The sequence below is a fragment of the Heptranchias perlo genome, chromosome 5, assembly GCF_035084215.1.
Source record: "Heptranchias perlo isolate sHepPer1 chromosome 5, sHepPer1.hap1, whole genome shotgun sequence".
In the NCBI taxonomy this organism is placed as follows: Eukaryota; Metazoa; Chordata; class Chondrichthyes; order Hexanchiformes; family Hexanchidae; genus Heptranchias; species Heptranchias perlo.
Window position 1 is genome coordinate 45,541,469 of NC_090329.1, and position 72,089 is coordinate 45,613,557.

The following is a 72,089-nucleotide window of genomic DNA, read 5'->3' on the forward strand; positions in this document are numbered from 1 at the left end:
CCTCCCTGCTCTTATATTCTATGCCTCGGCTAATAAAGGAAAGTATCCCGTATGCCTTCTTAACCACCTGTCCTGCTACCTTCAGGGATCTGTGGACATGCACTCCAAGGTCCCTCACTTCCTCTACACCTCTCAGTATCCTCCCATTTATTGTGTATTCCCTTGCCTTGTTTGCCCTCCCCAAATGCATTACCTCACACTTCTCTGGATTGAATTCCATTTGCCACTTTTCTGCCCACCTGACCAGTCCATTGATATCTTCCTGCAGTCTACAGCTTTCCTCCTCACTATCAACCACACGGCTAATTTTTGTATCTTCTGCAAACTTCTTAATCATGCCCCCTACATTTAAGTCTAAATCATTAATATATACCACAGAAATCAAGGAGCCTAGTACTGAGCCCTGCGGAACCCCACCAGACACAGCCTTCCAGTCACAAAAACACCCTTTGCTTCCTCCCACTGAGCCAAATTTGGATCTAACTTGCCACTTTCCGTTGGATCCCGTGGGCTTTTACTTTTCTGACCAGGCTGCCATGTGGGACCTTGTCAACAGCCTTGCTAAAATCCATGTAGACTACATCAAATACGCTACCCTCATCGACCCTCCTTGTTACCTCCTCAAAAAATTCAATCAAGTTAGTCAGTCACCACCTTCCCTTAACAAATCCATGCTGACTGTTCTTGATTAATCTGTGCTTTTCTAAATGTCAATTAATACTGTCCCTCAGAATTGTTTCCAATAATTTGCCCATCATCGAGGTTAGACTGACTGGCCTATAATTACTTGGTCTATCTCTTTCTCCCTTTTTAAACAATGGTACAATGTTAGCAGTCCTTCAATCCTTCAGCACCATGCCTCTAGCCAGAGAGAATTGGAAAATGATGGTCAGAGCCTCCACTATTTCCTCCCTTGCTTCTCTTAACAGCCTGGGATACATTTCATCCGAGCCTGGTGATTTATCTACTTTCAAAGATGCTAATCCCCTTAATACTTCCTCCCTCACCATGTTTGTCCCATCCAATATTTCGCACTCCTCCTCCTTAACTACAATGTCTGCATCGCTCCCCTCTTTTGTGAAGATGTGGAGATGCCGGTGATGGACTGGGGTTGACAATTGTAAACAATTTTACAACACCAAGTTATAGTCCAACAAATTTATTTTAAATTCCACAAGCTTTCGGAGGCTTCCTCCTTCCTCAGGTGAACGTTGTGAAGACAGACGCAAAGTATTCATTAAGAACCATACCCACATCTTCTGCCTCCACACATAGGTTACCTTTTTGGTCTCTAATAGACCCTACTCTTTCCTTAGTTATCCTCTTGCTCTTTGTGTATTTATAAAACATCTTTGGGTTTTCCTTGATTTTATTTGCCAGTATTTTTTCATGTTCTGTCTTTGCTTTCCTAATTTCCTTTTTAATTTCACCCCTTCACTTTCTATACTCCTCTAGGCTTTCTGCATCATTGAGCTCCCGTTATCTGACATAAGCTTCCCTTTTTCACCTTATCTTACCCTGTATGCTCCTTGACATCCAGAGGACTCTAGATTTGGCAGTCTCACCCTTTAGAGAATTTGAACTGATTCTCTGAAGTTTGCTTTTCTAAGTGATCACACTTTGGAAATTTATCGGAGTAGATTTTCAACTTGTTGCACAGGCATTAACATGGATTAAAGATCAATGAAAATTAAATTTGTACGGTTTCTATAACAGTGATCCATCCGCATCACTAGTTTTATACCCAGGCAGTAAGTTGAAAACCGACCCCATTGTTTCCTAAAATCTGACACCTCTAAACATTCCAAATCCATCTTCCAGCCAAGACACTGGGATAGAGAAGAATAAACTTTATTCTGCACATGGTCGTATTAAACCTGAGTTAATGGTGCATTGTCAGTTCCAATTGTTGCACTGGAGCAAACAGCATTATTTTGCACTGAGCTCCCCACCCCCTTTATTGAAAGTATGAGTGGAGATTTTGATTTTTTTAGTGCAGTGATGGTGGATTTGTGCTGACATCTGTATAAATTCATCACTAACTTGATTTATTTAACAATAGTGTATACAGTGCCTTTAGTTTAGAATAGTCTATAAATTTTGTCAAATTTTGTCTGATATCGCTCCTGTGAAGTGCCTTGGTACGTTTTACTACGTTAATGGCGCTATATAAGTGTAAGTTGTTGTTGTTGTTGATGTGAAAGTCTTGATTCAGACACTCAGATTTAAAAGTGTTCCATTTCCCTTCACTTAAAAATACGTTGAAAAGCTGGGGTTTGTTCTATCAACATGCACTCTGCATCCAGATGGCAGATTTTGTCCATTGTACGCTGTACGTCATACTGGGAGGTTACTCGCACGATGCACACCTCTCCATATTCCATATCTAAGTAGAAATGTTGAAACCAGGGATGCACTCCACAAGGTTTGATGCTAGAATGTGTGCTTCACGGTTGCATGTGAGTGCAAGAGACTAGGCTGAAGCATTAGTAGGCATTTTAAGTCAAAATACAGTTGTATAAAGATCTGGTTAGACCGCCTCTGGAGTACTGCGTTCAGTTCTGGGCACCGAACCTCAGGAAGGATATATTGGCCTTGGAGGGGGTGCAGCACAGATTCACTAGAATGGTACCAGGGCTAAAAGGGTTAAATTATGAGAGCAGGTTGCATAGACCTGCTCTCATAATTTAGCCCTTTTAGCCCTGGTATGGTAGCATAGTGGTTATGTTACTGGGCTAGTAATCCAGAGGCCTGGACTAAAATCCAGAGTCATGAGTTCAAATCCTGCCATGGCAGCTGGCGAATTTAAATTCAATCAATTAATTAATTAAAATTCAACCAATTAAATAAAAATCTGGAATTAAAATACTAGTATCAGTAATGATGGCCATGAAACTACCGGATTGTCGTAAAAACCCATCTGGTTCACTAATGTCCTTCAGGGAAGGAAACCTGCCGTCCTTACCCGGTCTGGCCTAAATGTGACTCCAGACCCACAGCAATGTGGTTGATTCTTAATTGCCCTCTGAAATGGCCTAGCAAGCCACTCAGTTATAAAATCTCGCTAGGAAAAGTCATAAGAATAAAACCGGACGGACCACTAGGCACCGGACACGACAACGGCAAAACACCAAGCCCAGTCAACCCTGCAAGGTCCTCCTTACCAACATCTGGGGACTTGTGCCAAAATTGGGAGAGCTGTCCCACAGACTAGTCAAGCAACTGCCTGACATAGCCATACTCACAGAATCATAACTTTCAGCCAACGTCCCAGCCTCTTCCATCACCATCTCTGGGTATGTCCTGTCCCACCGGCAGGACAGACCCACCAGAGGTGGCGGCACAGTGATATACAGTCAGGAGGGAGTGGCCCTGGGAGTCCTCAACATTGACTCTGGACCCCATGAAATCTCATGGCATCAGGTCAAACATGGGCAAGGAAACCTCCTGCTGATTACCACCTTCAGTCCTCCTCCATGTTGAGCACCACTTGGAGGAAGCACTGAGGGTAGCAAGGGCACAAAATGTACTCTGGGTGGGGGACTTCAATGTCCATCACCAAGAGTGGCTCCGTAGCACCACTGCTGGCCGAGTCCTGAAGGACATAGCTGCTAGACTGGGCCTGCGGCAGGTGGTGAGCGAACCAACACGAGGGAAAAACTTACTTGACCTCGTCCTCACCAATCTACCTGTCGCAAATGCATCTGTCCATGACAGTATTGGTAGGAGTGACCACCGCACAGTACTCGTGGAGATGAAGTCCTGTCTTTGCACTGAGGACACCATCCAACATGTTGTGTGGCGCTACCACCGTGCTAAATGGGATAGATTCAGAATGGATCCAGCAGCTCAAAACTGGGCATCCATGAGGCGCTGTGGGCCATCAGCAGCAGAATTGTATTCCAGCACAATCTGTAACCTCGTGGCCTGGCATATTCCTCACTCTACCATTACCAACAAGCCAGGGGATCAACCCTGGTTCAATGAGGAGTGTAGAAGAGCATGCCAGGAGCAGCACCAGGCGTACCTAAAAATGAGGTGCCAACGTGGTGAAGCTACAACTCAGGACTACATGCATGCTAAACAGCGGAAGCAACATGCTATAGGCAGAGCTAAGCGATTCCACAACCAACAAATCAGATCAAAGCTCAGCAGTCGTGAATGGTGGTGGACAATTAAACAACTAACGGGAGGAGGAGGCTCTGCAAACATCCCCATTCTCAATGATGGCGGAGTCCAGCACGTGAGTGCAAAAGACAAGGCTGAAGCGTTTGCAACCATCTTCAGCCAGAAGTGCCGAGTGGATGATCCATCTCGGCCTCCTCCCGATATCCCCACCATCACGGAAGCCAGTCTTCGGCCAATTCGATTCACTCCACGTGATATCAAGAAACGGCTGAGTGCACTGGATACAGCAAAGGCTATGGGCCCCGACAACATCCCAGCTGTAGTGCTGAAGACTTGTGGTCCAGAACTAGCTGCGCCTCTAGCCAAGCTGTTCCAGTACAGCTACAACACTGGCATCTACCCGACAATGTGGAAATTTGCCCAGATATGTCCTGTCCACAAAAAGCAGGACAAATCCAATCCAGCCAATTACCACCCCATCAGTCTACTCTCAATCATCAGCAAAGTGATGGAAGGTGTCGTCGACAGTGCTATCAAGTGGCACTTACTCACCAATAACCTGCTCACCGATGCTCAGTTTGGGTTCCGCCAGGACCACTCGGCTCCAGACCTCATTACAGCCTTGGTCCAAACATGGACAAAAGAGCTGAATTCCAGAGGTGAGGTGAGAGTGACTGCCCTTGACATTAAGGCAGCATTTGACCGAGTGTGGCACCAAGGAGCCCTAGTAAAATTGAAGTCAATGAGAATCAGGGGGAAAACTCTCCAGTGGCTGGAGTCATACCGAGCACAAAGGAAGATGGTAGTGGTTGTTGGAGGCCAATTCATCTCAGCTCCAGGGCATTGCTGCAGGAGTTCCTCAGGGCAGTGTCCTAGGCCCAACCATCTTCAGCTGCTTCATCAATGACCTTCCCTCCATCATAAAGTCAGAAATGGGGATGTTCGCTGATGACTGCACAGTGTTCAGTTCCATTCGCAACCCCTCAGATAATGAAGCAGTCCGAGCCTGCATGCAGCAAGACCTGGACAACATCCAGGCTTGGGCTCATAAGTGGCAAGTAACATTCGCGCCAGATAAGTGCCAGGCAATGACCATCTCCAACAAGAGAGAGTCTAACCACCTCCCCTTGACATTCAACGGCATTACCATCGCCTAATCCCCCACCATCAACATCCTGGGGGTCACCATTGACCAGAAACTTAACTGGACCAGCCATATAAATACTGTGGCTACGAGAGCAGGTCAGAGGCTGGGTATTCTGCGGCAAGTGACTCACCTCCTGACTCCCCAAAGCCTTTCCACCTTCTACAAGGCACAAGTCAGGAGTGTGATGGAATACTCTCCACTTGCCTGGATGAGTGCAGCTCCAACAACACTCAAGAAGCTCGACACCATCCAGGATAAAGCAGCCCACTTGATTGGCACCCCATCCACCACCCTAAACATTCACTCCCTTCACCATCGGCGCACTGTGGCTGCAGTGTGCACCATCCACAGGATGCACTGCAGCAACTCGCCAAGGCTTCTTCGACAGCACCTCCCAAACCCGCGACCTCTACCACCTAGAAGGACAAGAGCAGCAGGCGCATGGGAACAACACCACCTGCACGTTCCCCTCCAAGTCACACACCATCCCGACTTGGAAATATATCGCCGTTCCTTCATTGTCGCTGGGTCAAAATCCTGGAACTCCCTTCCTAACAGCACTGTGGGAGAATCTTCACCACACGGACTGCAGCGGTTCAAGAAGGCGGCTCACCACCACCTTCTCGAGGGCAATTAGGGATGGGCAATAAATGCTGGCCTCGCCAGCGACGCCCACATCCCATGAACGAATAAAAAAAAAGACTAAGCTTGTATTCTCTTGAGTATAGAAGATTAAGGGGGGATCTAATTGAGGTGTTTAAGATGATTAAATAATATGATAGGGTAGATAGAGAGAAACTATTTCCTCTGGTGGGGACCAGAACAAGGGGGCATAACCTTAAAATTTGAGCTGGGATGTTCAAGGGTGATGTCAGAAAGCACTTCTTCACACAAAGGGTATGGAAATCTGGAACTCTGTCCCCAAAAGGGTGTTGAGGCTAAGTCAATTGAAAATTTCAAAATTGAGACTTAGAAATTATTGTTAGGTAAGGGTATTAAGGGATATGGAAACAAGGTGGGTAAATGGAGTTGATTTACTGATCAGCCATGATCTATTTGAATGGTGGAACAGACTCGAGGGGCTGAATGGCCTTCTCCTGTTCCTACGTTCCTAAAAGTGGGTAGTGCAATCAAATCCTGGAAATACACTGCAAGCAACCGTAGTGCCCATTACAACTGTTACTTCCCAATCAAATCTCCAAAGGGCTGTTAGACTGGTAATAATCAGCCAATCATAAGATGCAGAGGCTGTCACCTGACTGAATGCACTAGAAAGCAGCAACAGATTGAAACCACTGGAATAAGATGATGATTGTCTGAAAATGATCTAATAAACTCTTTGATGTTTCTATCATTGGGATATTTTGGGTCTGGGATATAATAATCTTTTATTTTTTACATCTCCCAGTGTATCCAGAGTCATATATATATATATATACACACTACATGGCTTATCCTGCCATTAAAATGTACTCATCAAAAAGGCCCATAAAGTAAATTCACAAAATATCATTAAAAGATTCACAAAACCCCAAAAGGACCGTACACAAAATATGTGTCAGAACTGTGGCATTTACTTAGCTAAAATAGCTGCCGTGAGCTCATAAGTGATTCAGCTTGTCGCCTCGAATTCTATTCAGCATATGGGAAACTTGGCGATTCTGCGCATGTTGCTTAAACCATTTTACTGCTCAAGTGATTAAGAGCTTAGTTATACTGTGGGCACTCGTCTCAGATCAGTGCCTGTGCAGAGTGATACGTGGCCAGCAGAGCTGAGTTACACTATTGTGTCCCTTGTCACTCTCAGACATTTGTGACTTGTCACTACCTAGGGCCACAGTGGAAATATTACACCATTGCAAAAGGCTACAGCATTAATAATATAGAACATTTTGGAAGTATCTTATTGGTGAATCCCTGAATGTTGGGGCTGATTCCTTCAATGGTGGCTGGATCACAAGACATCCTGTGGGAGTGCCCAGCAGCAGGGGAATGGCAAGAGTGGGAATGTGATGATAGGGTTGTCTCTCAAGGCAATGGCAAGAGTGGGAATGTGATGATAGAGTTGTCTCTCAAGGCAATGCCATAGCCATGCCAAGCAGCCACCCACTCAAATATGTGCAGGACCAGGCAGCCAATACAGCATTAACAGTGGCACTGCCAATTGCAGAGCCATCTACTGTCCCAGTTCAAGGAGGTACCTGATCACCTGCACCCTGAAATATACACACTTACATACAGCAGACAGCCTACACACTTCCTCTTCCCCTAGGGAATCACTCAGAAGGAGCACATGGTTAGGTAATATTAAACACATTTCATAAATGGGAAGCACCAGCATAAAAATACACTGATCAGGTATGTATTACGCATTGGCACTGAATTTCTATGGGGATTGTCACCAAGAGATTGGCAGAACCCTCTGGAGAAATGGCATAAATAGCTGAAAATGGCCACAAACACCGTTTCTTCGGAGGTTCCACTGATCTCCTGCCAAGAAAGCCCTCAAACATTCAGGGAAAATAAAAGTGTCAGCTGTAATTCAAATGTCTCCTTACAGTTCACTTGGGATGAGGCAGCATAACAAACTAGTCAAGGAATGCAATGTATCTATTCGGGCCTATTCGGGCAGGAAAGCGGCGTTGGGGTCGAAGATCAGCCATGATCTGATTGAATGGTGGAGCAGGCTCGAGGGGCCGTATGGCCTACTCCTGCTCCTACTTCTTATGTTCTTATGTTCTAAGGTACTTGCTGTAAAACAGACAGCAATGGTCTGGATACGGTATTGTTCCACTTTATTGGGCACGTGTGGCGATGACTGTGCATTCTTTTGCACTGATACTTCAGTGAAGATGCTGTCAATGAAAATCTGCCATAAGATTTCCTGAAGGCGATTCTTCGCTTTGGGCAGAGTTTTAGTGGGGCAGAATTTCTGTGCTACTTTCAGTATCCATTTTCTTGTTTCGGGGCTCATTCCATTTACACGGCAGAACCCCGGCAGGTCTCCTGCTGCAGCACCAGAAGAGGCGGCAAGGGACCTTAAAGAGATAGAAGTGCCCTGAAGATCAGAAGGAAGAGCCCCATTGGAGGCTTCGGCCGTGACCGAGGCCTTCAGGAGGTAAGTCTCCAGGACAGACTGGTGGGAGACGAGGCTGTTACATACCTTGGGCGGACCGGATTATCTGGGCATACCACATAAAAGAAAACTGGGCAAGGATCGCCGCAACCTATAATGGGTTTCAGGAGGTTTGCCAAACTCCTTGGGAAGCTGAATGTGTACCGTAACCAACTTCAGTTATCCTGCTCGATCCTGTGTATAATAACAAGGATGTGGAGATGCCGGTGATGGACTGGGGTGGACAAATAAAGCTGTTGGACTATAACCTGGTGTTGTGCGACTCCTTACATTTATAATAACAAGGACAGCCCCTTACTGGCTCCAATTTTTTTTATTAAAAAGGAATTTGCTGAAACAAGGGAATATCCACTTACAATATGATTAGGTGAAATTCCATCAGGACATGAAGATTGTGACTGAGGGCTGATTGTAATTGTACATTAGAAGATAAATTTAGCAAATTTGCTCTCCCACCACAGAATTTCAGTAATTCGGATGGAAAATCCTGCAGGGCCCACTGACCTTCACGCCTGAGTTCCCAATATGCACTCTTGACAGGACAAATCTTCAAAGTAACAGACTCCTATTAAAGATAAATTATTAAGACTTCTGGGAATAGTGCAGGAGAGGTGGCTATTGGATGGCGAAGGTATCCTTAGGACTGAACATTCTGTTCCTTTACTGATCATATGCCTGAATGTATATGATCCTATTACCGAAATCATGCCTCAACCCTTCCAGTAATTGCACTGTCAGAAAAATAGTTTTATCTGAATATTCTTCACTTTCTGTGATAATAAAGAAAGTGGATTTCCTTCTCCCAATTATAAAATTGCTAATGAAATGCCTCTTTACTGGGCCAACCAATAGTTATTACTTTTATCTCTGAAAAATGTAACCTTTTTATGACATAATAATTTTCTGACTCTTCCCTGTTATGGGAGACTGATTTTTTTTTGTCTGAACATATCATCGCCTACTCAGCAGCTAAGAAGCAGTCAACACTAGCCAAGCAGAAAAAGCTCGAGGCTAGAACTTAGTAGCTGGAGAAAATTAATTAAAATACTGGCTTGGAAGATTGTTTACATGAGCTTGTCTTTAGACCAGTTAGGCCGAATGTAAATTCTATATAATTCTATATAATTTTGTTCTGAACCAAAACCAAGTCTTGCTAAGAGCCACTAAAAAGTGATGCTGTAAGGATGTGGATAAACCAGAGGGTGTTTGGCTTATCAGTGGCAGCAACAACAGAATAACAGTCTCCTTTGGAAGGTTAAAATGACAGCTAGATTTCTGGAGTGCAGATGCATAAAAATAGCTTTTGCATAATATTATGCAATATTATATACCACAGAGCTTCCCTGAGAAGACTGAATGGATGCATTTAAGAGTAATCCAAATGTAACCGGAGTGGACATCGGTGGATAAGAACTAAAGATATCCCTGTACACCAATGAGTTTCTCTTTCCTGTTCCCAAGCTGGTTATTTCCCCAAACAATGGATGGTATTTGTGATGCCCAGTTCCGTTTTCAAACAGTTTAATAGTCATTGTTTTTAATATTTACCCTGTCACTATATGCTGAGCCTATGGAAGCCATTACAAACAATAATACAAATAATGAATAAAAAACAGGAGTCTTAACCTCAATTAATTTTTTTTTAAAAACCTGTGGAGACTTTGGTTCATAATCGAGCCCCCTGATCTTTCTACCATGGTTTTACATAAAAGGGATGAAATTATTCAGACGTCCAATGTTCTCCTGCTGTAACTCTGGCGGTAGACTGGCAGAACCTCCCGGTAAACATTGGAGACCCCATTACACCAGTTCTGGGAGATTCCAAATTTCTTGTACGGGGCGGAACCTCCCCTCAGCCATTACAAGTCAAATGTCATCAGGGAGGGCGAAGCCAAGGGGTAGGGAATCCTGATGTCGGGAGCTCCCACTCCATTGGCTCAGTTGGGACACAACCTATCAGTGAAGGCTAGTATGCTGAGTAAGTTGAAGCATACCAGCCCCCAGTAAGGCGAATGTGGGTGCCACCAGTTAGGTCCAGGCCAGGGAGTAGTGCCTAGAACCATGAAAAAGGACATTTTAAACAAGTTGAAACTAGATTAGACATAGCTAAGGCCGGGGGTGGTGGCCTGGGTACCAGGATTTCTGGCCACATTGGGCAGGCCGACGACACCAGTGATGCTAATGAGGTGCACTCCCACTGACACTGCAAACTCTGGCGGGGTCAGTGCCCAAGGCAACCAGCAGACATGCACTGCCGGGATCGTGCCCTGAGGATTTTCAACCCCAAAATGCCTCAGATCCTATAGTTGATTCCCCTTTTTTATTTTTAAAGCCTGGATAATAATCCACCTTACTTTTTCCAATAAATGTAACTTTCTTTCCCTGTCTTTATAATTCAGTAGTTCTAAATCTCAATCATTTTTATGATCCTCTGAACTTTTCCACGGTCTCGTCTTTTTAAAAGTGTAATAATAATGTAATACTCTTTGTCGGAATGTCAGCATGACTTCCCACGACTAATCTTCTGCAGATCTACTTAAACATCTCGGCATTTTATTTCTCCTGATGAAACGGACTCATCAAAAACATGAATCTATTTTTCTCTTTCAAATGATAAAGAAAAAAGTAAAAAAAGACTTGCATTTACATAGCACCTTTCACATCCTCAGGACGTTCCAAAGCGCTTTACAGCCAATGAAGTACTTATCCAGCCAATTTGTGCACAGCAAGATCCCACAAACAGCAATGTGAAAGTGACCAGATAAACTGTTTCTCAGTGGTGTTGGTTGAGGGATAAATGTTGAGCAGGACACCGGGGAGAATTCCCGGCTCTTCTTCGAAATAGCACCATGGGGTCTTCTGCCTCGTCCTGGGACAGAAATGCTGACTGACCCGCTGCACATTTTCTGTGAATTGTGTTACATTTTATTTACTTTTGCAATGGCTGCCATATATCAGGACAACACTTTCAACGTGTGGTCATCTATTACACACAAAACTTTTTCATGACTTACCTAATTTGGTGTCATACATTCAAGCTTTTCCGTTTTCACATCGAACCTATAATATCCAATATTCACCAGCCTCACCCATTGATGAAATGTTGAAATCAGTGGTGGGGGGTGGATTTTAACCTTTCCTCCCCGGCAGTTAAAATTCCCCAGGTTACATACCTGCCGGTAAGCCACTCGGATCCTGATGTTTCTGATTTTAACAAATGCTTCTGGACGGACAGCTTGGCTGCCCACCCAAAGCTGACGGGGTTCTAATTCACAAATGCCGATTGGGGTTCCAATGACGTCACGGACCCCACTGCGATTGTACCTTCAGCCTGAGCGGGGAAGCCTCCACGCGATGAGGATCGGGAAACTGAAGCGGCCCCTCCAGGTCAGTTTTTTTACTTTCCTTTGTGGGGCTGGGAGGAACAGGAGTGCTCATCTGGGACCTACAATGAAAGTTTAGGTTTCCCATCCCCGGACTCCACACATTTCCCTACCGCGAGACCCCCGGAACCCCCTTTTCCATACTTACCTCACGGCTGGCGAGCAACTGCGGGCTGCCGGCTTTTCCAAAGGCCGGCAGCTGCTTCCCTCCCAGTGGACCGGCATGTTAATAAGGCCCGGTGGTTAAAATCACTGTGGCCACATACTGCTGTGGGCAGGCTGGGATTTTATGTTGAGTGATGTTGGAATGACTTTCTGAGCTTAAAGTATATAAAGCAAAACATGTTGTAAGACTATTATTTGCAGCAGAATAAATGATCATGTTATGAATTCAGGTCTGCCATAGATACCTTCTCAGGTTTGGAGGTGCCAGTTGCCCCCATAAGTGCCTTATCTCTGTGGGAGTTGACTCATATCGCTCTATATCCACTTGCATGATAGTGGGACCCATGGATGTAATAATGAAACCCCCTTCTGACCTGAACCAAATATCTGTGTCTTCTGCATGTGTCTTCAACTTTTCTGAAGGCAGACTGAGTTAACATTACATATGTGGAGGCTTAGTTCAAATTGTTAAGCTGCTTCAATCCATTGTAAGGTGAATGTACAGAACAATAGTTATGATTAGATTTAATTGGTAACACTTATCTCCACGTGATAACATGAAAATAACGAATATGCGACACTATCCCACTTCAGTGGGTCATCTTTCTTGATTTAAACAGATTCGCCTGGAATTTCCATGGGTAGTCTCTGGTGGAAGATTTGCAGAAGCCCCCGGAGAAATGGCATTTATTCCATTTCTCCAGGGCTTCTGCTGAAGTTACAACTGGAAATGGGGTGAACCCTAAGGAGATTCTCACCCACTCTGCTGTATTCTGCCATATTGAGCTTGCCTTTTCAGGGACCTTTTTTTCTCAGCTGAAACTTATTTTGGAAAAGTTAGACTACCTTTTAGGTGCTTGGCATTCTACTTCATTGCAGGCTGATTACAGTCAGAAAGAGGTCAAAAACCTTCCAACACAATGAATGTGAGGTATTATCAATTACAGACATAAGCCACCAATTTGCTTATTTACAATCTATGAGGAAACAACAACAAGGCTAGCTCATCTTACCTACCTACCATCTTAGACCCCCTTATTGTTTACTTGCAGTAACACAACATTAAAAGTAACTGTTTTTCCAATCCCTTCTGTGAAAAAGTGCCGATCCATGTTTGCTTGGGCTGGACACAGCTAGTCTAGTGAAATGATTAGAGTTGAAATCTTTACTCCAAATTTAACTTTTTTATGGAAAGCACTGACGGAGATGAAAATAATGCAAGTAAAAAAAGGCCAAAATTATGAAAAATTTGCAAGAATAAACACCACAAATGGAAAGCCCATGTGTATCTAATTTTGTAATTATATGTCTATTTTTAGTTCCAGTTATTATGCCGGAAGATGAGTTGGTTAACAACATCTTAATAGCAGTTTCAGCAAAGAAAATTGTGGGCTGGACAGATTTAATGAAATTGTAATAACTTCAGTTTATTAGCTTGACCTGTAATCTATCACATCTCCAACCAATGTCAGGGTAAGTCAGGGGAAATATCAAGTTGCTTGAGCAGCATTTGTGCATGACAATAATTGTTTCTGAGGCAAGGATATAATCTCTGATTTTTGTACATTCTGCATTTGTCATTGTTACCTGGTTGGGAAAACAACTTCTTTGCAAGATTACATGTTCAAATTAGTTAACAAAAACTGATATTAATTTTTTTTAAACTTATGCCTCACCCATTTTAAAGTTGTTCATATTTTTCCTAACATATGACAGCATGTCAAGAAATGACTTGCCTACTTTATCCCTTACAATCCGCAATGTAAAATAGAGAATACCACATGGTCCTGTAGTAATACCTGATTTAAATAATGAATGGGCCCAGCTGCATAATACACCATTGAAAAAGGGAGGAAATGGTAATTCTGTTTGTCCTTTGGTCAAATGCATATTATAATGTGGCTTACCTTATGCTTCATGGACTTCGAATTATTTTTAATGTGCATTTTTTTGTCATTATTCATGATTTACTCCCCTTCTCTCCTGAAGCTGGTGATTCATATTAAGGTAAAGTTCAGTGGGTGCCTTACTCAAAGCGTTGCGCTTAAAGTGTAAGCCTCATTAGGTTTTAATTTATTCTTAGTACTCCAGTTATGCATATATAAGATTTTTTTCCCTCTTATGTGCACTTATAGAAATGCATACAATTCCTCATGGAACATCCTTGACGCTCGGATGCCTTACAGTTAATACACTACTGAACAGTCAATTAGAAAAACCTGCAATTATGGGGCTGAATAATAAGCTAACCCCTTAATAGGCATATAAGCACAAGAAATAATGATCGGTGGGATTTTCCAAATTGGAGCACCGATGGAGGGAGTAAGATGTAGGAAGGCCCATGTAAAACTGAGGGCCTTCAGGTTATTTTGGGCAGTGTAAGGGCCTGGAGAAATATCTGCTAATAAACAGAGGGCCCAGCGGGCATGAGGAGCAATCGCACAGGACGTCAACGGGACAACAGCAACTCACTGCGCTTGAAAAAACAGGGAAGGAAGGTATCTGATTTGAAGAAAAGTTCAAAGGTAACCAATGAAAATCAATGTCAATTATCTCATACTGTGCTATATGTGGGTATCACTGACAGTTATATTACATTGCTATGAACTGGAATGGAAGCTAATCCCTTTACTTTGCTGCATGAGTAAGAGTGTCAATTATCGCACATTGGTGACAATACATACCTAAGGAGGTAGTAGGTATCAGGATTGCCTAAATAGTTTTACACAAGAGTATTGTTAAATTAGCCGCTGGCCTGATGTACACAGAGATGCAATGAGCATATTTCAGAAGTATTATAACAGGTTGGAAAAGGCAGACATGATTGCTAGCTGTTGACAGTGACCATTCGCTAATCATCAAATAGAACTGATTACACAAAAGTACTCATTCTATTTTTCCATCTTTAGCTAGCAAGACTCTACACACATTATTCTGCTGGATCACGCAGTAGCAATATTATTATGCAGCCTCAGCGTTTTACTCCAAAATTACATCTCAAGCAATGCATTACAGTCCTTTTATTTGCAGAAGAAGATGACTTCAACAGACACCATTGTGACAGTGGGCCACAGGTGATAGACTCCTTTACCAGCCACAATCTGGTTATTATATACAAGTTATAGGCTGGGAGGCCATGCATTACCTGGAGAACACTGAACTTTGTGGGGATGACAACACTGCTGGTTTGTGCAAGGCAATCGGATAGGTTCACTGTGGCAATTATTTCCATTTCATCAGATCCCAATCAATGCTTGTGTTCCGCAGCAAAACATAGCTAGTCATTTTATAAATCCACGCTGCCAGGGTCGGAACCTCACCTGTCGGCATCACACGGTGAGCACTGTCCATGATTTTCGGACCATTAATGAATGTTTGGAAAATTGTGGGATAGTGCACCCAATTTCAGGTATGCATTGATGGTAGACGAGGCTTCCCGCCGGCAGTGTGCACAAGTCAGGCAAACTGCAATTGAAATGAACTCCGTCTCACCTGAGCTTTACCCACATTTGGACCTGATATTTTCTGATGCATGAAGAGAGCGTAAGATCCCAGGTCATCGACAACAGGTCACCAAACTGAAACGTTAACTCTGTTTCATTCTCCGCAGATGCTGCCTGCTGAGCAATTCCAGCATTTTCTGTTTTTATTTCAGATTTCCAGCATCCGCAGTATTTTGCTTTTGATTTAGTGTTTAATTCACTCTTCCAGGAACGCCCACCTTGAAGAAGTTCTGCACTTCTCTCTGATGGGATTTCCATGTGTCTCTTTTACCTTGTTCACATTCATTGCTTTCTGTTTCCCTTCTCATGTTTGATACTAAAACTCGCTTTCACAGCCAATCTCTTTCCTCAGCAATTGTCTCCTCATGTCTCCGATTTATTCCACATGGATTCCAACTTAAATTCCACCCTTCATGTTTCGGATACATGCATGATTACAGATATCTCCATGATATTCAGCATTCCTCAAACCACTGCTCTTGCCGCTTCCTGAGATTCACGCTGAATGCCATACGCCACCCCACGTGCACGCTCTCGACCTTTCTCTCCAGCAGCACTGACTCACTCTATTTCAGAGTTGTCCTGGTCCACAGTTCCATTTCATCCTTCGCCTCATCTGGCACTTTAACAAAAAACTTTTTTCTTCCTTTCAGGTGTCAAGGACCGCAAGGTTTAACAACTCTTAGATATCAACACCCCTCCTGATCCTTCTTCCCCTTCAATTTCCTCTGATCCCATCCCTCCTTCCAATCTCACCCTTTGCCGTATTTTCACTATCCCTTCTAACCTCTGAAAGTGCTGGAATCTATTATTAAGGACATAGTAACGGGGTACTTTGGAAATCATAATATGATTAAGAAGAGTCAACATGGTTTTATGAAAGAAAAATCATGTTTGACAAATCTACTGGAGTTTTTTGAGGACGTAACTAGCAAGGAGATAAAGGGGAACCGGTGGATGTAGTATATTTGGATTTTCAGAAGTCATTCGATAAGTGCCACACAAAAGGTTGTTACACAAGAAGGACTCATGAGGTTGGGAGTAATATATTAGCACGGATAGAGGATTGGTTAACGGATAGAAAACAGAGGATAGGAATAAATGGGTCATTCTCAGGTTGGCAGGATGTAACTAGTGGGGTGCCGCAAGGACCCGTGTTTGGGCCTCAGCTATTTACAATCAATATTAATGATTTAGATGATGATACCGAGTGTAATGTATCCAAGTTTGCTGACAATACAAAGCTAAGATGGAAAGTAAGCTGTGAGGAGGGCCCAAAGAGTCTGCAAAGGGATATAGACAGGTTAAGTGAGTGAGCAAGAAGGTGGCAGATGGAGTAAAATGTGAGGAAATTTGAGGTTATTCACTTTGCTAGGAAGAATAGAAAAATTGATTCTTTTTTAAATGGTGTGAAACTATTAAATGTTGGTGTTCAGAGGGATTTGGTGTCCTTGTACACGAAACACAGAACGTTACCATGAAGGTACAGAAAGCAATTAGGAAGGCAAATGATATGTTGGCCTTTATTGCATGGAGGTTTGAGTACAAGGGTAAAGAAGTCTTGCTGCAATTGTGCTGGGCTTTGGTGAGACCACACCTGGAGTACTATGTACAGTTTTGGCCTCCTTATCCAAGGAAGTATATACTTGCCTTAGAGGGGGTGTAATGAAAGTTCACTAGATTAATTCCTGGGATTACAGGGTTGCCCTATGAGGAGAGGTTGAGTAGAATGGGCCTATACTCTCTGGAGTATGAAGAATGAGAGGTGATCTCATTGAAACATATAAGATTCTGAGAGGGCTTTACAGGATAGATGCTGAAAGGCTGTTTCCCCTGGCTGGAGAGTCTAGATCTAGGGGGCATAGTCTCAGGATAAGGGGTCAGACACTTAGGACTGAGATGAGAAGGAATTTCTTCACTCAGAGGGTTGTGAATCTTTGGAATTCTCTACCCCAGAGGGCTGTGGATGCTTAATCGTTCAGTCAATTCAAGACTGAGATCAGTAGATTTTTGGACACTGGGGGAATCAAGGGATATGGGGATCAGGTAGGAAAGTGGAGTTGAGGTTGAAAATCAGCCATGATCTGATTGAATGGTGGAGCAGTCTCGAGGAGCCGGATGGCCTACTCCTGCTCCTAGTTCTTATGTTCTTATGTTCTTCCCCTCTCTGACCCTGAACGATCAGTCCTCAGCAAAGGCCTCAGCTTCATCCCCTTACGCCCCACCTCAATATATTTCGAGCTCAAGACGATGCTGAGCTCTTCTTCTGTCGCCTTCACCTCCGCGCCCATTTCTTTTTCCAGGAGTCTTCCCCCACCCACCCCCAAGAGCGGACCCTTTCTCCCGTCTTCAGAATTCTTGTTCCAAATGGACCCCTCTCTCTTGCCTCTTACCCTCTCTTGATTTTTTCATTGCGAACTCTGACACCTCCTCCTCCCTCCCCCTGGACCATGACCCCACCCCATCAAGCCATAGTTTCCCAGACCATCACTGACCTCATCTCCTCTGGAGGTCTTTCCCCCTCCAACCTCATAGTCCCCCAACTCTACACAGCCTGCTTCTACCTCCTTCCCAAGATCCACAAACAGGACAGCCCCCGTAGGCTCATCGTTTCAGCCTGTTCTTGCCCCGCAGAACTTATTTCTTCCTATCTCGACTCTATTTTATCCCCCCCGTCCAGTTTCTTCCAACCTACATCTGCAACTCTTCTGATGCCCTCCGCCCCTTTAACAGTTTCCATTTCCCCAGCCCTAACTGTCTCCTTTTCACCATGGACGTCCAGTCCCTCTACACTTCCATCCCCCACAAGGACGGCCTGCGGGCCCTCCATTTCTTCCTTGAATGGAGGCCCAACCAGTCCCCATCCACCACACTCCTCCACCTGGCTGAACTTGTTCTTACGTTGAACAACTTCTCCTTTGACTCCACTCACTTCCTCCAAATAAAAGGTGTCGCTATGGGAACCCATATGGGTCCCAGCTATGCCTGCCTTTTTGTGGGATATGTGGAACATTTCTTGTTCCAGTCCTACTCAGGTCCCCTTCCTCACCTCTTTTTCCGATACATTGATGATTGTATCGGTGCCATTTCCCGTTCTCGCCCCGAACTGGAAAATTTCATCAACTTTGCTTCCAAATTCCCTCCTTCCCTCGCCTTCACGTGGTCCATCTCTGACTCTTCCCTTCCCTTCCTCGGTTTCTCTATCTCCATTTCTGGGGCTAGGCTGTCAACCAATATCTACGATAAGCCCACCGACTCCCACAGCTACCTTGATTACACTTCCTCCCACCCCGCTTCCTGTAGGGACTCTATTCCCTTCTCCCAGTTTCTCCGTCTCCGTCGCATCTGTTCTGACGATGCCACTTTCCACACTTCTGATATGTCTTCCTTTTTCCTCAATCAAGGAATCCCCTCCACTGTGGTTGACAGGGCCCTCGACCATGTCTGTCCCATTTCCTGCACTTCTGCCCTCAACCCTTCCCTGTCCTTCCAGAACCACGAGAGGGTCCCCTCGGAAGCTTGAGGAACAGCACCTCATCTTTTGATTAGGTACTTTACAACCCTTTAGACTCAACACTGATTTCAATAACTTCAGATCATAACCACTGCTCCCATTTTTTGGACAGCAGATGCTGGTGATGGTTCTGCTGTTGCCATTTACAGCTCCTCTAGACCCATCTTTTTTTTTACTTGTCCCATCATTACCACCCTCCTTGCCTTACACTGTCATCCCTTTTGTCATTTAATCACTCCTGCCCTCCACTCTATCAGAGACCTTCCCTTTTGTTCTTTCCTCCCCTCTCCTTCCTTCCCCCTTCCCCCTCCCTCGCCTTTCCCTGGCTCTGTACTTGCTTAAAAACCGTGAAATCTTCAACTTCTTTCAGTTCTGACGAAAGGTTTTTGACCTGAAACGTTAACTCTGTCTCTTTCTCCACAGATACTGCTTGACTGGTTGAGCATTTCCAGCATTTCCTGTTTTTACATAAGATCCCATGACACTATTTCGAAGAAGAGCAAGGGAGTTCTCCCTGGTGTCCTGGCCAATATTTATCCCTCAACCAACATCACTAAAAAAAAAACAGATTATCTGGTCATCATCTCATTGCTGTAGGCTCAAATTAGCTGCCACAATTCTTACATTACATCAGTGAATACACTTCAAAAGTACTTCATCAACTGTAATCACTTTGGGATGTCCTGAGATCGTGAAAGGCGCCATATAAATGCAAGTCTTTCTTTTTCTTTCATTTGCTAGGTCAGTAATGTAGCATTGAACTGTATACTGGCTGATCTGAGTAATGTCTTCTGTTTGTGTCTGGAAACATCCAGTGGTGTACACGACTAGTGCATTTGTCCCTTACATTTCCAATGAAAGTGTTGTGGCTCCTTGATTGCAGAACTGGTTGACACAGGTCTGAGATTGCATCCTTATTGAGATATATCCCCCTTACTCATTGTTCTTCTATGAGGTCCTGTTGGGTGACATGTCAACATCAAAAACTTGCAACTTGCGCTTTTAACGTAGCAAAATATCCCAAGGCACTTCACAGGAGCGTTATCAAACAAAATTTGACACTGAGCCACATAAAGAGATAGTAGGATGAAAGAGCTAGGTTTTAAGCAGCGTCTTAAAGGAGGAGATTGTGGTAGAGAGGCAGAGAGGTTTAAGGAGGGAATTCCAGAGCTTAAGGCCTAGGCAACTGAAGGCATGGCCGCCAGTGGTAAAGCAATGCAAATTGTGGATTCATAAGAGGCCAGAATTGGAGGAATGCAGAGATCGCGGAGGGTTGTAGGGCTGGAAGAGGTTACAGAGAGAGATGGGTAGGGACAAGGCCATGGAGGGATTTGAAAACAAGGATGAGAATTTTAAAATCGAGGCTTAGCCGGGCCGGGAGCCAATGTAGGTCAGCGAGCACAGTAGTGATGGGTGAACGGGACCTGTTACAAATTAGGATATGAGTAGCAGAGTTTTGGATGAGCTCAAGTTTATGGAGGGTGCGAGATGGGAAGCTGACTGGGAGAGCATTGGAATAGTTGAGTCTAGAGGTAACAAAGGTATGGATGAGGGTTTCAGCAGCAGATGAGCTGAGGCAGGGGCGGAGACGGGAGATGTTACGGAGGTGGAAGTAGGTGATCTTGGTAATGGAGAGGATATGGAATTGGAAACTCATCTCAGGATCAAATAGGACACCAAAGTTGCGAAGGTTCAGCCTCAGTCAGTGGCCAGGAAGAGGGATGGAGTTGGTGGCTAGGGAACGGAGCTTGTGGCGGGGACAGAGACAATGGCATTGGTCTTCCCTATACTTAATTGAAGGAAATATCTGCTCATTCAATACTGAATGTCAGCAGTACTCATGCTGCATCAAGTGGCCTCCTGTGGCTTCAAACCTCCTGTTATTGTTACTCCTTTTCCTCTAAAATATCTGGCATTGAGAGACTTGATGTTGCCCCCCTGCTGCAGAGTTCCTTGAAAAACTTTACCTTTAGGCAAAATGTCCTTCGCTGTTCACCACTCAAATTCAGCTGGCTCCTTTTGATGCTATTACACCAACTATAAAAGTAGAATTAACATGATTGGGAATTAATGAAATTCTGAGTAAATTTACCATTAATTGGTGCTTAACAAGGATCCAGCCCCGATTTTAACTTGGATTGGGATTAGGGCAGGCAGGGGGCGGAGTTAGTGCTCAACCCCTCCCAACCTCGACAGTATAAGGCCCGAGAGATTTTAACTTCTGGGCTTTATCTGCCTGCCACCAGTTAGATGCCCACCCAAAATGGGCAGGAAGCAGCATTTGACTGGCGGGCAGCTGCAGAAGTTCGAGCAACATGAGGCCAAAGGAAGGCACGTCAGCAAGAAGGTACGTTGCGGGGAGCGGGGGTTCGGGAGGGTCTCGCGGGAGGGAAGTGGAGGAGCCTGGGGCAGGGGAGACCTAAAGTTTCCTGTTGGGGTCCAGAGGAATGCTTCTCCTGGCCCCACAAGCAAAGAAACTTACCTGTTTGGACTGCTTCTGGACCTGGATCCTCTTCCCTCTGTCTTCGCCTGGTTGGAAAACCACAATGGCCGTCCCACTCAGTTAAAATTGCATTTGGGCCATGATCACCTCATTGGACCCCGATCTGCATATTTAAAGAAGGATCCTGCTGGTATCAGGGCAATTTTCATTGCCTACTTTACCAGTTTCCACTGGGCGGGTAGCGTTGAAATCACCCCTTGTGTGTTAACATGCATTTGAAATTTCAGTTAATGTGTGCTCGATTAATGCCAATTACAAAATTACTATCCAATAACACACAATGTATACTAGCTGTAATGTTCAGAGTAAAGTAAATCGCACATGGACTATTACCTGGCTATTCTACCACAGGTGGCGTCGCAACCGAGCCTGATCCCATTCTCATCCAATATCCATATGCTTTTACTGTCCAGCACTGGATAGTAACTAAGAGAAGGAACCTAGACTGACTTTTCAGCTCCTTAGTCCAGAGATCCTTTTATCAATTGCAGCAACCCCACCACTGCCCCAGCTGAGGTCAGCTAACTCAGTACATACTGGAGATTGCACATGGCACCATGACACGTCTTACCAATGAGGCTTCAGCTGAGTCCTCATAAGGTAATTTCTTTCATTTCAATTGATTGAAGGATGCAAACCTAACCGCTCATAAGCATTTACTGTACATTGATATATGTCATTTATCTTCATTCTGATTCACTGAGTGTTTATTGATGATTGCTGTGAGGCCGTAATGCACATACGGTTCTGTCCCTACTGACTAGATACTGTTTATTGATGTAGGAGACTTTAATTACCCTTTGTAGAATTCTTTCCAATTTATCTGTGTTGTGACTTATTTTGGTTCCCTCACTTAAACTGACATTTCCACAATGCTGCACTGAACAATCTCTCAGAAAACATTGATTTTGTGCAGACCTTTAACACGTCGTGAAATTGAGGTTTCTCTAGTTTGACATCATGAATTTAAATAAGGATACTCTGCCGAACATTTCCTTAAATTGGCAAAAAACTGAAAGAGAAGAATCTTCACTTTACAAAAAATAATCCTAAGTCAATCTTGCATTTTTTAAAGGCTTTCAAATTGGTAAAGGCATTACATAACTAAATGAACATATCAGAGTATGGAATGGGAAAATCCTCTTTTGCCGATCAAGCCTGTTCCTCGACAGACAATGATGGTTTCTAACCAATATATTTCCTCATCTGAGGAAAGGTTTGGCAAGATTTCTTCTTGTGCCCCGAAGTACATCAAGTAAAACTCCAGAACTTCTATCTAACTTAATGTCCTACACTCTTCATCATTAATTTATTGCCTTCCTTGGCATGATATTTCTGGGAGCTAAGGAAGCTTCATGTTCAAGTGAATATTTGAACATATCGGTGTGTACTTATCCTTATAATCACCAAGCTTGTTCATAACAGATACTTATTGATCCTTTTTAAGGGCAATAATTGGCACTCTGGAGGAAAAATCTTCTCTAATCTCTTGTCTTGTATGGAGCTTGCCAATTTTCATAAGACATATACATCTGAAGAAGGCCCTACTACCCATCAAAGTATATCCATCAGAAAGAACTTACAGTTCTTCCATTACAGCATTCAATTTTTTTTGTAAGTGATTCCAGGACTTTTGTGTGCAATACATCTATCTGGTCATTCATTCCAATTGTTGATCACTCTTTGGGGAGTAATTTTGACTTTGTACAGTAGTGTAAAACAAGCAATAGCGAATCAGCAGCCCATTTCACATCTCTCCTGATTTTTATTTCCATTGAATGCAATTTTAACCTGAGGCCTGGAGGGGGAGCAATGATGGCTTCCCCGCCAGGCCAAACGCGAACAGGAGCCAGGGCCAGAAGCGACCCAGCAATATAATTTTTATTTTTAATTGTGAGGTTCCTTGTGGGCCAGGAGGAGCAGGAATGCTCCTCCGGGTTCCAGAGGGAAACCTCAGGCCTCCCCTGCCCTGGGCTTCCATTTATTCAAAGGAATGGACAGTGGGTGGCTTCCACAATGGGTTGCCGATCTGTTCTACCAGATTACCGTCCATGTGATGAAAATGATAATTTACCCCCTTATGTTTTATCTACTGACCAATTATGACAACCCCTGGGGAACGAGCAAACCCCCTACCAAACTCAGTGTACAAACAAAAACTGTTTTCAAAGGGTTTTGAATATTTTATTACTGTAGAAATTCAATGTATTGCATTCTTATCACATTTGGGCCCAGCATCATTTGATTCAACCACAAACATAATAGCAATAACTACTCTCTTTCACCACTCTTTGGTCATAAATTTGAATTGCATCAAATATCAATTTTTTGAGCCAATGTAAAGAACGATGTCCAGAACATTTCATGTTGTTAGCAGGGGTACAAAGACTGACAGCATCTTTCCCTCTGGATGGATATCTCTTAATGGCTAACTCAAGGATGATGGCTCATGAAATTGTATCAACAATGAACAAAAGAAGGGGTCAGGAGAGTGAGGAACTGAAAGTGGAACAAGGAAAGCAAATTAAAAAGTCTGCAGTATCAACTCAGACAAGGAGAACTAGCAGGTACTGACTTCAACTAAAGATATGCCTGTTGTCCTTTAAAGTAAGTGGGATACATTGACAAAAATTACAATTAATCTTTGCTTCGTAGAATCTAGATGAAAGCACTTTGCCAGTCTAATCTATAGTATGTAGGAATATATAATTCATACATCTTTTACACTGCTGATTGGTGCTGCCAAGTTGAATGAAATCCAACCTGACATCCATTGAATAGAACAATAGATATAAAAGGTACTTAACAAATGTACTTGTAATGCTCTTTCTTTGTCCCAGTGATCTAAAGGGTCTTACTTTCATCATTTGCAATGACCATCTCCAACAAGAGAGAGTCTAACCACATCCCCTTGACATTCAACGGCATTACCATCGCCGAATCCCCCACCATCAACATCCTGAGGGTCACCATTGACCAGAAACTTAACTGGACCAGCCATATAAATATTGTGGCTACAGGAGCAGGTCAGAGGCTGGGTATTCTGCGGCGAGTGACTCACCTCCTGACTCCCCAAAGCCTTTCCACCATCTACAAGGCACAAGTCAGGAGTGTGATGGAATACTCTCCACTTGCCTGGATGAGTGCAGCTCCAACAACACTCATGAAGCTCGACACCATCCAGGACAAAGCAGCCTGCTTGATTGGCACCCCATCCACCACCCTAAACATTCACTCCCTTCACCACCGGCGCAATGTGGTTGCAGAGAGTACCATCTACAGGATGCACTGCAGCAACTCGCCAAGGCTTCTTCGACAGCACCTCCCAAACCCGCGGCCTCCACCACCTAGAAAGACAAGGGCCGCAGGCACATGGGAACAACACCACCTGCACGTTCCCCTCCAAGTCGCACACCATCCCGACTTGGAAATATATCACCGTTCCTTCATCATTGCTGGGTCAAAATCCTGGAACTCCCTAACTAACAGCACTGTGGGAGAACCTTCACCACATGGACTGCAGCGGTTCAAGAAGGCGGCTCACCACCACCTTCTCAAGGGCAATTAGGGATGGGCAATAAATGATGGCCTCGCCAGCGACGCCCACATCCCACGAATGAATTTTAAAAAAGTGTCTTGGTGATATTGCAAAGGAGTTCATAGCATCTTAGGAGTGATTGTAGGAAGCAAGATAAATCCCTTTAATAATGTGACTCCTATAGAAGCAAGAGATTTAATAACTGGCGATTTAGCACAGAAAGCTTGGAGATTCCTACCCTTAAAGGGCCAGAATTTGCGCAGAGCAGCGTGGCAACGATCACATCAGCTCCTGCGAAATAAATTTATCAACGTACTTACTGCGGGCTCTGTGGCATCGACTTGTGTGATTTTGAACTTTTAAAGAATTGTGCGCTATCAACTCAGCCTCTGAACAGGGTAAGTTGACGTGCATGGAACAGTCTGTGAGAATAGAAGACACACCCACAAAACCTGTCAGGAAGAGAAGTCACGCCCACAAGCAGACAAGCAGACTTCATTCATTTAAAGTTAGTAATCTGATAGTCATTGTAAACAAATTTTTTTTATATACATATAAAAAGCCAAAGAAATAACTAAATTAAAGAGACAGAAGGGAAAGGTATTTTTTTAAAAATTTGAATGTTTTAATTTTTTTAATGATCAAAAACTATTAAAATAAGGAGTGATATGAGATTCCACATTTTTAAAATTTAATTTTTAGTTGTTTGACAGTCATAAAGAGTAATTGCACTTTTAAAACTTAGTTTAGACCTGGTATTTTTAAGCGTACCTTTTGGTGGTGTAATTAGTTACGTTCCAGCTGGGCAGATGAGCAAGTTTGTGATTTTTTGGTGATTTCTATGATTGCAGCATGCGATGGCCCTTTAATTCGCAGCTGTCAAATTGCTGGCGAACCGATGGGAGCAATTCACGATTTCCGCGTTTTAGTGCACTTTGGCAAACGCAGGAACTTGCGCCGTGGATTCGCCATAGAAAACGGAGAGCGCTGTTGAGCTCCTCTGTTATTTCGGGAGCAAGCTCTGCCCCAATGTTTTTAGCGCCAATTTTAAACCACCTTCCCCACCCCCCCACCAGAGGAGAATGGGCTGTATGGGGAGATTATATTCGCGGCAGCGTGCACTTCACCAGCTTCCCATCAACCTCGCGCCATGCACCATTTTAACAGGTGCGTTTTTGGCAGTGTGTGAGGCCCGTACCCCAGGCAGGTGGGGGCCTCATTGAATTTCAAAACGTTGGGGCCTGGTGGTGTCATTCAAATCCCGATGAGATTTTTACGTGCGTTTGCTGCCCGATGCTGGCATCGCCAGGAACACTGGACGCCAAAGAGCAGCGACCCAGAAAAGCACCGCACAGGTTATCCATCCGTCCTATTGACCAGGGTGGCAAGATCCAGAAAAAAAGTGTGAAATAAAAAATAAATTCTGCAGTCCTAGTGGATCTCCTGTGATGTTGAGGTGGGGGGAGGAATGGAGTGGAACCCAGATCTACCAGGTTTCCATCTCTTCGAAAGTACAACTCGGCAGGGCAGGATCTTTCTTCTGCCCCCTCCTCTTCCGTCCCAGCAGCAGTCTGGGGCCACGTCCTGGGCAACCAGGAATCCTGACGGATATGCCACTGATTGGCCCAGCAGCACCTACATCTGCTGAGAGCAGTTGTAAGTTCCAATTGTGGGCCTAAAGTGGACCCACTGGCCTAGAACTTAGTCTGGGCCCAGGAGAGGGGTGTTTCCACAGGCAATGCCGGCACTGCGAGGCAGAAGCACAGCCAGAGCTGGGGAGGCCGAGCGACTTCTTGTGGGGCAGAAAAGTTCAATTTAAATACTTACCGTGACTTCTTCATGCCTCTCCATTGACTGCTGCCGGGTCCTGCTGTTCTGGTTTGGCCCCTTGTTGGCCTCCGAAATTCTTTTAGATAAAATGACATTGCGTTGCCGATGACATCATCAAGCCGCAACATTTGAATGTAAAGTAGGTCCCCACCTGCCTGCAGCGGCCGGCCCTCCCTTGCCATGAGTTAAGATGGGAACGAGTTGGAGGCGCAATACAAAACCTCCCCACCATCTTAACACCCACTGGCACCATTCCCACCTTGCAAAGAGGTTAAAATCAACCCCATACATTCCTGGTTGGTCCCAGTTTGATTGCTGATCGATGTTGTTCTGAGTCAGGGCAGCAATGCATGAGTATGTTTGACCCCAGTACCCTGAGTCAAGGAAGGAGAAACATCTGTCAAATCCTGATTGCAATAACATCTGCTGGATAGTGGACATGCTTGGATATCAGGTGAAGACACGATTGGACTTGGCTGCTCTATCCCTGACAGCACTCACTATCTTAACTCACCCCTGAAGACTGACCGCTAGGATTAGGTACTGGAGACTGTTGGCACCTGTATAACCATTTCCCAGTGTGGATCAGTGCTCTCAGGAGAGGAGTGGAGACAAACCAAACAAAAGAAAGAATACTACCGGTGAAACTTCACATAGTCAGCTGATTCTGAGGTTGAGTGCTCTCAAGGAGTGCAGTTCAGGAAATCAGTGGCCCACAAACCTATAGCAGAATCAGCCTACATATTTCCACCACCTGTGGAACTTTCTCCCATACACTTGTCTCCTTAATTGCTCGTATGCAGTAAGTTGAAATGCGGTGTCAAGTCTGCTGATTCAGGTCTGGTCCTGATTTTAACTCCCCCACCTGGTGAAATACGGGCGGGGGGGTGGGGGGGCAGTTAAAATGAAGGCAGCGATTTACCCCTTGCAATCCCACTGCCTTCCCACCATGTCCCAATGTTAACCTGCTCTTTGAGCAGGCGAGTGAGACACCCACAGAAAGGCAGCGGGGTCCTCTTTAAATATGTAGATCAGGGCCCAATGACATCATTGGGACCCGACCTGCAATTTTAGATGGAGGCCTGAGAGGGGGAGCAGTAATGGTTTCCTCACCAGGCCAGACCTGCCAGGAGCGACTTGTGGGCCAGACAACCCAGGCAGGTAAGTTTTTTAATTTTATTTTAGGTTTCCTTGTGGGTCAGGAGGAACAGGAGTGCACCTCCGGGCCTCACAAGAAAGCCTTGGGCCTCCCTTGTTCCCGATCACATCCAAAGCCCCCATCCACCTCACCACCTACCTGACTGCCAGGACCGTTACTGCTGAAGGGTTCTCAAAATTCCCACATTTTTCATATCAACGAGGATATGACTTTTGGAATTTAATTTGAAGACTTATCAACTGCTAGTTTTAAAACATGGATCCCTGCAAGACAGGCCTGGACTTGTTGCGACAGAGTGGATTGTTCCTGAAAACCAGACAATGAGAGTAGACAGAATACGCATTCTTCCCTTTAAAACAATCAACCCAGAGAAAGACTTCAGCTTACACGAAACTAAAGCCCATCATAACCTTGCATAAATTATCGCTACTAACTACTAAAAGCAGGAAGCCAACAATCACCTGAAGAACACAAAGAACTAACCTTGTTTTGGGAATCAGATAAGAAATTCGAAAGTCAGTATAACTGGGGATCAGTTATGAAGCAGGGAGGTTTTTGGTTTTGGAGCAGGTTCTAAGCAGTTCAGCTTTAAAAACAGCAGTTTTGAAGCAGCAAGAAGGCAGCCACAGCCCTGCACGAAGATCGTCCACCCACAACTGCGCCTTACCATACCAACAGACTCTATCCAACTGAAGAACCTTCGCAGATTCCTCAGACCAGGGCCACGTGGGGACGGCAGGGCCCAGAGGACACAAAGAGCGTACCCCAAAACTGCAACCGGCTTACCTGGCTGGATTTCGAACTGTCAAGGAACCCTGGTTTGGTGAGCATGATTCCTGACCTCTCCTAGTTCAATTTAGTTAGGTTTTGGGGGTGGGACAAGGGTAAGGGGATTAGTAGGGAGATTTTCCCTCGTTATGCCGTGTGTTCCCCATTCTTAACTAAGTGCACTTTGTATCTCAGTGTTATCCTAATGTTATAAGTTCATTTGTGATTTCAATAAACCCAGTTTCTTTTCTTGTACCAAAACCAGTTGTCTGCTGCATTTTTTGTCACAACCCCCAAATAAGTCCAAGGTCTAGAACCCAGGGAGTGGGAGCGATTCGGACCGCTCAGTAGTCAGAGGTGAAGCTGACACAGACTACCACCCCCTACACTGCGTGTCCCTGGTTGCGGCCTCCTGCCGCCAAATTCCCTCTCACGCCCGCCAGCCAGGTAATGGATATGGCTGGGTTCAAACGGGAGTCAGAGAAAATTTATGGAAATAAGGCTTGGCCGTTAAAATCGAACCAGGCCACAACCCAACAGTTGCGTCCAGGTGTGGTAATCTGAGTTTTTACTTTATACCATTATATATTATAAACTTTGAAGAAGTTCCCCCATCTATCCACCATCGTTTTAGACTGTAATGCTTAAACTTCTCTAATCTTTCTTTTGTGGCATTTTACCAATACTAAGCACAACACTCTAAGTGTGGTCTGACCAGTAAGGTTCAGTATAACTCCTGTAGACTTGGATTCTACTCTTCTGGGTGTACATCCTCACATTCTAGTAATTTTTAAAATAGCGTCAATGGAACATTGGCTGACCTTTCCCCTTCATAGCTGAGGAGCACTGAGGCCAATTGTAGTCTATTCCTGCCAGTCCTGTGTTCTGACATTGCCTTTGCCAAATGAGCTGTCGAAAGAACTGTTATAACATAATTTAAATAACATGAGCTGAATGTTGAAAATAATATACTGTCACTTTAAAAGGAAGATGGAACGCAGCTCCAGCCAAGCCCAGGAAATAAAGCTTGCTTCCAATGGCATGGTTAGATAACTATTTTAAAATGCTCATGGCTCTTTCAATATAAACAGCTATATATTTTTTCCTGAGTTAATTAGAAAATGGTATTTGGCTAGTATCTTGGAAATGGCATTAAAGTTGGCAGATAAGAGTGTGTTATTAACTTCTGTTGGTGATTATGTTGAAGAACTTTTTTAAAAATAAAATAAATGTTAGTGTGTTTAAGGGATATCAGGCTTTATTAATTGCTGCTTTGATGTAATCTCATTGCTTTGATTAATCATATTACTTTATTATTTGTTATATTTAGGAATGTTGATTTTGTCAAAGCTTGGCTGGAATTCTGGCATCTGAAGGAAAATATACCAGACTGAAAAAAAATCTTTGGATACTGGATGGAGGTTCATATCTGAAGAATGTGTTGGAGTGATAGACAAATAAAGAGGCCTCATCTGCAATCATTTATCAAGAAGTTTTATGGAACAAAACTGACTGTTTTGCTTCAATTCTTTATAAGAGGATTTAATTCTAATGCTCACCTAATCCTGATGATTTAACTTCTTCAATATCTAAATAAATACTTCAACTACTTTAGCTTGTAAAAGCACTGACTTGTATGTTGATATTCGAGTATGCCAAGGTGACTGAAAGTGTATTAAATTTTATGGAAATTACAGTATGCAGATTAATTGTGGTAATTGTTATCCCATGTTGTGCAATCTCAAGGAAAGTAGTTTCTAGATCAACCAGGACAAGTTCCATTTATGGATACCACTGTGAAACTATTGAAAGATAATTTGCTATTTAAAAACTCAAATTCTAAAAATACTTTACAATGTTCATGCATAAAACCGTAAAGAAATTCAAAGCTTTTACAGATAAGATATTCAAAGCTATAGAAAATTGAAGGGTTTTTGCACCTTTCTGTTAAAAAGGGGGTTGTATCTATTTAATACTAAACATATGTCAATTTGATTCACTCCACATGATATCAAGAAACGGCTGAGTGCACTGGATACAACAAATGCTATGGGCCCGACAACATCCCGGCTGTAGCACTGAAGACTTGTACTCCAGAACTAGCTGCACCTCTAGCCAAGCTGTTCCAGTACAGCCACAACACTGGCATCTACCTGACAATATGGAAAATTGCCCAGGTATGTCCTGTCCATAATAAGCAGGACAAATCCAATCCAGCCAATTACCACCCCATCAGTCTACTCTCAATCATCAGCAAAGTGATGGAAGGTGTCATCAACACTGCTATCAAGTGGCTCTTACTCACCAATAACCTGCTCACCGATGCTCAGTTTGGGTTCCGCCAGGACCACTCAGCTCCAGACCTCATTACAGCCTTGGTCCAAATATGGACAAAAGAGCTGAATTCCAGAGGTGAGGTGAGAGTGACTGCCCTTGACAGAGTGACTGCCCTTGACAAGGCAGCATTTGACAGAGTGTGGCACCAAGGAGCCCTAGTAAAATTGAAGTCAATGGGAATCAGGGGGAAAACTCTTCAGTGGCTGGAGTCACACCTAGCACAAAGGAAGATGGTAGTGGTTGTTGGAGGCCAATCATCTCAGCCCCAGGACATTGCTGCAGGAGTTCCTCAGGGCAGTGTCCTAGGCCCAACCATCTTCAGCTGCTTCATCAATGACCTTCCCTCCATCATAAGGTCAGAAATGGGGATGTTCGCTGATGATTGCACAGTGTTCAGTTCCAGTCACAATCCCTAAAATAACGAAGCAGTCCGTGCCCGCATGCAGCAAGACCTGGACAACATTCAGGCTTGGGCTGATAAGTGGCAAGTAACATTCGCACCAGACAAGTGCCAGGCAATGACAATCTCCAACAAGAGAGAATCTAACCACCTCCCCTTGACATTCAACGGCATTACCATCGCCGAATCCCCCACCATCAACATCCTGGGAGTCACCATTGACCAGAAACTTAATTGGACCAGCCATATAAATATTGTGGCTACAAGAGCAGGTCAGAGGCTGGGTATTCTGTGGCAAGTGACTCACCTCCTGACTCCCCAAAGCCTTTCCACCATCTACAAGGCACAAGTCAGGAGTGTGATGGAGTACTCTCCACTTGCTTGGATGAGTGCAGCTCCAACAACACTCAAGAAGCTCAACACCATCCAGGACAAAGCAGCCCGCTTGATTGGCACCCCATCCACCACCCTAAACGTTCACTCCCTTCACCACCAGCGCGCCGTGGCTGCAGTGTGTACCATCCACAGGATGCACTGCAGCAACTCGCCAAGGCTTCTTCGACAGCACCTCCCAAAACCACGACCCCTACCATCTAGAAGGACAAGAGCAGCAGACACATGGGAACAACACCACCTGCATGTTCCCCTCCAAGTCACACACCATCCCGACTTGGAAATATATCGGCGTTCCTTCATCGTTGCTGGGTCAAAATCCTGGAACTCCCTACCTAACAGCACTGTGGGAGGACCGTCACCACACGGACTGCAGCGGTTCAAGAAGGCGGCTCACCACCACCTTCTCAAGGGCAATTAGGGATGGGCAATAAATGCTGGCCTCGCCAGCGACGCCCACATCCGATGAACAAATTTTTTTTAAAGTTGAAAATTATATCCAGTATGTACAGTCAAGGCTCAGATTCTGAAATTAATTTTAAGTAAAAATAGGCGTACTTTTTGCCAATATCGTACCTATAATGCCCTTTGATATTGTATTGCAAAGTATACAAACAGCACAATGTGTACTATTGACATCTAGTGACAAAAATGGCACTTTAATCTTTACAGCAGTGAACTAGCTTGTTTGGCATCTGCTGACTCGTACTTAATTTTGTACAGAAAATGAAAGAAAAATTAGGACTGTAATATAAAAAGGAGCCCTGGGTTGCTTATGGATTGCAGATTTTTCAACGGGTGTCAACAGGGTTTCATGGCAATTTGTCACTGGCAGTTTTTTTTAAACTATCATTATTTGGGTGCAGATTGAGAGGCATCTCTTAGCATCATCCAAATTACACAATCAATATACTATACTCGGGAGGCATAATAGTGTCTGGTCTATTACAAGATAAATTCCGCAAAAACAGCAAGGGAAGACTAATAAAATTTGCTTCTGTGTAACTAAATGAGAGAAGAACATTAGAACATAAGAAATAGGAGCAGGAGTAGGTCATACCGCCCCTCGAGCCTGCTCCGCCATTCAATAAGATCATGGCTGATCTTCTACCTGAACTCCATTTACCCGCCCTATCCCCATATCCCTTGATTCCCTTAGTTTCCAAAAGTCTATCGATCTCAGTCTTGAATGTACTCAATGACTGAGCATCCACAGCCCTCTGGGGTAGAGAATTCCAAAGATTCACAACCAACTGCGTGAAGAAATTTTTCCTCATCTCGGTCTTAAATGGCTGACACCTTATCTTGAGACTATGATTCCTAGTTCTAGACTCTTCAGTCATCTCAGCATCGGCCCTGTCAAGCCCTCTAAGAATTTTATACATTTCAATGAGATCACCTCTCATTCTTCTAAACTCCAGAGAACATTGGCCCATTCTACTCAATCTCTCCTCATAGGACAACCCTATCCTCACATGGATCAATCAAGTGAACCTTTGTTGCACCGCCTCCAAGACAAGATATTCTTCCTTAGGTAAGGAGACCAAAACTGTACACAGTATTCCAGGTGTGGTCGCGCCAGAGCCCTGTATAATTGCAGCAAGACCTCCTTACTCTTATACTCCAATCACCCTGCATTAAAGGCTAACATACAATTTGCCTTCAACATTTCTTAGTCTCTCATCTAAAAAATATTCTGCTTTTCCATTCTTCCTACCAAAGTGGATAATTTCACATTTCCCCACATCATACTCCATCTGCCACCTTCTCGCCCACTCACTTAACCTGTTTATATCCCTTTGCAATCTCTTTGCTTCCTCCTCACAGCTTACTTTCCCACCTAGCTTTGTACCATCAACAAATGTGGATACATTACACTCAGTTCCCTCATCTAAGTTATTAATACAGATTGTAAATAGCTGAGGCCCAAGCACTGATCCTTGTGGCACCCCACTAGTTGTAGCCTGCCAACTCAAAAATAACTCGTTTATTCCTACTCTCTTCTGTCTGTTAATCAATCCTCAATCCACGTTAATATATTATCCCCAATCCCATGAGCTGTAATCTTGTGTAACAACCTTTTGTGTGGCACCTTATCGAACGCCTTTTGAAAATCTACATATACTACATCCACTGGTTCCCCCTTATCTACCCTGTTACACCCTCAAAAAATTCGAATAGATTTGTCAAACACAATTTCCCTTTCATAAAACCGTGTTGACTCTGCCCAATCATATTATAATTTTCTAGGTCCTTAATAATAGATTCTAGCATTTTCCCTACTATTGATGTCAGGCTAAATTGCCTATAGTTCCCTATTTTCTCTCTCCCTCCTTTCTTGAATAGCAGAGTTACATTTGCTACCTCCCAATCTACGGGGACGGTCCTAGAATCTAGGGAATTCTGAAAGATCAAAACCAATGTATCCACTATCTCTGCAGCCACCTCTTTTAGAACCCTAGGATGTTGGCCATCAGGTCCAGAGGATTTGTTGGCTTTTAGTCCCATTAATTTCTCCAGTACTTTTTCTTTACTAATCTTAATTATTTTAAGTTCTTCAATGTCATTGGACTCTTGGTTCCCCACTATTTCCGATATGTTTTATGTGTTTTCTATTGTGAAGACAGATATAAAATATTTGTTTAACGTCTCTGCCATTTCCTTATTCCCCATTAGAATTTCTCCTGTCTCTGCCTTTAAGGGACCCATGTTTACTTTCGCTAATCTCTTCCTTTTTCTATACTTGTAGAAGCTCTTGCAATCTGTTTTTATATATCTTGCTACTTTACTCTCATATTCTATTTTTTCACTCTTTATCAATTTCTGGGTCATCCTTTGCTGATTTCTAAAACCCTCCTGATCCTCAGGCTCACTACACTTTTTGACAAAGTTGTAAGCCTCTTCTTTTAATCTAATACTGTCCTTAATTTCTCTAGTTAGCCACCGTTGGATCATTTTTCCCATGGGGTTTTTATTCCTCGAGGGAATGTATATTCATTGAGAATTATGAATTATTTCTTTAAATGTTCACCATTGTTTATCTACTGTCATATCTTTTAATCTAATTTCACAATCTACCTTTGCCAATTCGCCCCTCATGCCTACGTAAATGGCTTTTTAAAAATTTAAGACCCTAATTTCGGACTTAACTACATCACTCTCAAACTCATTATGAAATTCTATCATATTATGATCACTCCACCCTAGAGAATCCTTAACTATAAGATTACTAATTAACCCTGTCTCATTACACAATACTGGATCTAAAATAGCCTGTTCACTAGTTGGTTCCTCGACATATTGTTCCACATCCACCTGAGGGGGAGCGCAAGGGCCCTTGGTTTAACGTCTCATCCAAAAGACGGCGCTTCTGCGTTTTTAACATGCAGTTACATATGAGATTCAGTCAGCTTACGTTGTGGATCCAATTTTCTGAGTAAGCACAAAAGGTGGGAAACCTTACTCACTGCCAGTGTATGTTAGAAAATCGTGGACAGCACACCCATGATTTTCTGATATGTGCGCTGGTGAGTGAGATTGTCCATTGAAAAATACCCTGTGTTCACACTGTAATTCATAGGTTGATGTTTTACAGATGTACAGTGAGTAGGTAGCATTGTGCGAGAGAAGGTCAGAGTAAAGTTAGCTGAGATCAATAATTGGCTGGGCAACCAAAAGTACAAAGCAATGATTAGTAGTCAAGGCTCTGAGGCTGGGAGTTCTCCCAGGGGTGTACTCAGACTTCTCTACTGCTGACACTGTTTATAAATAATATGGTGTTTTTTTTAACTAAATATTCAGATGACACCAGGCTATGTGGGCAGGTCACCAGGACAGGAAAATCATTAACATTCAAAAGAGATCTTAAAAACTAAGCATATGAAATATGTAGTTGAAGTGGATGTTGTTTTCACTGAAGAGTGGAAGAACAAGAAGGACCATGAAGTAGGTCTTTAAAAAATTGAAAAACATGGGTAATGTGGAAATAATTAGATTATTAAACTTAAACAGGAAAGGGTTCTAAATACAAAATAGATTGCAAAAAAGATTAGAGAATCAGGGAATTATTATTATCTCACAGGGGTAATTTTGACTTTGTGCGATAGTGTAAAATGGGTTATAGCAAATCGACAGCCCATTTTACATCTCTCCCAATTTCCATTGAGTGGCTATTTTGAACACTTCAGAAGGTAGTTAAGAGTCAACCAAGTTGGTGTGGGACTGGAGTCACATGTAGGCCAGACCGGGCAAGGACATCAGGTTTCCTTCCCTAAAGGACATTAGTGAACCAATTGGGTATTCATAACAATTCAACAGCTTCATGATCACTTTTACTTATACCAGCTTTTTATTTCCAGATTTTAAAAATTAAACTTAAATTCTCAAACTATCATGGTGGGATTTAAGCTCAAGTTCTCTGGATTATTGCTCCAGGCCTCTAGATTACTAGTATAGTAATTGAATGACCGAACAAGGCTGAAGAATGCTTAAATATGCAAATTGGGGTCCTACGCTGGTTGTACAATTGGGCAGTGCATGCTCCAACCATTTGTACCAGGCATTTAACGGCCTAACCAGCGGTCCTTGAAGGGACCATTGGAGTCCACTCAGAAAATGGCCCCAGCCCGACCTGCCAGTGGGCTCAGCGGGGGATCGGCCAATTTCCCGTCCACCCAGAACCAGCGAGCTGCAGCAGGGCACCCGCTTGGCACCCGGAGCTCATCGGCAACATGTTAGTGATGCCTAGGCCTCAAAACGGCTGAGGCCTCACTCTGGCACAAACAGGCAGGCAGAGCATCCACTCTGACAACTTCACACCCGTTTTCGGTGCTACTTGAAAATCACCCACCTTTTGTCCAACACAAACCACCTCCTCTGACCTTTCATTCCTGCTCCCTTCATCCTTCACCTCCAACAACAGTTCCAAAGAATTCATTGATTTCTTTGTCTCCAAAATTGAGGCTGCCTGTTTGACTGCACCATTGCCTCTCTGTCCCCCACTCACTCTCCCCACCCCTATTTTCTTTATATAATGCTGATAGTGTATTAGTAGGTTAATATCATGCTAAATGCTTTCAATAACAAACATTTTTTAAAAAATGTGTGAATTTAGTAAGCAGTTTCAGGTGTAAAATTTTTGATTATAATGACTAAATTACATTTTGGAAAAAACACAATAAATAATTGCTAAAGTTTTGCTTTACCTCCCTTTGTACTGGTCTATTAATGTGTGAAGGGTGTGAAGGGCTGAACAGATTGATTATCTTAAATTATACACTTTTGTTCCAAACTGATACTATATATTTATTTTTAAAATTTTTTAGCTGACTTGCAGTAATATGATCACCCGGACCGGATGGGATGCATCCTAAGTTGCTGAGGGAAGTAAGGGTGGAAATTGTGGAGGTACTGGCCATAATCTTCCAAATATCCGTAGATACGGGGGTGGTGCCAGAGGACTGGAGAATTGCAAATGTTACACCCTTGTTCAAAAAAGGGTGTCAGGATTAACCCAGCAACAATAGGCCAGTCAGTTTAACCTCAGTGGTGGGGAAATTTTAGAAATGATAATCCGGGACAGAATTAACTTGGACGGGCATGGATTGATTAGGGAAAGCCAGCACGGCTATGTTAAAGACAAATTGTGTTTAACTAACTTGATAGAGTTTTTTGATGAGGTAACAGAGAGGGTAGACAGGTGCAATGCAATTGATGTGACGTTTGATAAGGTGCCGCACGGTAGGCTTATCATCAAGATTGCAGCCCATGGAATAAAGGGGGCAGTAGCAACATGGATACAGAATTGGCTAAGGGACAGGAAACAGAGAGTAGTGTTGAACGGTTGTTTTTTGGACTGGAGGAAGGTGTACAGTGGTGTTCCCCAGGGGTCAGTGCTGGGACCACTGCTTTTCTTGATATATATTAATGTCTTGGACTTGGGTGTACAGGGCACAATTTCAAAGTTTGCAGATGACACAAAACTTGGAGGAGGATAGTGATAGACTTCAAGAGGATATAGACAGGCTGGTGGCATGGGCGGACACGTGGCAGATGAAATTTAACACAGAAAAATGCGAAGTGATAGATTTCAGTAGGAAGAACGAGGAGAGACAATATAAACTAGAGGGCAAAACTCTAAAAAGGGTACAGTATCAGAGAGGTCTGGGGGCATATGTGCACAAATCATTGAAGATGGCATGGCAGGTTGAGAAAGTAGTTAAAAAAGCATACGGGATCCTGGGCTTTATAAATAGAGGCATAGAGTACAAAAGTATGGAAGCCATGATGAACCTTTATAAAACACTGGTTCAGCCACAACTGGAGTATATTGTTCAGTTCTGGGCACTGCACTTCAGGAAAGATGTGAAGGCCTTAGAAAGGGTGCTGAAGAGATTTACTAGAATGATTCCAGGGATGAGGGACTTTAGTTACGTGGATAGACTGGAGAATCTGAGGTTGTTCTCCTTGAAACAGAGATGGTTGCAAGGAGATTTGATAGAGGTATTCAAAATCATGAAGGGTCGAGACAGAGTAGATAGAGAGAAACTGTTCGCATTGGTGGAAGGGTCAAGGGCCAGAGGACATAGAATTAAGGTGATTGGCAAAAGATCCAAGGGAGACATGAGGAAAAACTTTTTTACACAGCGAGTGGTTAGAATCTGGAATGCACTGCCCGAGGGGGTGGTGGAGGCAGATTCAATCATGGCCTTCAAAAGGGAACTGGATCAGTACTTGATAGGAAAAAAATTGCAGGACTATGGGGAAAGGGCGGGGGAGTGGGACTAGCTGGATTGCTCTTGCATAGAGCCGGCGTGGACTCGATGGGCTGAATGGTCTCCTTCCGTACTGTAATCTTTCTATGATTCTATGATGGATGAACTATTGTACATGAAATTCTTCTGTTTTACTAAAAATCTTTGCTCTTTTGTAATAAATGACACAGTGGCTCAATCTGGAGTATTGATTTTGTGTCCTATATCTGAAGGCCAATTACATGTCGGGTCAAAGTCACTCTATTGTGTATGCATAAGAATTGTTTGTTCGTCTGATTTACAGTAAAAAAAATTACTTGCCATATATATTTTAAAAAGAGCATGTTTTAATTTGTCCGTATCAAATCAGGAAATAAAGGAAATAACTTAAAATAAGCATTTTCATAATGGATTTTGTATGATCGATGAAAAACACCTATCATAATATAGAATGCTGCCACTTTGATAAATGGTCTATAATTTAGATTAAGTGTAAATCAGTTTTTGCTTTTAGCTTCTAACCCTATAATAATAGTCATGAATTAATAATTATTATTTTGAATATGATTACTATGACAGTGACCATGAGCATTTCAGTTATTACTTTGAGTAATGTGCTTTGTGCATGTTGGAGCGCAACATATATATTAGCCAAAATGTATTATGATAATATCTTTTTGATCTTTATCTTTTAAACTAACATATTTTCCTATATACCACGATCCCTGATTCCACTAATAGATCGCCACCACCTGTGAAGAAGACCTCTGCTGATGTGAATCCAGTTCCGTTATGTCCAGTAGAAGTTTACAATACATAGAAGTATTGATATGCCTTGGCTGTCAATCACAAAAACATATTGGGCCAGATTTTGCTGTGAGCAGCGAATGAAGAACACCAGCCATTCGTTAGACTTGCACTTACTCATAGACTTTCTATGGGGTTTTGCACGGCAAATTGCTGTCAACGGGACAGCCAAACAGCGCGGTGCCCTCTACAGAGTATCCGGGACCTGTGTGAACAGGGCAAGCAACTGTGCATCTCCTTAACCAATTAGATTGAAGAGTCAATAATGAGCAGTGCAGAGTCTGAACTCGGAAGTGTAAGTTAGAATAGTGAATTCAATGTCAAATCAGGTACAGAAAGAGAAATAAAGAGAGGGAAAGAAAGATTGGATTAAGAGCGAGAGATAAAACAGACAAAAATAAAAATTAAAAAATAAATGTTATTTACATTTTTTAAAAATCTCTAACAATAATTAAAAGCTGAAGGAATGAGAGTTCACATTTGTAAAAGGTCATTTTCAGTGTTAGAGAGGTTGTTTGGCAGTAATTAAGACTTACTACACCATTTAAAGGATACTTAGACTGAAATGGACAAGCCCTAATTTTTGTGACGAGTTTAGTCGGTATTTACGACATCAATACAGGAACTTCACGCCGTTCAATACATTTGAATGGGGAGCCAGACGGCGAGATGCCGTTTTGGTGCAGCTTACAGAGCGGCAGCACATCTCAGACAGCAACTTCTGAATTTTTGGTTTAAGTACACATCTCCACTCACTGGAAGCTGCTGTCCAATTTGCACATACACAACGGTGAGCACTGTTAGCCTCACCGTTACTTTCACAACTAAATCTGGGCCTATGATTTGATATATAGAATTGCACACTCAGTCATGTGTTCCAAGGCACATCTCCAGGTCGGGTGTTACTCTTAACCCTTCGATGTTTCTGCCTTGGAAGAAATTGCAGGCTGTGTTTTATGCTATAGACAGTTTGACTTTCAGAAAAACTTAATCTGATCAGTATGCTGGTCACTTTCCATTTGTCCATCCATTGAGATTTACATAGATTGACATCAATTAGTTTTCTGAGGCAGTTATTCAGTGAGGAATCTCATATTGCCTCCAAATTGCTGATGTATAGCTTTGGAGCCCGCATTTCAGTGATGCATGACCCTAAGTCTTGTCAGGGTTGCTAAACTTTTAATCTTATGCTCATGGCTATTCCTTCTCTGTTCGTACATCTCTACATGGCCTTTCTATAAAATACTGCAAGGAGACAGTTAAAACTCTGTACAAATCTCTCTAGGCATTACATTATAGTAATGTCACTGATTGCAGATGCCTGAGTCCTGCACAGTCAATGTCACACTAAGTATAAACATGCCCGTCTGCATTGTGCAGACCCAGTTTCTCCTGGGAATGGTGGGAGCTTCCTGCTGCTCCTTGTAAACACGCTGAGCCACTTCAGTGCATCCACGTGTTTACAGCATGACGCATAGTGTCCTGATGTATATATATCCATGATGCATGGGGCTAGATTAGTACCTCTTCTCAGCCCATCCATCAATTTTGTTTTTAAAAGTTTTTTTTACATGCACAGAAGAGGATCTTACTATCTGTTATATTTGCTCTCTTGTAGGCCTATGGAGGCTGATTCAGAAAATAGAGAGCCAGGCCTTGATTTTAACTCCGGGTTAGATTTGGGTGTGTGAATTTTGGTTTCAATTTAAAACTCAACCGCTTCAGCCAAAAACAGACTTGGGGTATTTTAACTCCCGAGCCTCATTATTAATCTCACTGGTGGGTTTCCATTGAATTGGCTGACTCGACCAGAAAATCCTCCCAATTCCGGAAACAACTTCCAGCAGGAATGTAATTCTTAAGGGACGTTGCATTTCCTTGTGGTTTCCTCCATTTCTAAGGAGCTGGAAGAAGATTCTTCTCTGAAAGCAGTTGCAGGCAAGCCCCCAGGTCCTCAGAAGCCTCCAGGAGGTGCTTCTGGAAGAGGTGAAGACGAGTAGGGAACTCCTGTTACCCAGTGGTGCCCAGAGGGTTTCAAAACACTCTGTCCACCAGGCATGGAGAGAGATTTCAGAGGGCGTCAGCTCCAGGAATGTCACTCCCAGGACCTGGATCCAGTGCAGGAAGTGTTTTAGTAACCTCACTAGAGAGCAAGGGTGAGTACTGCTTTTCATTTATCCCTCTCTCTCCACAACACATGGCAGCGGTCCTTCACCCGCACCCCAGCACTCTCAACAATTCCAGTCTTCAAATTGCTCCCTTCACCACCCAGCATAATGTCACACTAAACCACTTCTCATTCTCATCAAAAACACACACTAACCTAATCCTTGCTCCCTTCATACCAGCCACTATCACTATTCTCTTCTCACTTGATAGCCTATGGGTTGAGCACATGGGTGTCAAGATATTTTAGTTCAAACATCTGTTTGTACCTTCAACGCCTTTTTCACATTTTGGAGTTTGCTGTATGGTCTCTTTTCATTTCAGCTAGTTAGTCTGCATTGTGAAAATGTCACTGATATAGCACGGGGGTAACATAGGCTATTAATGCAGAGGGGCTTCTTGTCACTTTCAGGTGAGTAGATGGAGCAAGTCAACGTAAGATGAATAGATGTTGCCTTTTGAATGTTCATAGAAAGTAGAATCGAAGAAAGTTACGGCACAGAAGGATGCCATTCGGCCCATCATGTCCATGCCAGCCGAAAAAGAGCTATCGCACTTAATCCCAGCACTTGGTCTGTAGTTCTGTAAGTTACTGCACTTCAAATGCACATCCAAGTATTTTTTTTAATGAGTTGAGGGTTTCTGCCTCTACCACTCTTTCAAGCAGTGAGTTCCAGACCTCAACCACCTTTCTCCTCAACTCCCCTCTAATCCTTCTACCAATTACTTTAAATCTATGCCCCTGGTCACTGACCCCTCTGCTAAGGGAAATAGGTCCTCCCTATCCACTCTATCTAGTCCCGTCATAATTTTATATACCTCAATTAAATCTCCTCTCAGCCTCCTCTGTTCCAAAGAGAACAACCCCAGCCTATCCAGTCTTTTCTCAACTAAAATTCTCCAGCCCTGGCAACATCCTCGTAAATCTCCTCTGTACCCTCTCTAGTGCAATCACATCTTTCCTGTAGTGTGGTGACCAGAACCGTACGCAGTACTCAAGCTGTGGCCTAATCAATGTTTTATTCAGTTCTAGCAAAACCTCCCTGCTCTTTTAAGAATATAAGAGCATAAGAAACAGGAGCAGGAGTAGGCCATACGGCCCCTCGAGCTTGCTCTGCCATTCAATCAGATCATGGCTGATCTTTGACCTCAACTTCACTTTCCTGCCCGATCCCCATATTCCTTGATTCCCCAAGAGTCCAAAAATCTATCCATCTCAGCTTTGAATATATTCAATGACTCAGCAGCCACAGCCTTCTGGGGGAGAGAATTTCAAAGATTCACAACCCTCTGTGTGAAGAAATTTCTCCTCATCTCAATCTTGAATGGCCACCCCCTTATCCTGCGACTATACCCCCTAGTTCTAGACTCTATAGCCAGGGGAAACAATCTCTCAGCATCTACCCAGTCAAGCCCCCTCATAATCTTATATGTTTCAATGAGATCACCTCTCATTCTTCTAAACTCCAGAGAGCATAGGCCCATTCTACTCAACCTCTCTTCATAGGACAACCCTCGTATCCCAGGAATTAATCTAGTGAACCTTTGTTGCACCACCTCCAAGGCAAGTATGCCCTTCCTTAGACAAGGAGACCAAAACTGTATGCTGTACTCCAGGTGAGGTCTCACTAAAGCCCTGTATAGTATCATAGTAGGTACAACACAGAAGGAAGCCATTCGGCCCATTATGCCTCTTTGAAAGAGCTATCCAATTAGCCCTGTAAATTTTTCCTCTTTAAGTATTTATCCAATTCCCTTTTGAAAGTTATTATTGAATCTGCTTCCACCATCCTTTCAGGCAGTGCATTCCAGATCATTACAACTCGTTGCGTAAAAAATGGTTCCTCATGTTGCCTCTGGCTCTTTTGCCCATCACCTTAAATCTGTGTTACTGACCCATCTGCCACTGCAAACAGCTTCTCCTTATTTACTCTATCAAAACCGTTCATGATTTTGAACACCTCTAACAAATCTCCCCTTAACCTTCTCTGTTCTAAGGAGAACAACCCCAGCTTCTCCACCTCTCCACATAACTGAAGTCCCTCATCCCTGGTACCATTATAGTAAGTCTCCTCTGCACCCTCTCTAAGGCCTCAACATCCTTCCCAAAGCGTGGTGCCCAGAATTGAACACAATACTCCAGCAGAGGCCTAACCAGTTTTTCATAAAGGTTTAGCATAACTTCCTTGCTTTTGTACTCTATGAGCTCCATTTGTTCCTGGCGGGGGGGATCCGAAAATCGGGGAATCCCAGAGCGGGTCAGGAGCTTGGCTCCAACCCGCCCACTTCCGGGTTCCCCACAGATGCGCCAACGTGCGCGCGCAGCCCCCGCATGTGGGACTCCCACAGGCAATTAAAGCCAGCGGGGTGCCACTTGACAATATTTATCTAGCTTTTTCAGGTCATTAACAGACCTGATTAAGGGAATATGTCAGGAGGGGTAGGATTTTAGAAACAACTGGGACTGTTTCCCACACTGGGGGAAACACTCCTAGTTCAAATGGACGTGTTGCAGCTATCAGCCTGTGGCAGCTGCAAAGGTCCATTTGACAGTTGGGGGGTGGAGACCCTCACTCATTGCAGGAGGCCACTCTGTCACTTGGGACAAAGTTTGGCCTCCACCACCCTCCTCCTGACAATAAAATTCACCAACTTGCACACTTACCCAAGGGTCCAGAGACATGTACCTACCTTACGGACCCCCTCAGATGTACATCTTCTGGAAGAGGGCCACCGCAGCTGCAGTCATGACCTCCTCGGAGGGCAAACAGCATCACCAGCCTCGCCATCCACGCCATCCACCTCTGACACGTGGAGCTCCACAACAGAGTGCTGTGACACATCCACCTGCACAGCAGAAGGGAGGGCAACCGCAGAGAGAGATGCGTCGCAGGGGGCACTACCCTCGCCACAGGGTCCACAGACCGAGGCTCAGCTTCCTGGACCTCATTGAACAGCAGTGCACACGGAGGCTCAGAGTTACTCGATGTGTAGTCGTGGACATCTGCAGCCTCCTTCATGCCGAGCTGCTCCCGGCTGGCCCGAGCACCATCTTCTTACCTGTCGCTGTCAAAATCACCACTGCCTTCAACAACTTCTCGTCCGCATCCTTCCAGGGTGCCACCGGGGACATCGCCGAAGTCTCTCAGTCATCTGCACAAAAGAGCCCTGCAAATACACCTAAACCCACTCTGCAGTGACACAATGGGTGGCATCAGGTGTGGGTCTTCATTGTGATCCTCAGGAAAGGGCATTATTGCACAAACCAGAGAAGATTCGCAAAGACGTGGCAGTAGTGGTGCCAATATAACATGTGATGTGAGTTGGTCAGAAATCAATAGAAGTAAAAACCATGACAAACCCTCAAACACCCTTGTGCATCCCCTTCATGCTCACAACACGTTTGCCTTACGCTTCCTACAGCACATATTTGATGCATGCCCTGTGGCTGCAGCACAGGTAGTGGCTGGTTGAGTGCGGCTGACCGTGAAAGAGATGCACGAGAGGGTGAGTATGAGATAGAGCCATGAGATTGTATGAGGATTGGGTTGAGTGGTACTGGCGGGATGAGTACTGGCGAGGTAAGTGCAGGTAAGATGAGGATGAGGTTTGAGTGGGTGTGAGGGGTGATGTGACAGAGTAGTGTTGGCAGTGCAGAAGGAGATGTGGGGTGGGGGCGGTGATGTGGCAGACGGAGTGTAGGGGAATGAGTAAGTGTACTCACTTTGGCTGACCTACTTAGGTCATTGCAGCACCTCCTGCACTCTATGCAGGTGCGCGATATGTTGGTGGTGCAGGTGACCTCCTCTGCCACCTTGAGCCAGGCCTTCCTGGTGGCAGAGGCAGGCAGCTTCCTCCCGCCCGCTGGGGGGGAAGATCTCCGTCCTCCTCCTCCTCCTCACCCCATCTAATGATACCTGGAGTGAGGCATCATTAAACTAGGAGCAGCCTTCCCCCAAGGCTGCTCCATGCTGTATGTTTTCCTATTTGTTGCAGCATCAGTCAGTGAAGGACTGCCCCTTTAAATAGAGCTCCTCCAGCTGACAGACCTTACTGCGCATGCGCAGCCCGCCCGACGCGCAGCTCAGCAGTGGGAACCCGGAAGAACAGGTAAGTGGATCCAATTAGGCTGCGATCACGCACGGGGCAGACTGATTTCACCGGGCACGTTACCCACGCGCCCAGTCGCCCCCCCGCCGCGAACCCGCAGCCCTGGCAATATCGAGCCCTATGCCTCTATTTATAAAGTCAAGGATACCATATGTTTTTTTAAAGCCTTCTCAACTTGTCCTGCCACCGTCAAAGATTTGTGTACATTCACCCTCAGGTCTCACTGTTCCTGCACTCCCTTTAAAATTGTACCATTTAGTTTATATTGTCTTTCCTCGTTCTTCCTCTCAAAATATATCACTTCACACTTCTCTGCATTAAATTTCATCTTCCATGTGTCTGCCCATTTCACCAATCTGTCTGTATTCTCCTGAAGTCTGTTACTGTGCTCCACATTGTTTTCTACATTTCTGAGTTTCGTGTCATCTGCAGACTTTGAAATTACGCCCTGTATATCCAAGTCCAGGTCATTAATATATATCAAAAAGAGCAGTGGTCCTAATATCGGCCCCTGGGGAACACCACTTTATACTTCCGTCCAGTCTGAAAAAAAACGTTCACCACTAGTTTCTGCTTTCTGTCCCTTATCCAATTTTGAGTTGATGCTACCACTGTCCCTTTAATCCCATGGACTCTAATTTTGCTAACAAGTCTATTATGTGGTACTTTGTTAAATGCCTTTTGAAAGTCCATATACACAACATAAACCGCACTACCCTCATCAACCCGCTCCATTACTTCATCAAAGAACTCAATCAAGTTAGTCAAACATGATTTTCCTTTAACAAATCCATGCTGACTTTCATTTATTAGCTCATACTTTTACAAGTGCCAATTAATTTTGTCCAGGATTTTTGTCTCGAAAAGTTTCCCCATCATCGACTTAAATTTTATTTTGTTTTCGCACTCTCAGTCTGTTGCAGATATTACACGGACAACAAAAGTAACACTTACAACAGTGATGCAGTAGAAAATAGCCATTTTCTGAAATAATGTGGAAATGATTGATTTATTTCTTCAGTTAGTTTCCTTTGGAGAGATGAAAAGTACTGTCATGTATACAGCTAGTGCACAGGTGCTGATGCCTGCCAGTTATTATAGAATAGATATTAAACGTAGGTTTCTCACAGAATAGACAATGTCATTTTTAGAAATACGGCTGTGTTAAATCAGATGTTGTACCATAGCAATTATTCCACTGGATCGTTTGGAAGATTTATAAGAAATTATTAGGCGTCGACATCTGGGGAGGATTTCTGCTGTTTGCTATTGATATTAAAATCATAAATCTGTTCTTTGTGCACACATTAACAATTTTGCTACAAATAGCAAATAATGAAAATGTTCCCGCATTGGGGCTGATTTTAATTTGCCAAAATCAGCATCAAAAGGGCAGTAACAGCCTCAAAATGGAGTCCATAGACATATCACCACTTTAATGCCAATGCTCTGCCCACTGCCATTTTAATGGGGGCCTACCGCTGGGCAGACAAAACGCCCACCTGTTTCAGGCAGTAGGCCCCTTTTAATATACAAATCGGCATCCTAATGACGTACATAGGACCCCGATTGCCATTTTAGGACAGAACTGGTTGGAGCATGCTCCCATGCACTCTCCAACAAATTTACTGGCTATATAGCCAAAGAGGCCTGAAAAGGTATGTTTTAACTTATTTTTGTGGGGATGGGTGGAGCAAAAGTGCTCCTTCGGGTTCCACAAAAATAATCTGGGCGCTGTCACCCTGTGCTCCCCCATCTGCGCTCGCAACTCCCCCCCCCCCCCCCACCCCCCACCTTACCCTCCCAAACTTATCTTGCTGCCAGCCGAGTGGGTGCTGTCAGAGGAGGGCAGCTCACCAGTTCTATTTAAATGAGGACCAGGCCTCAAAATTGGCCTTGGCCTCTTCACTGCTGGAACAGACGGCTGGCTGGCTTGTTCCGCCAGTTGGCCACCCAAAAGTTAAAATGAACAAGATGCAGAACTGATGCATCAGTAGATTGGAATATGATACGTGGAGTCAGGTTTGGTAGTGTAGTGGTTATGTTACTGGACTAGTAATCCAGAGACTTGGACTAATCATCCAATGAGTTCAAATTGCACCCTGGCAGTTTGAAAATTTGAATTCAATTGCAAAAATCTGGAAATAAAAAGCTGTCGGATTGACGTAAAAACCCAACTGGTTCGCTAATCCCCTTTAGGGAAGGGAACCTGCCGTTCTTACCTGGTCTGGCCTATATATGACTCCAGTTCCATGCCAACATGGTTGACGCTTAACTGCCTTCTAAAGTGGCCTAACAAGCCACTCAGTTGTGTCAAACTGCTACCACATGGCACTGTAGCGGTTCAAGAAGAAGGCCAACCAGCATCTTCTCATGGAAAATTAATTCTGGGCAGTAAATACTGACCTTGCCAGCAACCCCCACATCCCACGAATGAATAAAAAAAGACAAAAAATTAGTTGAAATAGCACTGTTGGAATACGGAAAGTGTGCATCATTTTCATTGTAATGCCGAAACATTTTCTGATTTAATTTTACTGTATATTAAAATAAAGGTCACATGAAAATGTTTTCAGAATTACAGTTTGAAAATATCCATCCATGTTGATAACTAACAGCGTATAGTGAGATAATAATGTAAAAGTATTAATTTTAAGAAATGAATGTGTCAAATTAGTGATGTTCTAAAGTGTTCGGATCTACTTATTGCTTACCTAAAGATAACGGCCAGGAGATTCTTCCAAGCTGCTCCCATTCCGCTGGCGTTACTGCGCCGGAAGTGCAGTAGAAACCCGTGTAGAAAGCCTGGCGGAATGGGAGCAGCTTTGAGGGATTTCCCAACCAATGTAAGGAAGTACCGGAACAAGTACTGGAAACTACGGTGCATAGCTTTGTAGCCAGTAATGAGGGAGACTATTGCTTTTGGCACTGATACATTTGAAAAACTCATGGGTCGTCTGGCGCAGCCGCACCCCACTATCGTAATGAGGATGGACTTCAGAAAGATGTTATTTTTGGAGATGATGTCCTTAATAGAATATGATTAAAAATCTTCAGGACTTATTCTGGGGAAACAAATAACCGGTGGAATTGGGTTGGATTTTGAAAAGCTCTTACTTTCCACTCCAGACTAAGCCATCTTTTTATTCACCCATATGCAAATGAGAAATGTGATTGTTGAGGTTCAGCTCCAGATGAGAAGATGTGTATCTATAACAAAATATTACTCCGCTCAATAATGTGTTTGAAACGAGATATTTATTTGATTTAAATTACCATGTATGTAGAGTGCAGCCTGCTGAAACAGGCCAGATTGCTGGGATTACTTCCAGCTCAGCATATTAGCCTGATCCACAGCATGGCATGTGCAATGGGCTGTATTGAGTCATTAATTGCTTTCTCTCAGCAACTATTTTTACACAGCCATCCATTTGAACTTGGTAAATAAAAGGAGACTAATGCTCACCTTGGACTAGACATGTGCTGGAAGCCAAAGTTAGAATAACATAAAATAAAATACTACAAGATTCTAAGATATAATTCTAAAATCAGCAAGTGGCACGTTAGAATTTATTTCTAACATAAATGCTTTAGGAATTGTAATGTACTATTCTAGTTATACAATCTTTTAAAAGAAAAACATGCATTAAACTTGTGACTAAATCATATTAGCCTTAAAATTACGGTTTAAGATACTAGTATATGAACACAACATACTTATATGTCTTTTCTCTGTAGGTCATTTAAATGGAGTCATTAACCCGTTTAAAATAAATAAATTAATGCTGCTTTTTAATCAGCAAAGCAGCACATTAAAGTGCACTGTCGCAGATTTTGAGGATATGATGTTGCGAAGACCTATTATAGGCATCGGATTGCAAGGCCTTCCAGACCTTTTCCAGATAGCTATTTATATAGAACAGGGTATATTTAATAATAACCAGTAAATGATACAAGGCAGTAACTGCAATGGCATTTTGACTTCTGTCTGTTTCTCTCTCTCTCTCTCTCTCCCCAGAGAACCTCTTGGGTTTTGTCTGATATATCCTACTTCCTTCACCCATTCCCCAGGGTGGCAAAAGCCACTACTCCACCTTCTGCGACCTGGTCACTCTGGATTATCACATTCCACCCCTCCTCCCAACCACTCCCCCACCCCGATCTCTGACTTCCATCATTATATATAACATTGAATAGACCAAAACATTGAACAGATACCTATACATAGAACACTACAACTATAACCCATTCCTTGGCGATTGCTTGGCAATTTTCCTGAGACCTTCAACCTTTTTGAATATAATGTATTTTTGCTACTAGTTCTCTCCCCATGAACAATCTTAGAGGTTAACCAAGGTTGCAACAGATATGGTAACTGATCTACATGAGTAATCAGTGCGTTCTCCTCTGTCTCGGGAGCAGCAGAATGTGGGAACAAAACATCCCCATCGTTTAGGCCACAAGGCTTTATCATTCTCGTCCAATCCAAAGCCAAAGTCTTATTGGGCAACCCTGATTGTGACATCCCACAATCCTCCCAATTACTCCTTAGTACCATTTATATCCCTTTCCGCCATTTCAATCACCAGGTTTTCAGCAACACGAACAGAGCTGAAACATCTTTGCCAGGGTTAACTTTATGCAAAGACTAAAACAATAAAAAGAACAGTTTCAGCTCCAGCTGTATGCAGTAGACTTAAATTACTCCCACAATGACAGTTGAAATTTAAATCCAAACAACTAAGATTCCGATCAATATATCATATTTACTCCACTCCCCCACTCTAGGTCGCTTGTACCAGATGTATTCAAATTTGATACAGCCCATAACTTAAATGTTACAGTGACAAATTAACCAACTGTCACTATGCAGTTTAATTTTTGTTTTATAAAGCAAAGTCTTACAAATTCACAGAAATTATGCCATACTAAATTTGAAAAAACATAATTGAAGAGATTTAACAGTTTGAACATGCAAAAATAAAGCTAACAAAGCAGTCTTTACATGACAAAATGGGTTGGATATTCCTCCACAATCCAACCTAAAATCGGGCAGGACCACAGTGGAGAATGAGCAAAAATACAGGCAATGAAGCTTACCTTTGTCCCACCGCCAGGAGGACAGCATTCCTGCTCCCACCCCTGCCACTCCGCCAGTGCCCTTGCTGTTGCCTGTCAGCCAGCTAGGCCAGACTGCTGCAGTTCAGGCTGAGATGGTACAGTCTGAAGCCGGGCCCTCTCGGCCTAGTGCACTCTCCTCAATTGAAGGTCAGCAACCCTCCACCACCCATGCTCCAGCCACTGGGGATACATCTTGTAGGAGCACTAGGAGAGGTAAAGGCACATGAGCGACAGGCACTAAGGGAATGCACAAGGGTGAACAGTCTCATTTTGTTTCAATCATTTCTTGTGTTAATCTATAAACGTAAATTTGAATTTGCATTTGGTGTTGGTTTTTATTTCTGCGATGAGCTGAGGGAGGAAGCGATATGTAAACATAGGAGGATGATTTGATGGTCATGTGGGAGAGGAAAGGTAAGGAGTGTGGGACTGTTGGTGAATGGGGAGGGGTGGTTGAGGTTACTGGTATCGCTCATTAATAATCTGATCACGTAGAGCCCTGGCAGACAGGGCCTGTCTACCTTATAGTCTCCTTGCCTCTTCCTCCACTTCCCGCTGCACTTCCTCCTCCTCTTCCTCTTCCTCTGGCTCAGGTTCTTGCCTGATGGGCGGTGGCAAGAGCTGTTCCCTCATAATGGCGAGGTTGTGCAGCATGCAGCATACAACGACAAATCTTGATTCCCACTCAGCTGAGTACTACAGGGCTCCTCCAGAGTGATCCAGGAAGCGGAAGCATTGCTTCAGGACACCTATGCTGTGCTCGATGATGTTCCTTGTGGCAGCTTGGCCCTCATTGTAGGCCTGCTTTGCACGTGTGCTTGCGTTCCGGCCTTTGTCGCCCAGTAGCCAGCCTTTGATAGTATAGGAAACTTCCACAAACACCCACAATTGTACCAGCAGCCAGAATAAATAATCCAGCAACTAACCTGTAACTCCTGCATGTTCCATTTAAATAGCGTTGGTGGGGGGGTCCTTCATGCCCTTTAACTCCAGTTCAGTTGTGTGAGGTTAAAACAATGCGTTGGCTGGAGCGGGGAGTTCGAAAATGGCGCCAACTGCTTCAAATCAGCGTTGCACACTGATTAACGTCATAATCTCCCTACTTTACACGCTGCCGGCATTCGTTAGGTGCATTTGCGCAAAAGCCTTTACCAAGATGGTGACCTGCGCATATCACGCTGGAAGTGTGCCCGCGCATCTCAGACGCCATTTTCGGGGCTTCGGTGTCTGCATAGCGCCTACAAAACGAGCGCTATGCGGCCCAATTTAGCCCCCCATTACTCTAATGTGCTCCTTTCTAGTTTCCAATCCTTTACTTTCCCTAGACCCTGACTTATCCACAACTCTGGCGTATGTATCCTGTCCTGGCTAAGGCTTGTTTGCCCATCACCTTCCTAACCAATATTGGCATACTGAGCCCCAATGCATTAAATTCAAAAACCTCATCCTCATCTTTTAATCCATCCATTGTCATAGCCCCACTTTATCTCTTCAATCTCCTTCAGCCCTCTATCCACTGCAAACACTTCATTCTTCTGACTCTGGCCTTTTATGCATCCTCCCTGCCTTCACACCAGCTTTCTGCTGCCTTGGTCCTACTCTCTGGTAATCTCTCCTTAAACCTCTATACCTCTCTGTCTGCCTTTAGAAACTTTCTCAAAACCATTCTATTCAACCAGACTTTCAGTCAGCCCTCCTTGTCTCTCCCTTCCTGATTCAGGGTATGTTTTCCTTATGTTGTTGTAGCTGTCCATGGAGATGCTAAAACAGTTCCGTTTATTGGACCACTCAGGTGAAGTGCTCTAAAGTCACTAAAGTGATCACTGTGCACTGCGTGCTTCAAAATTTTGCTGTCCTAAAAGCAATGCAAATGCAGCAGGCTGATGGGTCGTAATCCCTCAGGAGGAAGAAGAGGACACATTGAGGGAGCTGGAGTCCAAGATAGGAGATTGGCATAGAATTCTGTGACTGGCAATTACTTCCAGTGATGGACACATCTTGCCACTGACCACCTATGTTTTTTCAATTAAATCCCATATATTGTAGCCTCAAATAAAAACCACATTTTCCCTCTACTCAAGTTGAGCTGCCAGCTTTCAGTCCCCTCCAAGCACTTGTAACCTTTCCATGGCCCTATCCAATAAACATTATGCATACTAAAAAGATTAATATTTATTTAATGGCTTCCAGCGCTCAGGAGGTCGATTTTAGAATGGCCGAGCAGGTGCGTTGGGGGCGGGGCGGGTCGTAAAATCGGGGAATCCCGGAGCGGGTTCGAAGCCTGGCTCCAACCCGCCCACTTCCGGGTTCCCCAGTGACGTGTTCGGGTGCGTGCGCAGCTCCCGCACGCGGGACTCCCACCGCCAATTAAAGCCGGCGGGATGATAATTTAAATACTTACTTACCTAGTTGAGGTCCTTGACAGACCTCATTGACAGGAGATTTTGGCAGGGGTGGAATTTTCAAGTATTCTCAGCGTGTTTTCCGTGCTGTGGGAAACACTCCCTGTTGCAGCAGACGTGTTTCAGCCAGCAGCCAGTGGAAGAGGCACAGGATTATTTGACAGGTGGGGGGAATACCTCATTTATTGCAGCAGGGCACTCTGTCACTTCAGACAAAGTTTTTGCTGCAAGACCTTTGTGTTTCCACTCAAAATTATTAATTTATATCCTAAACTCTGCTGTGCAAACACACTTACCTACTTTGCGCACCTCCTCAAACTCACTGTCAGGATGGGGGTGCGCCATAGCTGCATTCATCACTTCATCCGAGGACGAGCAACATCACCAGCCTCGCCAGGCACGGCGTCCACCTTCGCCACGTGGAGCTCCACAACACAATGCTGTGCAACAGGCACCTGCACAACAGGGAGGGCAACAACAGAGAGCGCGGCATCGCAGGAGGCACTACCCTCGCCACAGGGTCAACAGACCGAGGCTCAGCTTCCTGGACCTCTGAGGAGCAGTGCATACGGAGGCTCAGAGTCAGTCACCAGGTAGTTGCGGACAGCTGCAGCCTCCTTCATGCCAAGCTGCTCCTGGCTGGCCTGAGCAGTATCTTCTTATCTGTCGCTGTGAAAGTCACCACTGCCCTCAACTTCTTCACCTCTGGATCGTTCCAGGGTGCCACCAGGGACATCGCCGGGTTCTCTCAGTCGTCTGCACACAAGTGCATAAGGCAGGTCACCGACGGCTTGTTTCGCAGGGCCTCGCACTATATCAACTTCCCCATGGATGACCTCAGCCAGACAGAGAGGGCAGTTGGATTCCAAGCTATGGCTGGCTTCCCACGGGTGCAGGGTGTAATCGATTGCACCCATATAGCAATACGAGCACCTCCACACGAGCCAGGAATGTTCATCAACAGGAAGGGGTATCACTCCATCAACACTCAGCTCATCTGTGACCACTGCAAGAGATTCCTTCACGTGTGCGCCAGATACCCTGGCAGTTGCCATGATTCCTTTATTCTCCGGGAGTCCAATGTCCCACCCCTTTTCCACGCACCCAACACCCGCAAGAGCTGGCTCCTCAGGGACAAGGGATATCCTCTGCACACGTGGCTCATGACACCTCTGAGGAACCCCACCAACGAGCAACAGCGTTGATATAACGACAGCCACATCACTACCAGGTCTAAAATTGAGCATGCTATAGGGCTGCTCAAGATGCGCTTCAGGTGCATTGATCGTTCTGGGGGAGCGCTCCAACACGCGCCACGCAGAGTGGGACGCATTATGGTTGTCTGTTGTGCCCTGCACAACATGGTACAACAGAGAGGGCTGCCGCTGGAGGAGGCCCTATCCACATCTGCCACCCATATTGAGGAGAAGGAGGAAGGAGGACGAGGAGGCGGAGGAAGAGAAGGAGGAGGCAAAAGAGGAGGAGCAACCCATGGGCAGAACAGCAGCTCACCTGGCTGCTCGTGAGGCCAGGGAGTCACTGATATGTGAACGGTTCTCCGAACATCAGACCGAGTGAAGAATCCAGTCCTCACCACCAGGACAGAGGAGCGGCCATACCAGCCCCCTCCCCTGCCCACTGTACAAAATAGTCGTGCAACTACACCTACTGTAGACTGACCCAATGGGTGGCATCAAGTGTGCGTGTTCATGGTGAACCTCATGAAAGGGAGTTATTGAATAAGCCAGTCAAGAATGGGCAAGACGTGGCAGTAGTGGTGATAATAATAAGATTTATTGTGAATGGAAAACAAAACAAATATAAATAAAAAACATGACAAAGCGTCAAACACCCTTGTGCATCCCCTTTGTGCTCACAAAACCTTTGGCGTTCGTTTCCGACTACTCCGACACGATGCTTCCCCTGTGGCTGCAGCAGAGGTAGTGGCAGGTTGCTCATGTTCATGCCCTGACCCACTAGATGCTTTGGGCCAACGCCCTATGGGTTTCGGTGCCGTGAGGGCCCTTCCAAAGGCTGCTCCATCTGCACCTGTGCAGGGGCAGACTCAACCACCTGGAGAGGAGGCAGCACTGCGGGTACTGGTTGAGAGGGTGGCAACGGGTGAGACATGGAAGTGCTTTGAGTGGCGTCCCCACTTCCATGTCCCCTTTCACCATCATCCCTCTCCTGGGCAAGGCCCATATCACTCCTACCACTCTGCTGGATGACAGTTTGGAGGACATGTGTGACGCCTTGTACGGCCAGTGGTGGTGTATCTGCCTGGCTGTTTAAGGTGGCAGAAAGCTGCTCACCCTGAGTCCGAATGGCCGTTGTCAGGGCCTCAATAGCTTCATTTGTGAGCCGTGCTTGAAGCTCAATGGAGGCTAGCCTTCCCTCTATCGCAGACATTCCCATACATACCCGTGACACTATCTCAGAGATGCCCTCACGTCCCTGTGACAGTATCTCAGAGATTCCCTCCTGTACCTGTGCCACCATTCCACTCCTGCAGGAGCTGGACTCCTCCATCCTCTACGCGATTGTGGAGAGTGCACGTGGCACCTGTTCCAACATCCCGCAAATATGCTGCTGTCCCTCGATCATTCTCCTTTTAATGGATGGCCCCCAGAGTTCAGCATCTGATCAAAGCCTGGAGAAGAATGCTCCCACCGACGCAGACTCTCCACAGCTGCCCCTGCCATCAGTGTCTGCTTGTGCTCACTTGTGTGTGGTGACTCACCATGTGCAACCCCAACTAAGTGACGACGGGGATCCACTGAGGTGTGTGTATCTGCGCTGGTGGATGGCTCGCTCAGATGTGACGGTGCCCCCTCAGAAGCCGACAGGTCCTCTGAGGAATCGCCCTCCGCCGTCACGGCAGTCGTTGAACGCCCTGTAAGAGAACAGAAGGTAATATTAAGCATGATGACAGATGTTGAGGTGCTGAAGGTGGCAAGGCATGTTAACATCATTTGCTGTTGTGAGTGCTGAATGTTAAAGTTCTGTCACCAGCCATTTGTTGGGTGGCAGTCTCGGCGTCCCCAATGGACAGACACTCGAGGATGCGGCTTAACTCAAGAGCCTCCTGCTCCGCATCAGTGAGGACAATCAGACATTGCGGCCCCCCACTCTGGTCTTCGCCCTCTTCCATGCATTCTGGGCTCTCTTCTCCTATAAGGGGAGAAAGTAGAGCCGCGTGAGTAAGTGATGGTGACGTGGCCAACCGATGAATGCATTGGTTTGGGTGCGGCTGACCGTGAAAGAGATGCATCAGAGGGTGAGTATGAGACAGAGCCATGAGATTGTATGAGGATTGGGTTGAGTGGTAGTGGTGGGATGAGTACTGGGGAGGTAAGTAAGTGCAGGTAAGTTGAGGATGAGATTTGAGTTGGTGTGAGGAGTGATGTGTTGGCAGTGCAGAAGGAGTTGGAGGTTGGGGGCGGTGATGTGGAAGACGGAGTGTAGGATAATGAGTCAGTGTACTCACTTTGGCTGACCTAGTTAGGTCATTGAAGCACTTCGCACTGGATCCAGGTGTGGGAGACGTTGCTGCTACTGGTGACCTCCTCTGCCACCTCAAACCAGACGTTCTTGGTGGCAGAGGGAGGCCACTTCCACCCATCAGTCGGATAGAATATGTCCCTCCTCCTCCTCACCCCATCCAGTAAGACCTGGAGTGAGGCATCACTGAACCTGAGAGCAGCCTTTTCCCTGGGCTGCTCCATGCTGCTCTTTTAGTTCTTTGCTGCAGGAGCAGCATTGGAGGACTGCCCCTTTAAACCCTCCAGCTGACAGCCTGTGATGTGTGTGCACAGTCCGCCCACTGCACAGGTTTCCAACGGGAAACCCGGAAGACAAGGTAAGTGCTTCAATTTACTCGTGATCGCATGGGGAACCCACCGATTTTACTTGGCAGCGGGGGGCCCAGTCGACCCCCCGCTGCCAACCCGCCTCCCTGGTAATATTGGGGCCCAGGCATTTATATAACCTCTGAAGGGCCTGGATGGAGTGTGCGAATAAGCAGCTACCTTGAGAGGAAGCCGTCTCATTAGACCCTTTTCATACCACACCCCTAGTGCTAAGTACCACCTAGATGACCATTGGGCTCCATGAGAGCTGTCTATAGAGCACCTCTATGTCCACTATGTGTGAATAAAAGCTTCATCATTGCTCATTGCAAACAATCTTCCCATCTGCCAAATCTAAGAGTGCCGGGCTCCTGTAACTGGGTGCTCAAGGTCTCAATGGCATCAGTCACGGAGTTTGTGAGAGAGCACTGTTTGGCGTTTGTTCCTTTATTGCTTTGATGCAGATGCCTGCGAAGATGCCACTCATTCCATTATACTCTACATTTCCATAATTTTCTCTCCTGCAGGGCTGAAGTGATGTCAGAGCGGCACTGTTGCACTTTTTGTGCCAGCTGCTGCAGGCTGCTCAGGATGTTGTAAATGCCTTTTGCCCTGCATTAACTCCTGCTTGGGCTTGCAACCTTCATCTTCTTCTACCATCTGCATCTCCTCTTCCTTATGTTTTATTCACTTGGTGCACCTTCTTCAAATTCTCCAGAGTACTAGGGATCAATTTTGAAATGGTGGCGGGTTGGCAGTGGGGGGGTGAAGATGCGCCTGGCAAACCCGCATAAACAAAACTTACCGTTTCCGACGCGAACACATTGTAATTGATGGTGATTAACGTGCTCTCCGGGTTTCGCACCCGGCAGCCAGCCTAATTGACAGCGGGGGGGGTGGGGGGGAGATTCGGAGGGTGGGGAAGAGAGGAAGATCGGGTGGGGAGAGGGGAAGATCGGGGGGGGAGAGGGGAAGATCGGGGGGGGAGAGGGGAAGATCGGGGGGGGGGGGTAGAGGGGAAGATCGGGAGGACATGGGGGGGTGAAGAGGGGGAGATCGGGGAGGGAGACATGGGACATCAGAGCAGGGTGGAAAGGTAGATGATTTTGTGTTTTCACTTCCTTCCATGGTTTTTTATTTAATTTATTTAGTTTCTTTCACCAGGCGTGAATCAGAAGCGGTGGGCAAGCCACCCGGGTAAGTTAAAAATCGTTCCAACTACCTAATATGTCACAAGTACAGTGCCTTAAGTACCTCAATGAGGTACATTTGGCTCTTTAACTATCATCCCGCCGGCTTTAATTGCCGGTGGGACTTCCGGATTCGGGATGCCCGTGCGCACACAGGTGCGTCCGTGGGGAACTCGGAAGTTGGCGGGTTGGAGCCGGCTTCCGAACTCGAACGGGATTTCCCCGATTTTCAGAGCTCCCTGTCCCAACGCAATCACAATTTCCCGGGAAAATCGAGCCCCTGGTATCTGAGCTAGTGCTATACCAGGGGGAATGTTTGACTCAAACTGCTATGTTGGGCAGGGTCATGGAGTCACTTTCTCTTAGCTCATCTTGGGAAGAAGCTACAAGAAAAGAAGAGTAAGCTTTACAATGCATCCCCAAGACAATGCCTTCAAAGAGAGGTAAAATCATAAGATATTTTTTGCATCATGCAAGTGTAGCCTCGGAGTCACCGTGAACAACTCCACAAGAGAGTCACTGGTAGTTTATGGAGAAATAATATATAAGCAACATGTTTTATATGGAGAACCTAGAGTGTGGTGCAAAGCTGAAATGTGATCAAGAGGTTTTGATTAAATCAAAATGTGAGAATGGGGTCTGAACGACTTGTGCTGGCCAAAACTTTGTGTTACAACCTCTAACACATTGCTTATATTACTTAAATAAATACATCATCACAGTCTTTCAGGGGAAGGAGAAGACGAGGAGAAGATTAATTGATGATTTTTCTAATTTAAGTTTTGTTATTCAAATTCTTGAATTACCAATAACAATTTTCCCATTACCTCCATCAATTAACTATTGGTTGCTCAGTTTGTTTTATGGCTTCTTATCACATGACAAGCACTTTTACTCATAACTAATATGTGAACTGACAGTATGACAGTAAACAACAGCTTTATTGAAAAATAATACATAACTTTAGGAACATCGGAACATAGGAACAGGAGTAGGCCATTCAGCTCCTCGTGCCTGCTCCGCCATTTGATAAGATCATGGCTGATCTGTGATCTAACTCCATTTACCTGCCTTTGGCCCATATCCCTTAATACCTTTGGTTGCCAAAAAGCTATCTATCTCACATTTAAATTTAGCAATTGAGCTAGTATCAATTGCCGTTTGCGGAAGAGAGTTCCAAACTTCTACAACCCTTTGTGTGTAGAAATGTTTTCTAATCTCGCTCCTGAAAGGTCTGGCTCTAATTTTTAGACTGTGGCCCCTACTCCTAAAATCCCCAACCAGCGGAAATAGTTTCTCTCTATCCATCCTATCCGTTCCCCTTAATATCTTATAAACTTCGATCAGATCGCCCCTTAACCTTCTAAACTCTAGAGAATACAACCCCAATTTGTGTAATCTCTCCTCGTAACTTAACTTTATAATATAACTTTATAATATAACTTTATCCCTGTACATAAGAATATAAGAAATAGGGGCAGGAGTAGGCCATATGGCCCCTCGAGCCTGCTCCACCATTCAATATGATCATGGCTGATCTTCTACCTTAACTCCACTTTCCTGCATGATCCCCATATCCCTACATTCCCTTAGTATCCAAAAATCTATCGATCTCAGCCTCGTATATATTCAATGACTGAGCATCCACAGCCCTTTGGGGTTGAGAAATCCAAAGATTTACATAGTGCATAGTAATATAGTAGTGTATTATTAAAGAGAGACAAATATATTGAAATCTCACTTTTTATACAGACATGAGAAAAAACAGTTTAACTAATCTGTCAAATACATCCTTTTAAGTTTATATCATCATGCTTATTTCAAACATACGTGGTAATGGTGAGTGACCCCCAAAACATCCAGAAAACGGAAGTCATGAGACCTCTGGGTGATAGTTACCACAACAGTTTGATATGATTTGGGATTCAATACTGCCAAGGACCAACATTCAGGTATACAGAGTTTGGCAAAAGGAGGCAGTGTTTCCATATAACATAGATTTAAGGAGACTGAGATGAAGAGAAATTTCTTCACTCAGAGGGTTGTGGATCTTTGGAATTCTCCACCCCAGAGGGCTGTGGATGCCCAGTTGTTGAGTATATTCAAGGCTGAGATTGATAGATTTTTGGACTCTAAGGGAATCAAGGGATAAGGGGATCAGGCGGGAAAGTGGAGTTGAGGTGGAAGATCAGCCATGATTTTATTGAATGACAGAGCAGGCTCGAGGGGCCGTATGGACTGCTCTTATTTCTTATGTTCTTATGTAATTTTTTGATTTCACGCTGCCAATGTGGAGCTCCCCTGCCAGTAGAAATTGGGGCACATACTGCAGTGGGTAAGATTGTGAATATAAATTCAGACTATTTCCTCTTTAATGCACTTGAATTTTTAAAAGTTAATTCTCAGAATGTGGGCATTACTGGCAAAGCTGAAATTTATTGCCCATCCCCACATGCCCTGCGAAAGTGGTGGTGGGCCTTGCTAGGTCACTTGGTGTGGGACTGGATCACCTATAGGTAGACCGGGTCAGGACGGCAGTTTTCCTTCCCTAAAGGACATTAATGAACTAGTTGGGTTTTTACAACAATTTGACGGCTGCATGGTTACTTTTACTGATACCAAGGCCTCGATCTTAATCCCTCCATAGTGGGAGGGAGAGGGTCGGGGAGAGGGGGAAAAAGTTAAAAAGGGGAACGCATCCCCAACATGCTGCACACGCGCCCGCCGCCTTTTTTACAGTGGTGGATATTGAGGTGTCCGAGTGTCCCATATGGAGAGGTGGGACACTTCAATAACATATTTAAATAGGGCTCCCATAGTGCAATTGGGAGCCCAATTTAAAATTTACTGTTGCTGCACGGGTTTCCCAGGAGTTGGGAAATGTGGCAGTGAAAGGAACATAGGTTAGGAACAGGAGTAGGCCATTCAGCCCCTCTAGCCTGTCCATTTGGCTAGCCCCAGGGCGGGAAACGGAGCTAAAAAATGTTAATAAGGCCCTTCCGGTAAGTTTGGCAGGACATCCGCATCCCTGGCCTTGCCGGGTTCTTCTGCCGTTTATCAGCCTCACCTGCACTCTCCCCCTGTAAATATCGGGGCCAGCTTTTTATTTCCAGATTTTTTTAAAACTGAATTCAAATTATCAAACTGCCATGGGTTTGAGATAGGTTTTGAACTTACATTCTACTGGTTATTAATTCAGTAACTTAACCACTACACTACCGTACCCCAGAATTAAATGCTATGATAATTACCTACACATGAAGAATGGCTGACTGGGAAAGTACCAGAGGGCTATCTATGCCTTTTGAGCCGCACACCAATATGAGTCTACAACTTAAGCAGAGGAGAGGGGAAGATTGGAAAAATAAAGCAATTTTATGGATCTCATGCATCTTTTCTTTCAGAAGACAGTTGATAAGAAGCCTCAGAAAACATTGGTGACTAATGTAATAGGTTTTGGGAAATAGAAGGCAGGAAATTGCATAATAAATTGGCTAAACAATAGGAAATAAAGGGTAATAAATAATGGTAGGAGTTCTAATTTGTTAGCTTTCACTTGCAAATTACAACAGGAGTCAGTTCTCTGGCCTCTACTGACCACAGTATTAATCTGGATGGAGATATTAAATATAAATTATCTATGTTTGCAGCTGACACTGAATTGTGTGAAAAATGGGATGGCCAGCAGAAAACGATAACATTTAGAGAGATGTGCAGCCTCGTGTATGAATCTCACATGAAATTTAATATTGAAAAATGCAAAGGAATAACTATCGGTAGTAAAAATAACAAATATGATTACAAAACCAAGCATACTATTATTGAATAAGGTGAGTCAGGAAAAATATGCAGGTGTAATATTTGATCAATTATTTAAGTTGTTGTTACAGCATGAGGCAACAATTACAAAGACAAAAAGAAAGAACTTGCATTTATATGGTGCCTTTCACAACCTCAAAACATCCCAAAGCACTTTATAGCCAATTAAGTACTTTTGAAATGTAGTCACTGTTATAATGTAGGAAACATAGCTGCCAGTTTGCGCAGAGCAAAATCCCACAAACAGCAAATTGATAATAACCAGATATTCTGTTTTAATGATGTTGATTGAGGGATAAAGATTGGCCAGGGCACCAGGGAGAACTCCCTTGCTCTTCTTTGAAATAGTATCATGGGATTTTTTACATCCACCTGAGAAGGCAAAGGGGGCCTTGGTTTGAGGTCCTATCTTATCCAAGAGACAACACTTCTGACAATACTAGATTGGAGTATCAGCCTAGATTTTGTGTTGTAAGTCCCATGGAGTAGGGCTTGAACTCACAACCTTCATGACTCAGGAGGTGAGAGAGTTACCACTGAGCCACAGCTAAACTATTGTAATATACTAGGTGATCTATAGAATATAGGATAGATTCATGAATTCTCTTTCCATGCCCAATCCTGCACTCTCCACAGGTGAAGCTTTGCGACAGGAACTTGAATTGGTAAAATCTACCCTTATATGTCCATAGAAGCAATGGGATACTATAAAGCATTCCTGAGACCACAGTGAGAGTTTTGCATCCAATGACAGTCACCATACTTACTTAAGCAAAGAGATAGCAGCAAAAGCAGCAAAAAAGATCCAGAGCGAGGGCAACAGAAGTGAAGAGAGGGTAATGAAACAAATCTATTTTTATTGGGAAAAAAGGAGGAACATGAGGATCAATTCAGTGATCTTGCACTCCCAGTGGAGAGCAGTGATTGAAGGGAATAGGGGTTGCCAAATGAAAGCTACATCATTTTAGCCCTATCTCTGATCTGCGCACCATTGGACTGCAGCTGCTTGCTGCAAGTCTTAAATAAACGTTTATAAAATAACAAAAGAAATTGCTATTTTTTTTCTATTCACCAATTCAACAAAGGAAACATTGTTAGGTGGTCAAGTGGATGAGTTCCAATGCGCTAGTGTCAATAACTGACTTGTTTACATCAATTATTCAATTGGCAGCTGTAATATACAGACCATAAGACCAAAAGAGATAGGAGCAGGAGTAGGCCATTCGGCCCCTTGATCCTGCTCCGCCATTTCATAAGATCATGGCTGATCTGATTTTTACCTCAACTCCACTTTCCCGCCTATTCCCCATATCCTTTGACTCCCTTGCTGATCAAAAATTTGTCTAACTCAGCCTTGAATGTATTCTATGACTCAGCCTCCACAGCTTTTTGGGGTAAAGAATTCCAAAGATTCACGACCCTCTGGGAGAACAAATTCCTCCTGGGGAAATTATTTGCAGGAGCAGAAAATGTTAGTGTTAGGCCCTCGATCGCCATATTATTAAAACCTGTATCTCCCTCTTAGTTAAATATACATTAATGGATCACTGCCAATGGTCAGAAGGTGGGGGGGCGGTGGGGAAGAACAGTTTGTACTTTTGCATCTGAAGCAGAAAAAGTGACATCAATTCAAATATACAATGCTACAAATGTTATAGAATTCTAGCAGATAATTATATAATGCCCTCTGCCTTTGACATCAGAATTAAAGCATTCTATTAAATAGGTACAAGTGGGGAGAAAATTGTGTGGTACAAAATGTAGAATTTTGCCATTAATGCTTTAATTTTTTTAAAATGAGATCCATTTGCTCATATTGATTTGCCCCTTTTCTAAATAAATACATGCACTGCAATTCCATAGGATTTCTCCTCATCCACCACCATAACCTCATTGGGAGACCAGGTGAACCCTTGTAGAATTTCAGCGCCATGAACTCTTCAACTAACTTTGACTGTGGTAGCTTCATTGGTATTTTAATTAAATTTTCTTTTCTGAAGAGACTATAAGGCTCATAATTCTTTTATTCATTTCAAGCTATAAAATTCCTTCAGTGGTCACAAAAGAAATCATTAAGTTGACTTATTTCCAAAGTGGTTCCATTGTGCCAAGTTACCCGTTATAAATGGAAGTCTTTCTCATGGCTTGATATATCTGATGTGACTATTTCAATAGGTACCTTAAGGAATAAAGCAAAAAGCCATCACTATGGGAAACTGAAAAATCAATTATGTTTTTTTTCAATTAATCTTTTATCTTCAATGAGAAACATCAGATGTTATCAAACAATCGTGCTTGACACTAATTCCTTAAATATGGAATGGATCAGATTTTTCCATTCCAGCAACTCTGTAAGTTGTTTTGTATTTTCCAATTTATTTTAATTTTAGTACATTGTCAAAAGGGCCCTTCCGAGGGAGCAGTTTGTGGTTCACCCACAGGAGCACGAAGTGACATTTCTGGCTTAAGAGAACCTCAAAGCACCTCAAATACTGATGATTCTGCCCTCCCCACAAGATGAACATACATTCAAAACAAAGCCACAGTCCACCAAGGATACCTCTTTTCTTCAGACATTGTGATCAATTTTGAATTTACATGTGGATTCCCTGTGTACTAAGAGCTAGAATTTGGAGTGTCAGTAGCTACTTACCAGAAAGTGGAATATGCAAGTCTGGATACGAAGAATACATTTCTCAGTGTTAGTGCAAGTCTATACATTCTGATATAAGTATCATACAGCAATAAATAATTACCACCAGTGAAGTGAAAATATCCCATTAGCTCATTATTAGGGGCAAATCTAAGTAATATTGCACACAGGCATCAGTGATCATTTCAAGCAGTGATTTCACCAATTGCTGCAATAGCTACATAACAAAGCTATTTTATATATATATATATATATATATATATATATATATATAAATACATTCTTCAGAATGAATAATTAAGTGATAATTTTGTAAAGTTCCACTGCCAAGCCTGAGCCTTTCTAGTAATGAGCACAGGTCAGAGAATTGGACCAACTGTGTTGTAGTCCTATTAAAAACCTATGCTCGTATCCAGTGAAGCTTGGTACTGACAACAAACCTCACAAAATGACCCCTGTAGGGCTATATTACTTTTATTTAACAAAGTATCAAATCCCTATTTTCATATTCATTTATGGTACCGGCAATCAAAGTTGTGGGTTCACATAATTTTCCTGGGAGTCATTTTGTACAAAACAAATTCTGCAAAAATGACAGAAAACTGGCCAATCATACAGTACCTGTATAGCTAATGAAGACATATTGGGTAGATTTTCATCTATTAGTACCTGACAGATGCAACACACCTGAAGTTAATAAATATTTGGCTTACACAAAATGGTAGTGAAATGGCACAAAAAAACATTAGGAAAGCCTGTTTCACTGTAGGAAACTTGAAAATGTAGGTCCATAAGGATATGAATGATGAATGAGTGGCGATTAGTGTGGAGCAGCATATAAGTACTTATATTGTGATCAAGTTGGAGTTTCTGAAGCAAAGATAAAAGGCCAGCAAGGAGGTTATTGGAATAATCAAGTCTGGAGGTAAAAGCAGCATGGATAAGGATTTCAGCGATGAACAGAATGCCAAGCATCCACATTGTCTTCTTGAACCTGAATGAGAGGAAAGGGATGGAATCAGTGTCAAGGTAACAGAGTTTCTTATAGCGAACACTGAAGACAATGGCTTCGATCTTACTGATGTTCAACTGAAGGAAGTTGTAATTTATCCAAGACTTGGCATCAGATAGGCAGCCTCACAATGCAGACATGGTTGTGGAATTAAGATGAGTGATCTTGAGATGGAACTGGACGACTTCAGTGTACATTTGAAAACTGACTCCCATGCCTGATATGATAAGAGGGGGGAGCAGGATATAGATGAGGAAAAGGAGGGGTCTGTGGATGAATCATAGGGCGACTCCAGAGGTGACAGTGTAGAGAAGGAAAGAAAAGCCATTATTAGAGCTGTGCTGACTGTGTCCAAATAAGTAGGAGGGACATGGGATCCTGGGCTTTCTAAATAGAGGCATAGAGTACAAAAGCAAGGAAGTTTATCAAACACTGGTTAGGCCTCAGCTGGAGTACTGTATTCAATTCTGGACACCACACTTTAGGAAAGATGTCAAGGCCTTAGAGAGGGTGCAGAAGAGATTTACGAAAATGGTACCAGGTATGAGGCACTTCAGTTATTTGGAGAGATGGAGAAGCTGGGAATGTTCTCCTTAGAACAGAGAAGGTTAAGAGGAGATTCGATAGAGGTGTTCAAAATCATGAACGGTTTTAAGGCAGTAAATAAGGAGAATCTGTTTCCAGTGACAGAAGGGTCAGTAACCAGAGGACACTGATTTAAGGTGATCGGCAAAAGAGCCAGAGGTGACATGAGGAAACATTATTTTAACGCAGTGAGTTGTAATGACCTGGAGTGCACTGCCTGAAAGGGTAGTGGAAGCAGATTCGGTAGTAACTTTCAAAAGGGAATTAGATAAATACTTGAAGGGAGAAAATTTACAGGGCTATGGGGAAAGATATGGGGAATGGACTAATTGGATAGCTCTTTCAAAGAGCTGGCACAGGTACGATGGGCCGAATGGCCTCCTCATGTGCTGTACCTACTATGATACTATGATACTAGGGTGGCCCCAATGGAGCTGGATAAATATGATGGAAAGCCCCATTGGGGCCCTCTTGTTTCTGTAGCTATCCCTAGCTTGCACCTGCTCTAGGGGCAAGTACTTCACCTCCACCTCAGGGAATTCCCAGGAAATCCCAGGAGTACATAAAGGGGGGAGAGGGGTTTGGCAGCAGAGACCCTTCTACACAGGCCCCTTCCTCTTTTTCCTTTCTTTTGCATCTGGGAACTGAGCATTCCCCAGGTGAATATGAGTAAAATATTTGCCCATGTATATGCTCCACACTTGCTTTTGCTTCCCAGACTTAAAGGGGCCAATTTTCGGATGGCGGAGCGGGTATGCTGGGGACGGGGGGCTCCGAAAATCGCAGAAATTCGGGGTGGGTTCGGAGCCCAGCTCAAACCCAGTGACACGTTCAGGTGCTCGTGCACCTCATGAATGCGAGAGTCCCACCGCAATTAAAGCCGGTGGGATGATAATTTACATAGTTAGTCAGATAGTTAAAGTACTTGAAATACTTAATTGAGTAGACATTTTGGCAGGGGTGCAATTTTGAAGGATCCTCAGCGTGTTTTCCGTGCTGTGGGAAACACTCCCTGTGCAACAGACGTCTTTCAGCCAGCAGCGAGTGGAAGATGCAAAGGATTATTTGACAGGTGGGAAGAAAACCTCATTTATTGCAGCAGGGCACTCTGTCACTTCAGACAAAGTTTTCGCTGCAAGACCTTTGTGTTTTCACTCAAAATTCTTACTTTCCATCCAAAACTCTGCTGTGCAAACATATTTAACTACTTTTCAGACCCCCTCAAACTCACACCGTCAGGATGAGTGGCACCATGGCTGCATTCACCACTTCATCCGAGGACGAGCAACATCACCAACCTCACCAGGCACGGCATCCACCTCCGCCATGTGGAGCTTCACAACACAGTGCTGCACCACAGGCACCTGCACAAGAGCACAGAGGGCAACAACAGAGGCAGCGACGTCGCAGGAGGCACTACCCTCGCAACAGGGTCTACAGAAAGAGGCTCAGCTTTCTGGACCTCTCTGAGGAGCAGTGGATATGGAGGCTCAGGGTCAGTCGCCAGGTAGTCGCAGACATCTGCAGTCTCCTTCATGCCGAGCTGCTCCTGGATGGGCTGAGCAGCATCTCCTTACCTGTCACTTTCAAAGTCACCATTGCCCTCAGCTTCTTCGTCTCCTGATCATTCCAGGGTGCCACCGGGGACATCGCCGGGGTCTCTCAGTCGTCTGCACACAAGTGAATAAGGCAGGTCACTAATGGTTTGTTTCGAAGGGCTTCGCACTATGTCAACTTCCCCAAGGATGACCTCAGCCAGACGGAGAGGGCAATGGGATTTTACGCTGTGGCTGGCTTCCCACAGGTACAGGGTGTAATCGATTGCACCCATATAGCAACATGGGCACCTCCACATGAGCTAGGACTGTTCATCAACGGGAAGGGCTATCACTCCATCAACACTCAGCTCATCTGTGACCACCGCAAAAGATTCCTTCACATGTGCGCCAGATGCCTTGGCAGCTGCCAGGATTCCTTCATCCTCCGGGAGTCCAATATCCCGCCCCTCTTCCACACAACGAACACCCTTAAGGGCTGGCTCCTTGGGGACAAAGGATACCCCCTGCACACGTGGCTCATGACACCTCTGAGGAAACCCACCGCCGAGCAACAGCGTGGATATAATGACAGCCACATCGCTACCAGGTCTACAATTGAGCAGGCTATAGGGCTGCTCAAGATGCGCTTCAGGTGCCTTGATCATTCTGGGGGAGCGCTTCAATACGCACCAGACAGAGTCATTATAGTCGTGTGTTGCACAACATGGCACAACAGAGAGGGGTGCTGTTTGAGGAGGCCCCATCTACATCTGCCACCCACATTGAGGAGGCGGAGGAGGGGGAGGAGCAACCCATGGGCAGAACAGCAGCTCACCTGGCTGCTTGTGAGGCCAGGGAGTCACTGATATGTGAACGGTTCTCCTAACATCAGACGTGTGAAGAGTCCAGTTTTCACACCATCTGGATAAAGCAGCACTCACACCAGCAACCCCCCCCGCCCCTGCCCCAAACAGTCGTGCAACTACAGATACACCCACCGTAGACTGACTCAATGGGTGGCATCAAGTGTCGGCATTCATGGTGAACCTCATGAAAGGGACTTATTACACAAGCCAGTCAAGCATGGCCAAGACATGGCAGTAGTGGTGACAATAATAATATTTAATGTGCGCTTAACAAAAAGCAAATATAAATTTTTTAAAAATCAACTGTCAAACACCCTTGTGCATCCCCTTTACGCTTACAAAATCTTCACGTTTCGCTTCCGACTATTCCTACATGGTGCATCCCCTGTGGCTGCAGCAGAGGTAATGACAGGTTGCTCTTGTTCATGCCCTGACCAATTAGATGCTTTGGGCTTACGCCCTCTGGGTTTTGGTGCCCGGGTGAGGCTGAACATGAAAGAGATGCATCAGAGGGTGAGTATGAGACAGAGCCATGAGATTGTATGAGGATTGGGTTGAGTGTTAGTGGTGGGGTGAGTAATGGGGAGGTGAGGAAGTGGTGAGGAAGTGCAGGTAAGTTGAGGATGGACCTTAAGTGGGTGTGAAGAGTGATGGGATAGAGTAGTGTTGGCAGTGCAGAATGAGTTGGGGGTGGGGGCCATGATGTGGAAGACGGAATGTAGGAGAATGAGTAAATGTACTCACTTTGGCTAACCTAGTTAGGTCATTGAAGCGCTTCCTGCACTGGATCCAAGTTGCTGCTGCTGACCTCCTTTGCCACCTTGAGCCAGGCCTTCTTGTTGGCAGAGGCAGGCTACTTCCTCCCGTCCGCCAGGTAGAGCACATCCCTCCTCCTCCTCACCCCATCCAATCGCATCTGGAATGAGGCATCATTAAATCTAGGAGCAGCCTTTCCCCTGGGCTGCTCCATTGTGCTTTTTGGGTTTTTGCTCCAGGAGCAGCCATTGGAGGACTGCCCTTTAAATAGAGCTCCTCCAGCTGACAGCCTGTGATGTGGGGGCGCAGTCCGCCCACTGCGCAGTTTTCGGACGGCAAACCCGGAAGACACGTTAAGTGGCTCCAATTTAGCCGCGATTGTGTAGGGAACGGACAGATTTTATTGGGCAGGTTACCCACGCGCGCAATCGCTCCCCCCCCCGCCCCACCGCTGCCATCCCACCTCCCCACTAATATCAGGGCCAAAGACCTTTACTATTGGCCATCATCACTGTTGCAAACATTTGAGGTCACCAAGTGGGTGATTTTAACCCCCAAGAACGGGTGGGTTGGGAATGGGTGGGAGTTGAAAATAGTTGTATTTTGGGTCGCGACCACAAACCGGCTTCGCTTCCGGGTTAAAAGTACAGATTTCCCTCTGGGAATGTAAAGTCCAAAAATACAACTATTTTCACCTCCCACCCGCCCCCAACCCACCCATTCTTGGGGATTAAAATCACCCCCCCTAGTCTCTGCATCACTCTTGTTTTTATGATTTTGTGCATTTGGTTGGATAATTTTAGCCAACAGATTCTGATGCTCACTTGCTTTTTGAATGTATAATTTCCTCATTCTTTTTGATGAATTCTTACACTAAAATATGAAACTCATATTTCATAAAGCATGGCTCTCTCTTTAATAACATTTACACTTCAGTTATCGCCAGCAGAAAACAAATCAATATCATTAATAAAGGTCAAGTGGGTAATTTCCAGCTGTTCAGCTGCTTAATTTGCATTCTTACTTTTCAAATTCCATTGTGTGGCTTGATTTATTCTCAAAGTCAAATTAACATGGGAAAAAGCAGAAAATGGAATTCTTTCAGTAGGTGCCTGATCTTGTGACGGATTGTCCTCTTTGCTGCAATGGCAGTGGATATTCGACGGAGCATGTCTTCTACCTGCTGCATTTCTGTTCTCAGGAACGCAACCAATTCCCCAAGGTCAGGGTAATTATCAGGACTTGGATCCGCTGCCAGTTCACCACCTCAGATGGCCAGGAAGGAAAATAATGCACCACTTGCCACAACTAACATGGCTAGCAGTGCCGGCTAAAGATGTTTCAGAGTTTAAAATTCCTGCTTTGCCCAGTACTGTCGAGCACCCTGCAATCAATTGCAGTAGACTCTGCTGCTTTTAGCAATGGTGGACACCAGGAACACATCAACGTTCCTTGCAATCAACCATGTTAAGGCTCAAAAGGCAGGAAATACATTGTATGCCATCTAATTAAATTACAGCCATTCATATTTGGGTGTACCTACAATGCATCGGATGTAATTTATGGCAGAAAATTCTGGAAATGGCATCAAGTTGAGTGGAGCTGCATAGTGCTCTGCACCCTATTTTCCTCCCCACCCTATTTTCCTTTGCATCCATCCAGGTTACTCTGGTTTACACTATCCATAATATTTTCATGACTTTGTTACTTGTTGGATCATTGGTTTCATCAATATCAGCGCTGGTTTTAGTCAGAAGCATGTAGTAGGAAATCAAGGGCATGCTCCACATAGTTTCCTCCCGAGAAGCACATTCATAAAATTGGCCCTATCATATCCAATAGGTCTGTGACTGACTATTAGAACATTGTATTCCCACCCAAATCCCCATATATCTATCCATATAAAAGCCTTGAGAGCCTCCATTCTCGCTAGACGCCACATTCTAATCATCACACTACGGAGGTGACATTTTTTATAAAACACCAACAAATCACTACTGTACAAACGTAAAAAAAACTATACAAAATAGAAAGAAAGGTCATTCCTAACTGGCTTTTCTGACCATTAGACTATCTGGCCTCTTCCCAAGAAGAGCCAAGCAGTTACCAATCCAGAGAACCTTCCAACAACAATAATTCATCTCTAATTGACCTTGGAAGTATTTGGAGACTTCCTCACAGGTAATACCTGAGCAGTGGCCTTAAAAGACAGGCTGGGTTAGGAGCGAAACATCATAACCAAGCTCTCAAGCTCAGATTACCCATGAGCAATGTCAAGGGCTGTTACTCACTAAAAACGTTGCACTTAGATTGCTTCATGGGGTCCTCTGCCTATCTTTGGTTGCATCTTGTGCTCATCGCTGGTGGAATGAACTTTCATTTGGGATTTTAAGGATAGATTTTACAAATGTACACTCGTGGCGTACAGCAAGTGTGCCCAGAGTGCATATCTCCCCTTACAATTGTCGGCTTGGCTTAGTGGTTGTACTCTTACCCAAGTCAAAAAGTTGTGGCTTCAAGCTCCACTACAGGATGGGTAAGATGGGTATAGAGGGATATG